This window comes from Cupressus sempervirens, chromosome 5 (genome assembly GCF_028749045.1).
Source record: "Cupressus sempervirens isolate cs-2001-9-10 chromosome 5, ASM2874904v1, whole genome shotgun sequence".
In the NCBI taxonomy this organism is placed as follows: domain Eukaryota; kingdom Viridiplantae; phylum Streptophyta; class Pinopsida; order Cupressales; family Cupressaceae; genus Cupressus; species Cupressus sempervirens.
In genome coordinates this window covers 261,944,898-262,016,986 of record NC_143122.1, presented here as the reverse complement: position 1 = coordinate 262,016,986, position 72,089 = coordinate 261,944,898, and the positions used below count along the sequence as shown (strand labels likewise).

Genomic DNA, 72,089 nt, shown 5'->3' with positions numbered 1-72,089 from the left:
TACATCTGGACTGGGATACACAAGCAATGAAGAAGGAGAGTCATCTAAAAGTGCTGAATAAAGGAACAACAAAGGTAATAACTCCAAACCTACTTGTCATAATTGTGGTAAGAAAGTAAATACTGCTAATGTGTGCAGGAGCAAGAATACAAACCAAAATGCTAAGCCCAAAAGCATGGTTCATTGTCACAAGTGCAATGAGCAAGGTCATCAGGCATATGAATGCAGAACTATGACCATGAACACACAAAGATTTGAAGGTTATTGCTACAACTATAATAGGTATGGACATAGAGCTTTTGAATGCAGATCCAAATCCATGTGGTCATCAAACAAGCAAGCAACGATAAGGAACAATGATAACTCTTATTATTGGGATTATAACACAAGATATAGTTGTCATTATTGTCAAGAATATAGACATGTTCTTGATAATTTTATTAGGACACACTTTAGTGGTGACTACAAAAGGTGGTTGAGTCAAACCACATGCTTTAGTTGTTTGAAGACTAGTCACATCAATAAGTATTGTCCAACTAGGTCAAAGGCACCAAGTTGTGAATTTGATAAAGGCAAAGGTAAGGTAGATGTTGAACACATCAGAGATGAGATGAACAAGACATGGAAAAAGAAAGATGATTGTAACACATCAAATGGAGAAGAGATCACTTCACCCAATGGGTTAGGTGATCACACCTCATCAAACTAGGCAATCAAGAGGTATGTGGGACTAATATTTAAAGTGTTATATCATACATCAGTTCCAAAGGAGTTAGTACTGAAAAGACTACATTAGCATGAATGTAGATGCAAGATGTTGAAAATTCAAAGTTAAATCTTTAAGTTTTTCATGTTGTTGTCGAGCATGAAATGTTTCCAATGTATGCCAAGTGTAATGCTAGTTGATGTCGAGCTAGCAGTTTGACTAGTTGATGTAGAGCCTGTAGTAGCTGTCGAGTGATGGAAATATCTATGGATGCTGAGTAATCCTAAAATTGGTTGATGCTGAGCTTACAGCTGCGTAAGCACTCAACATTAAATGCAAGGTTTTTGAAGGGTATATGATCGATTTCTACTCATTTTTCGTCATTTTGAATTCGAGCAAGAGCAAGCAAAGAAAAAGGTGATTTAGAAACTTGTTTGAAGCATTTTCAAAGATTTCAGCAATGATCTCACACTAGCATACATATTTTACAAGGTATTTATCACAAGTTGAGCTACACAGTTTTACTTTACATAAACCCTAGTTTGACAGAATGGCATCTAGCTCAAAAAATATAGAAGGGAAAGAGGTTTTGAATGTCTAGCTTGTTAGTAACAAAGTGAAACAACCTATATTTAAGGCCATTCCTAACATCACCTAAAAAAAAGATCCTTCTGGCACTCTGTCAATGATCCCGCCCAATGCCATTATGGTTCAAGACGTTAGGAAATGTTATAATGGCAAGATTGGTAGAATTGGAGACTTAGAAATTAGAGAAGCATATGATAGATTATGTGAAAATGGTGTTCTGAAGGAATAGTATAAAATTGTTGAGTGAAAGGGTTTAACCTGTGCCCTAGATTTTCCTAGTGTTTTCAAAATTAAATGGATTAGAATTGTGTTAAGCCGAATACATGATGGATTCTTGTGGCTAGAAGGTGGACCGATTAAGATATCAAAGAGGATAATTCATAGGGTTACTAGCTACCCAACCCTAGATCTACCCAAGACTTTGAGGAGTGATTCAAAGGAAGTGATAGAGAAAAACATTGGAGAAAAATGGAACAAGAGAGGGATGACAATTGATACTATCACTAATCCACTACTAGACTTTTCTTTTAAGGTAATCTCACACAAATTCTACCAATCTAGTAGATTGAATAGTGTACCCTACATAGCTATGGATGTTGGCTACAAGATTGTGAAGAAAGATCATACTTATGATCTGGCTGATCTATAGTTACAACAACTAATGGAAAATCTTGGAGCTAATAGAAAGACCAAGAGTGCTCAATGCAAATTTGGTTCAATTCTAGTCTTCATATTTTTTTATGTACAGAATACATTTCCATCTTTTGGTAATGTAGGATGGAAGACAAATAGGTCAGCTGTGGTGCAAATCAATGAGTTTATTGAGTAGATGGGTAAAATTTTTGAAACATTGATGACTAGCTACTTTGAAGATTTTAAGAAATCTATGAAAGAAAGAATGGGGATACCTATTTCATTGGTTGAGAAACATTACAATGATATACATTTTCTTGTTGATATTGATTACACCTTTGTGCAAGCTACCACACCAAGGGTCAGATGGTTAAGACCACTTGGGTATGAAATTAATGTTGATGAAGCATCAACAACCATAACTACACTCCTAGCAGAAGAAATTGGACAAAAGTGCAAAGATATTTGGCAACTATGAAATGGTAAAGTCAAAGATTACCATGGAGTTGAAAACTGCCTCCACACTCAAGAAGAAAGATAAGTTGGTAAAGAAGCTTAAAGCTAAATTTGGTGAGGGTGCAAATGAGGAAGGGGAAGAAGATGAAGAGGATGAAGAGGAAGAACAAGAACAAACTCAAGGACCTCTTGCATTGACTCAAGGCATGGGAGAGGATAAAGAAGAGGAGGAAATAGAAGGTGCCAAGGGAGAAGAAGTTAAGGAAGCACCTACTCATGCTGAGCCAAAGAAGAGGAAGGCTAAGGCACAACTAGTGGCTAAAGCAAAGAGAACTATCAAACCTAGCCCAGTCAAGCCTACTGCTCCTACCACTAGAGTCAACACATGAGCAATAACTCAGAAGGCCAAGGAGAAGTCTAAGGCTACAGATCAAGGAGGCAAAGTGGAGAAGAAGAAAATATGTTGCACAACCTAATTCAGATGAAGAAAAGACAGAATCAGATGATATAAGCCAATTCAAAGTGGTAAGTCACAAACCACTCTCTTATCTTGAAAACTTGTGTGAAAATGTTAAGAATAATGCAAATTTATCTAGTTTAAAGAATATTGATTTTGATAAATTGGGAAGAGATGAAAAGAGTCAAGTGGAAGAGACATTATATGCCATGATGTCTAAGTTTAAGAAGTTAAGAGATATGCAGTTAGGTTTACACCTAAGTATAGAGCCTTTATCATTCTTCAAAATGACATTGAAGATGTGGTTAAGAAATCAACCCAAATATGGAAACTAATCTATGGGTTAACCACTGTGAAGCAAGGAGAAGTTGATCCCTCTGAAGATAAACAAGATGACAAGGATGAGGATAAACAAGATGGTAAGGATGATGACATGTAGGAAGATAAGAATAAAGATAATACTATTGGGGAAGAAATAGAAAAGCAAGATGATGACATGGCAATAGTTGAGCAACAACAAGATGAACAGAGTGTATAGGGCACACAAGTGCCGAGTGGCAGTCCCCCACATGACACAATCAAGTCAACTAAAACTATTATTGTTAAGGATGTTCCTGATGCTTTATCTTAGAACATCAATCCACTGATTGCAGATGACTTGAAGAAGATATTGGACCAATCTACACTATAAGAAAAGCTATGTGAAAATCCATTTTTTGTTAGTGTAGATGAGCTCCAAAAGGAAGTAACTAATATCACAAGGGACAAGGTGAATCCACAAGAACAACCTTCTGCCATCCCTTTAGTTACTCAAGTGTAACCTTTGATTCAAACAATAGTAGATACATCTACTAAGGTTGACACAAGTGATGAAGTTGTTACTATTGAGAAGTAGACAAAAGAGAAAGACAAAATAGGACAGATAGATGCATATGTACCTAAAGCACAAGAACAAGGTGCTACTCAAATCATTGTGATAGACAAGAGCAGATCTGAAGAGAGTGAGGACACACCTAAGGTGAAGGAACAAGAGGTCATCCAAGCATTGGTAACCCTACCAACATCTAGTACTCCTTCCACATAGGCTCTCCAAAAGCCGAGCACAGAAGCCATCCCATTACAAATCTTAGTGCCTGGTTCCAGATCTTCTAAAGTTGAAAAGGTAATTCAATATGCAGATATCACTCTTGATGAATATATAATTATACCTAAGTTTGATTATGATACAATAACATTAGATCAAATAGGTATTTTGCAACAAGCCTTAGAGAAGAATAAGCATCAATAAATGCTTAGGAGAGAATACAGGCAGAAGTAAGCAATTAAAGACATTAAAGACATCTTTTTAGATGCATTTAGTTTGCCTACTCCTGAAGAGACCAAGCCATTGATTGAAAAACTCACAGATATAGTGGAAAAGGTCAATAATGAAGACCTTGATACTACTGCAAAACTTTTAGAATGGTCTGAGAAGAAGTTCCAAGGAAAAGTCAATGAGAAGATATCTGGTGAGATAGCATTGACTCAAGTTGCATTGGCAACAAAGGTTGAGGATGTGAAGAAGGTACTTAAGAATATATTCTCATTGTACACCAAATTGTGTGACCATACACTCTTCACCCAAGAGACTAGACATCATATTCTGAGCCTGGAGAAAAATCTCAACATATCAGGTACAAGTTTACCTCAGAACCCAACTCAGAGTGAGAAGCATTTTAATACTTTGCTTCAGTCACAAAGTCAATTAGCTATATTAACAGTAGAAGAGGCTTGTATAAGAGCCAAATTGACATGTATACATGCATCCTTCACCCCTCATATGGAGATATTGCACAAGGAGCTAGGTTATGCAGAAACTTTGCTAAAGAAAGACCCTAATCTTTCTACTCTAGATGGCCTAGTACACCTTGCTGCCGAGCTTGCCATCCAACTCAAGTCATTGGATGTTGCATGTGAGAATTGGGATGTAGCTCTCAAGATAATATTGGAGGTCCATAAATCATTTCTGGACAAACACACTATACATGTATTGCCCATTTGACATAAGTGTCAAAAAGGGGGAGACAAAGAAAAAGGGGGGAGAATATCTTATGGGGGAGAAATACAATGTAGAGATAGAAATAGAGCAACATGAAAGAGTATAAGTGCATTAAAGTCAATAAGTATCAACAGAGACAAATGTACTCAGAATGGAGCATAGATTTTGGATACAGAACAAATATACTAACTCAGGGGGAGTTATCAAATTTTGAGGTATATAGTTTATTGCAAAATTTTGAAATTTTGAAGTTTTGTATATAAGCTGAGTCATGGATATGTTATACTCAAGAAGATTAGGATTGATTATGTATATTCAAGTGTTTTTGAGACTCGTGTCAAAGGGGGAGATTGTTGATCTCAGATTGGTTTTGGCAAGTGAGTGTCAACACACTTAAGCCATTTACTTAGTTCATACCAAACTAGTAATGCATGCCGAGTACAACATATAAATATTAGACCATGTTGAGTGATTCAAGAGCCAAGTAAATAGTGGATGTCGAGTAGTGTAGGTGCTGAGTCAGAACTGAAATACAGTGCATGCCGAGCATCAATAACTTCATATGCCGAGTGACACAGATTGGACATATTTGTTTGTAATGGCACAGACAACTATGTAAACTATTTGTTAGCCACCCTAAGGATAGATTACAATCTTTTGGAGATAAGGATGAATCTATATTCAGATTCCCTATGCAATTAAATGCACCCAATTAGAAAATGGAAAGGTTTAAGTGGCAATATGGATGAATCTCAGTCATAGATTTATACCTAACCCTAAGTCTCCTAGTCTTCTTAAGGAGGACAAAACCCTAAACTTCTTATGAGTGTGTAAGGGATTGAAGGAGAAGTATAGAGAAGTTTGCATGCACAAACAAAGCATTCATGGAGACTTAGAAGTTATGAAGAAGGAATGAATTATAGAATCAGTTAGAGAAGAATAGAGGATAGAGAGGAGGATACAACAACGAGACATCTGATCGAGAAGGATCAACTAGATAAGTGTTTAGAGGTGATCTGTCATTAGGAAAGCAAGTGCCAATCCTAGGATCTATGCTGAGACATTTTACAGGTGATTTTAGTCAAATCTTTTAACAGAGTAGTCCTAGCAAGCTATATGAAATCCTGTAATAGGGTACTTACATAGTTGTAAGTTGAAGTCCTCTAACAAGGCACACTTCTAATAGGGTGTTGAAATCCTCTAACAAGGTAGGACCTAACAGTCTTTGTAAGCCTTTAACAGGGCAGGCCTTTCACAAGGCAGACCATGATTCATGGTCAAAACATTGTAACCTTAATTGGATACACTTTACAATTGTAGTAGTGAATATTTGTGGGTGTCATCCCCACCCTAGTTTTACCTTCTCACTTGGATGGTTTCTAGGTAATCATATCTGGTGTTATATGTGTGATTGCTTACATGTTTACATGATTTAAATGTATGTGCTTTACATGTTATTTTAGTTTATCTATTGAATGCATGAGATGGATGTGTGGTGAAAGTTTTATGGGTTCATGTTTTAAATGTTGATTCACCCCCCCTCTCAGAAGTTTACTCTTTCTACTTGTAATTCCAACACATATATCATACTTAAAGTTTTAATTATAATTAAAAAGTCATTACAATATGAATAGTTGGGCATTCCTATATAGCATATTTATTATTTATTAGAGACTAGAGATGACACATGTATTTTTTTTGGTTACATTTATAAAAATGGTTGAGTGTTCCCCACAGTTGGGCAAAAATCATCTCTGGTCATTGATCTAACTTGATCAAATGGTGATACTATGAGCATAATGATTTCACACTTGATTATGTTTTCCACGTGTCTTCTTTCTGGGACATTTGGAAAAGCTAGTCGGTTGTTGCTGAATTTGGCCCAAAAAACATTTGAATTCATTGATCTTTGTTCATCCAATGGTCATCACAACATCACCTTTATAATATTACTAACAAAGATGATAGTTCTTAAATATATTAGAATATTTCTAATTTTAAAAATGAATTAGATTTTCAATGATACTTTAAATTTGGTTGTAAAATAAGCCCATCCAATGGAGAGTTAAATCTAATTGTAAAAGTAACTATCGATTATGTTGCACATATTCTATTACTCTATACTGCTAGTGTTGAAACCAAACACTAAAGTAAGTGTCAATTGATTTATTAATTAAATTGATTGTTAAATGTGAAACCTCAATATGTTAATTTTAATTCAATGTTAAATATTATATTTTGTTTCTTAACAATTTAATAGAAAATTTTAAAAATGCCAAAATATTGCATAAGTAAGCTGTTGTCAACAGGATTTGTGCCTTTAGCGAGATGTAGAATCAAGCTATCCTGTGAAACAACGAAAACTCTCTCGGGTGGTGGGTTGTCCTAAAACGAGAGAAGAATCTTCGGAAGCTAGGCCGGTTCCTAAGTTATGATCACCTAATCCTAAATTGTACTCGAGATAAGGGTAAGAAATGAAAGAATGAATGATTAAAACTAATTTAAGTGAGGTGATACACCAATGGTTATGAATGTGATTTTTATTACTTCAACACAAACTACGAAAAGATAATTGGTTCACAATATCAGACAATCATGTAATCACAAAAGTGTTTCTATGTAAGGATTGAGATCTCTTGTTTTGAAAGGGATACCTAAGTTTCACCAATTTTCTGCAAGGAAACAATAATCACAAACATAGACCTACAATCACATGTATCACGATTCAAATCTGCAACTAGGACTATAACTATAATGAAGGCGAACACAATCATTAAAGCAATAAATTAACAAAATTGCACAAGAATCTATCATAAGGAACAGCTGTATCTCTATAATCAATGGTGAAAAAATCTCTGTCACAAGTGCCCTTACAATCAGCTCAAAATCTGCAATTTGCAAAAAATCTGAATCCGAAAGAAGTCCTTTCCTAATGAGGTGAAAGTACAATATATAGAAGAATAGCCCTAACTCGGATTCCAAAGTCATGTCTACGAAAAATCACCCAAAAATGATGAAAATAATGAAAAAGCCTCTGAAAACTGCACTCAACCACTTGCATAACTGTTGGATAACTCGGAACTGCCTTTAACTCTCCAAACTCATGCACAAAAACTCCATGTCGAATGTACTAAGAGAACCAAAAAAATAGCATGTGAAACTATTCTAACTTATGCAATATATGCATAAAATAAGCCCTTCACATGAACTTGATGCATAACTGATCTTAACTGCCCCATAAGCTGCTTAAAAATATCAAACAGTCTTATCTCCAAGTGTTAACTGAACGTCTTTTTCCCCTTCCAGATATAGCTCTTCTTGCATTTAGGCAATTAACTCCACTTAATTTGCTTTTAATTAATTAAAAAATTAAAGGCCTTATAATGATGGCCATTTAATTTATTAATTTTACAACTCTAAATCTTCTTATAAATATTTATTTAATATTAATGTGCTATGAAATATTATAAAACACATTAATATTATTAAATATTAACAAAGGAAATTATTTATTTATTCATTAATCTTTATGATTCATATTAATATTAATATGTTTAAAATTAACGTTTTATTTGTTAATTTAAAATATATTAGTGTTAATATGAATAGAAGGATTTAATAATAAATAAATAGTAATTATTTATTTGTTTCAAATGTTATAAAGTGATTGAGTTATCACTTATTTTTTTAACATGCATATGCATATAATGCCAAAAAAAAATGCAAACTCCAGCTCGGATCCAAAATCTCTATCAAAAATGGCAAAGGAGAAATATGAAATACGTTTAAGGCATTTGTAAAAGGCATTCTTTTTTGTTTTGTTTTCTCTTTTCGTGGGGAAGAATGAAGGGTTTTCATCAAACCCTAGCTGTCATGGATGAATGTCTGCGATTTTTTTTTTCTATTTGTTGGTTATTGCCATGCAAATTTTCTTTGGAGATGGCATGCTTTGACAAGGTACCTTGTTGGTTTGAGACGCCATGTTCTTGAGAGCTCACAGGTTCTTCTTTCTGCTCGCCATGTGCTGGATGAAGTCATTTTCTTCCTTATTCCCTCCTGGGCATTACTATTTTGCTGTGAGGTTCCATATTCTGCTTATGGGCACCATTGTATGCTTGCTGGAGCTTGGATTCTGATTTTTTTAACTTGCAGATCTGGGCATTTGATATGTATTTATTGGGTGATTTCTTTCATGGCCATGGACAACTTTGCTTCATACATATTATGGCCGAATTTCTCCTTGGCCAGCGACTTGTTTGTGACGTTTTGAGCTTGGGCTAGAGTTGCTGTTGGTGGCCATTTTTCTTTGAATGGCAGCTTCACTGGTTATTTCTCTTGCTGTTGATGGGTATGTTTTCTCTACAAATATTCTTCTTACTGGTGCATTTCGGGCACCATGCTTTGCTTCTTTAGATTCTTGGCATAAATAAATGCCTTGCTGTGCTCAAATTTTTTCCTAAAATTAGGTTTGAAGGTTCCATGTTCTTTTGGTGGTAATTTGAATCTTTTTCATATGATACTGTTTATAGAAGCATCATCCATTCCATGAAACAAAAGCTGACTGGGTCCATTTGGATTGAAAAGATCTCTTTGAGATTTCAAGAAAACTGACTTCCATTTCTAGGTTCGATACCTTTTCAATCTTTGTTACTATTGGAAAAATTCCATGACTTGGTTGAATAAATCTTTCTGTTCGGTTCATGACCTATAAGTATTCTGCTGTAGTATCTCCTTCATCACTCAGTTCTTTGCAAATCAATGTTTGATTCTTTTGTATTTTCAATCTCTTGATTTTCTTCTTTCGATTCTTGGTATTTCAGATTAATCTGCAATATCGCCAGGTTTCTTTCTATTTCTGCTTTAACTTTGGCAATTTCTCAGCAATCACCTACACTCATGTTGTTCACACTTTTCAAAAAATGTTAAGGTGCACTGATAGTCGAATTTCTCCTACCCACCACATATTTCCTCACACTTCAGCTTTGTTTTCTTCTCCCAGCACTTACACAACTTGATGTGCAGATACTCAGGAAATTTGAAGGTTATCTCTTCCTGGCATTATTTAGTGAAGGAGGTTTCAGTTATGACTTAAGATCCCGAACAACTACCTTTATGTTCTGTGATCTCCCGTTCCCTTTATCATGCTGTGAATAACTCAAAATGATGGTTAAGCTGGAAAACAACTGGATTCGTGTCATGGGTATTTGAAAAAAATGTAAAAAGAAAGTGATTTTCTTTTATATCTAGTATGTTGTATTCTTTGAAACCTTGCTAAAACCTCCATTATGTAATGGCTTATCTTTAAATTCTATTTGGCGAGATAATACATGCCGCTAAATCTCCATGATTTGATACATTCAATGCTTCCAGCTATGGGCTTTTTTGATGCCATGATGCTTTGTTTTTATTTGTTAAATACTTTAACCTCCTTTGTCATCTGAATGCTAATATGGAGCTTTTGTTTGAGTTAAAACATAGCAAGTTACCTCTGCAATTATAATGTTTCAATATAATTGATGTTCCTTTAAACCATTACACCTTTGGCTACAGCTGTGATCTTGAATTTACCTCTCGTGGAAATGGTTCTGCTGTAATTTATGATTTTGGCACTTACATTGGATGTGAAGTTTAATCTGTACTTGCATTTTTAGACTTGGATAAGTGTAATGGACATGCAAATCATTTAATCCTCATACTTCTTTGTCCTTTTCTTGAATATGCTATTATGGACAAGTGATCTTTCATGATCAGATTCTTATGTGAAATTCAACTTGTTGATACTCTTTACTTCATTGTATGAACTGCTGTAGCGTATTTGAAAGTGGCTCTCCTTCCATATGTTGTTGTGCTTGAATTTATGTATGCCCCCTCAACAGCCTCCTCTCGTCCTTTGCTGCTACATGATTCAACCAAAAGGTTCCACGCCTGTAATGTATGCGTGTTCCTTCAATGATCTCCTCAAAGTCTTTCATCAGCTTCATTGGTTCAACTGGAAGGTCCCATACTTGTAATTTATGTATGCCCCCTCGACGGCCTCCCAATATCTTCTAGCTTTGCTCGAACAATCTCAGCCGAAAGGCTTCATGCATGTAATGTACGCATGATCCTTCCATAGCCTCAAGTCTTCATACCTGTTTCTGCACATGGAACAAACTCATTAATAAAAACATGTCTTATTTTATTCAGATTTTCTTGCTACCTTGCCTTTTATTTGCTATCTAGATGACCATTTTGTATAAACAACAGAGTATAGATGATAGGAAAGTTTTCTATTGCTCAGTTCATATGAACTAATACATTTCTTTACTCATTTTTTGCAGGTTTTACTCTCAGACGGAGATACAGGGTCCACCCTTCAGTGTTCAATGCAACAACTTTCCATTCAGGCAATGGATGCCTTTCCTTTCTATCTCTTTTTTAGTACTTTTCTATTTGTACAATGTATTTAATTCAGATATTTATGTTAGGGGCTAAGAGCACTAGTAATATCTGAATGCATTGTATTCAAGTACTGTGTAAACATGAACACTTTGTAAAAATATTTTTTTGAATACTTTGAATATTGTTTCAGTACTTGTATCCTGAAAAAGTGATCAATTCTCTTTCTTATGCTTCTTGTACTTTTCTTGCTACATTCTTTTCGTTCTGTACTATATACTCTTAATAACTAAACACATTTAGTGAACAGTTTAAAACATAACCAGTTTAGCGTAAAACATAACAATTTAAAAGGCATGTTGAATTGGTAACATTTTTGGTGACCTCTCAGGGTTGTTTGCTTGCTAAACAGTAATAGACCAGTTGTCTTGTCAATCCATTGGGTATAGAGTCATCTTCAGCACTTAGAAAATTGAACCTTCTCAAAACCTTAAAAAAAAAAATTGAAACCCCTAAAAACTGAAACTCACTTGCTGAAAACTGAAATATACTTGCTAAAAAAAACACGCCTTACTAAATTGAAAATTGAAAACTGAACCTGAAAACTAAAAACTGAACTTTTTCAAACGGATCTGTTAGCTGCCATAGGATCTTGTAGCTATTTGTTTTGATAACCAGGATAGAATTGTATCATAGTAAAGGGGAAAATGTGTTTCTTTTATGATCCCTTTTCTGCGATAATAATTGTATTGTGATTGTGAAGATTGATAGCTGCTGGCTGTTATGACACCTCTTAGATTTGACTAAAAATTTATTGTAAAAACTACCATAAAACTTGAACTATTAGCTTGAATGTGTACCTTGCGTCATAACAGCAATGTGGTGTGTTGTTCATGATTGTACTAGGGCGGTATGCCGATTGTCTTGGAGTGACCATTCCTCCTTTTTCAGTATTTCTATGTTATACACAGCGGTATATCAGTCTAGTATGATGGTGGATAACACATCATGTTGCTGCTGTGTGGTAAGATATTCATTCAAGTTAACCATTATTCAAAACCAGAATGTATACTTGCTGTTGTTCTGAATTTTTTTTTCAAAAAGACCTATACCAGCAATGTGCTTGAGTGCTTTTCTGATTTCTTTATGGCTGAACGGTTGGGAATTACATCATGTTATCATGAGCCTATCATGAACTTATGAGGTATGTATGATTCAAAGCATTGGAATTCATTCCATGCTTTGTATGATATGTATCTCATGTGCTGATGGAAGATTGATAATAATGTGGTGTAGTTTCCAGCTTTATTACTAACCACTAACATACTAAAATTTGAATCTAGATGTGCTGGAACCACACTTATTAAAATCTGAAATTAATCACACCTCTACTCTACTGTGCCAAAGCACTTATTATAATCTGAAAAATACCTCAAAAGCATCGCTTGAGGTGAATCCCATTAACCAAGATTTTCAACCCTTCTCCTTCAAGTATAGACAGATGGAAAGCATTATGTTGCGTGGTTTCGGTTATGATATACAAACCAGCCCACATGGCATCGAATTTCGAATGCTTTCCAGGTCTACTTTTCAATTCATCCCATTTTAGTACTAAGTCTCCCAGCTGGAAATCTTTTGGAGATGCCTTTTTGTCAAATGTCTTCTTCATCCGAGTTTGATGATGCTCAATGGTTCGTAAAGCATCTTTTCTTTTCTCTTCTAGTTCATTGAGTTGAGCTAGCCTTACCATCATTGGTTCTTCATCAATCATATCTAACTGATTCATAAAATCTAATGCTGGAAACTCAACTGAAATTGGTAGTCTAGCTTCTTTACCATAAACCACCGTGTAAGGAGACATACCAGTTGATCTTTTGGAAGTTATCCGATCAGCCCACAGTGCTGATTTCAACTTCTCGTGCCAAGAACGCTGATTCCCTTCTAATGTTCTCGTTATGATGCAAATTAGATTCTTGTTGGTGGATTCAGCTTGCCCATTACCCTATGTGTAATAATTTGATGAAGTATTTAGATACACGCCATTCTTAACAACCCATTCAACAATCTTATTTCCTGTAAAAGCGAGTGCGTTATCTGAAATAATTGAATCTGGTACACCAAATCTGCAAATTAAATCCTCGTAAAAATTTAAAACAACAATCTCATTTGCATCTTTAAAGGCCACTGCTTCAGTCCCTTTTGTAAAATAATCTGTGGCTGTCAATACCCATTTATGACCTGCACTTGAAGGTGGGTTAATGACGCCAATGAAGCCTAGACTCCATTTCATGAATGGCTGGTCCCCTTGAATAGGTTTTAAAGGCATTGTTGATAACTTCTCTTTACTTGCAAAAATTGCACATTGTTTGCATCTTCTTACCCAAAGATGTGTGTCTTTGAATATGCTTGGCCAATAGTAGCCTGCCTTCATCACCTTAAGAGCTGTGGCTCTTGGTGAGAAGTGACCTCCAGCTGGTCCTTCATGAAATTGATGCAAAATGTGTTCAATCTGATATGGTTTTATACATCTCAGCAATACACCCTGCAGATCTCTCTTAAATAAAATACCATTCATCAAGCAATAAGGAATGGCTTGCAGCCTGTAATACCTTCATTTGGCTCTATCTAAACCTTCAGGACAACGTCTAGTTTGTAAGAAATTGATCATATCATCTATCCAATCATTCTGATCACTTAGAACAACAAGCTGTTCTTCATACTTTTGAACTAGGATAACATTTGAACCTTCGTTTAACTCATCCTTTCTTGTTTCAGCAAGCTGTTCACATAGCCCTTTACCTCTTACCAGCTTGGTGACCTTGATTTCAATATCATATTCCATTGCTTTGGTAATTCAGCCAGCCCTCTTGGTATTCAGGTTTTTATTCAGCAAGAAATCTTTAACTGAAGGGTGTGCAACCATTAGCTGTATTTTATTATTTGAAAGCATATGTCTAAATTTTTTTAGACTTCTTATGACAGCAAGGACGTGCTTCTCTATGAATGAGTAATGCAATTCATAATCTTTCAGTCCTTGGCTGAAAAAGGCTAATGGCTATTCAAAGCCTTATCGTTCTGTTGTACTAGCATAGCAGTGATGCTATCATTATTCCCGTAAGCATATAGAATGAAATCCTTTGAAAAATTGGGATTTAACAATGTGGGAGATGAAGCCAATGCTTCCTTAATCTGTTCGTAACTTCGCTTACCTTCTCTTGTCCAGCTGAAAACCATGCCTTTTCTAAGCATAGCTGTTAATGGAATCAATAAATCAGCAATATTTGGAATGAATCTTCTCACAAAATTGATCTTACCTAAGAAACTTTGCAGTCCTTTCTTATGAGCTGGCAGCGGTAAGTCTAAGATAACACTTACCCGTTCTGGTTCAATGGTGACACCTTCCTTGGAAACAATAAATCCTAATAGTTTGCCTTCATGAACTGAAAAAATACTCTTTTTGGGATTCAATGAAATACCGTATTCCCTACATCTTTTAAATATTATCCTTAGATGTTGAAAGTGGTCTGTTGCATTTTTAGAGAAAACAGTAATGTCATCAAGGTAAACATGAACAAACCTGTACATCAGATTTAAAAAGGCTTTATCCATGGCTTTTTGAAATGTTTCACCAATGTTTGACAAACCAAATGGCATCTTCTGATATGCCATCATTCCCCATTTGGTGGTAAACCCTGTCTTATACCTATCCTCTTCCTTGACAAGGATTTGATTATATCCTGAAAAACTGTCTAGCAATGAGAATCTCTCGGAACCTGAAACAACCTGCAAGATTTGTTTCATTGAGGGTAAAGGATGCCTATCCTTCAATGAAGCTCGGTTCAAGTCACGAAAATCAACACATAACCTAATTTCACCATTTTTCTTTCTTACTGGAACCAAATTTGAAACCCAAGAAGTATGCTTGATTGGAAAAATAATATTTCTTTCTATTAACTTATTCAGCTCTTTAATCATAAGGGGTTCCAACTTGGGATTAATTGGCCTTTGTTTTTGCCTGATTGGTTTTGCCCCTGGGGCTAAATCAATGGTATGCTGGCATATGTCAGGATTGAACCCTTTTAAATCTGCATAACTCCAAGCAATGACATCCTTAAATTCATTGGTTAGATTGACAAAAAAAATTTTTTCTTCAGGGGTGCATACCTTTCCTAGCTTCAATTTTTTACCTTCAGCAACTTCAATTTCTTCATAGTGTTCCTCTTTAATTTGCAAACTGGATTTGTCTTTTCTCAGCTGATCATCAGTATTGAAAATGGACTATAAGGTAACCAATTGGCAGCTTATTGGTTCTTAGTTGAATAACCTGGTCCTCATATTGGTCCTATAGCTTCTGCTGGTTTGACTGAGCAAATTCTGCCTCTTCTCTTATAAAATTTACTAGATGCTGATCTGAATCAAATACCTGCCAGCTTTTAGCGTTGTTAGGTACAGTAGGTCTAACAACCACTTTTATATGATTGTTTCCTTTATTCTTGCTAATTTCAGTAGGAATATCATATTGTGCACCAATTGCAGCCAGTCTATTAGCATGTTTATTCTGATTTCTAGGAACAAATTGCAAATTAAAAGCTTCTAAACCTTCAATTAAATCCCAAAAAACATGTTTATAACTTTTCAACAATTCATTTTTAGTGGCATGAACGCCCCTAACTTGATTAACAATCAGTTCAGAATCACTATAAACTCGTAAACAGCTGATACCTCTTTTTATAGCCCATTTTAATCCATTTACCAATGCTTCATATTCAACAACATTGTTGGTACAGTTGAAAGTAAACCTGAAAGATGCATAATACCTTTCATTGGCTGGTGAAATCAACATGCACCCTCCTCCAGCACCTATTTTGCTGCGTGAACCATCAAAAAATAGTTTCCATACCTCATTACCCTGCTGTCCTGCATTTATATCTGCATTTTTTTATGATATTTGGTAGAAAATCAGTAGATTCATGAATGATGTAATTTCCCAAACTTGGTTCTTCAACTTGTGATTTTGAAATTTCAGCATCTTCAGTAGCCCATTCATCTAACAATACATCATGAATATTATTTATGGCCTTTTTAGACTCATAAACAACATTAATTTCCTCTTGATCGAATAAAATGACTGCAATATTACTTTCAGCAGCAACAACATTATGTTCAAGGCAATCTTTAGCAATAGTTTCAGATGGAATTGTTACCTTAGTACCATACCTAGTGCGAAAAAGCATATGAGACCAATCAGCAGATACATAACCTCCTATTTTGGCTGTAAAATCATGTGATAGACATATGGAAAAATAGGGAGGTATGTCAATGATGTATATGTCCATGGGAACTGAAAAACTAGGACAAGCATGCAAGGTCAGATCCATATTCCTTATAACTCCAATTGTCTCAATGGTTGTTCCGTCCAGCTGCACTACCCCCTTTTCAATTGGTTCATATTCAAGGCCTAGCTGGTCTACGATCTTTTTTGGCATAACTGAGCTAGTGGCACCTGAATCTATCATGCAATTATGGACAAGGTATTTTCCTATTATGACAGTCACGTAAAGGGTGGTGGCTTGACTATTTTGGCTGGTTGTTGTGAATTATTATCGTTTGTAGCTATCAGGACTGTTGGGGTTTGCTGTGCCAAAGCACTATTAGACAGGGTGAGTGAATGTAATGCTTCCTATAACATGTCCTTTTGACCCGGGAGTGCTAAAACATCCCACATGGAGACAGGAACATGAGTCTTCTTCAAGTGCTCCACAATATTAAAATTTTGGGCACTAACCTTTGACTGATTCTTTGGCATAGCAGGCTCTTTCTGCTGTTGTGATGGCTGTAAGCTCACCTTTTGTGCTTGAGTTTGCTATCCTTTTGGTACATACTGCATTTTTTGTGCACTTGATGGTCCTGGCCGAATGTTGCCAGAACTGGCCTGCTGCTATCTTGTTTTATCAGCTTGCTGTTGTAAATTATTTGTAGCTTGGTCTTTTGACCTTGTTCCCGCTGATATAGGCTTCCAAGTCTAATTTTGATCAAAATTTGCTGCTATAACAGCCTCATCTTTAGTAAAATTCATCAAAGTAGCATTAGAATTACCTTGTTGGTGTACTTGTTGTTGCACTTGTTCAGGATGGACCTCTCCTTGGTTTGCAATATGTTGCTCTTTCAGAAGATCTCGCTTTCTTGCCTCAAGTGCATATGCACAATCCAACCAATAATGACCAGCGTTGCAAGTATTGCACCATTCTTTGTCATGTGCGTAGTTGTTTTGAGGAACAACTACCAATTCCTTTGAATTTCTAGTAGTTGCATAATTGTATGGCTGATTGGTCCTTTGGCCATAATTCCTTTGCTGTCCTTGAGGTTGTCTTTGTTGATTTGAACCTGAAGCTTGGTTATATTGCCTACTTTCCTAATAAGATGGTTGATTAGGCTTATTATATTGACCTTGTTGTCTCTTTAAATTTGTTATCTCATTTCCATAAGTCTGCAATGTTTTCATAATACTGTCACTTTTCTCAATTAAGCCCTAATTTTGCTCCTGTAGCTGTCTAATAGGAGCTATAGTAGCATGTTCTTCTGCTACAACCTGCACATTGAATGCTGGTAATGTTGGCATTGGTGGAATTACAGCCAATGGTGGTATAATAGCTAGTATAATCTGCTGTATTTCTGTAGAATAAGGCATTGGAGGCCTTGGAGGGACTTTACCAGCTTGTATTAAGATGTTTTCAGCCCTTACAGCGACATCAAATGCATCAGGCAAAGTACGCCCTCCCATAGATTGTATCATAACTGAAATATCACTGTTAAAAGCCTTTAAATAAAATAAATATGCATAATCATTAGAAGGCTTAATAGTTGCCAGTATTCTATCCCAAGTTCGCTGAAAACAAAAAATTAAAATTAGAAATATGCTCATTAGGATGCCTCTTAATGGTAGTCAACTGTTCAACCAAAGAAAGATTATCAAACTTATCTTCGAATTTGTTGATTAACAAGCTTCCCAATGCATCCCATGTATCAATTGAATTTATTGCAAGACTTCTAAACCAAATTAATACTTTACCTCTGAAAGACGCAGCTAATAACTTCAAGGCCACATCTTCATGCTGAACTTGGTGTAATCCGCAAAGGGTAGCAATATCCTTAATATGTTCCACAGCTGAAACATGATTTTCACTAGTAAAATATGCTACACTTTTTAATGCTGCTGGTGGAATATCATGATGGACAACAATCTGCAAGGGGCTGCCAGCATTGAAAGCTACAAATGGCAAATTTCGAGCCATTTGATGAACTGATGGTACTTGTTGTTGTGCCGAAAATGGTAATGAAGGTCGGATAGGTTGACTTATCTTCCGCTAATATGTTTTTAGTTTTGTAACAGCAGCTGTAGCACTACTTGTAGATGCTAAAAATACAAATTGGTCCCTTGATAATGGCTCAAAAATGGGCCCTTCAGATTCAGAATGATCTCGAACACTTAAATCTTCAGGAAAACCAATATCTTCAATAACTATCAGGGATTCTTCAGAATTTGTTAGCTGTTCTTCAATTATAGGATATTCAAATGCTGAAAAATCTGATCCGGACGATGAAACTGATCTTCCCCTTGAAACTGTTGGTGTTCTTCTTCCTCTTGTTGTCCTTCTAGGAGCTCTTCTCATTAAAAAATCACCAAACTGCAACTGAATTTGCGATAAACCTTAAACATAGAGTCGCCAGGTGTTAATAAAATACCTTCAAAAAGGTTGAAATATTGCTGTTCACACCAAAACAACAGTAAAATCTTGAAAATCAGAGAATTGTGTAGCAGTTCGTGGTTCCATCGAGCGTGCCAAAAAACTGTTGTCAATCAGGATTTGCGCCTTTAGCGAGATGTAGCATCAAGCTATCCTGTGAAATAGCGAAAACTCTCTCGGGTGGTGGGTTGTCCTAAAACGAGAGAAGAATTTTTTAAGCTAGGTCGGTTCCTAAGTTATGATCACCTAATCCTAAATTGTACTCGAGATAAGGGTAAGAAATGAAAGAATCAATGATTAAAACTAATTTAAGTGAGGTGATACACCAATGGTTATGAATGTGATTTTTATTACTTCAGCACAAACTACGAAAAGATAATTGGTTCACAATATCAGACAATCATGTAATCACAAAAGTGTTTCTATGTAAGGATTGGGATCTCTCGCTTTGAAAGGGATACCTAAGTTTCACCAATTTTTTGCAAGGAAACAATAATCACAAACATAGACCTACAATCACACGTATCACGATTCAAATCTGCAACTAGGAATATAACTATAATGAAGGCGAACACAATCATTAAAGCAAGAAATTCACAAAATTGCACAAGAATCTATCATAAGGAACAACTGTATCTCTATAATCAATGGTGAAAAAATCTCTGTCACAAGTGCCCTTACAATCAGCTCAAAATCTGCAATTTGTAAAAAATCTGAATCCGAAAGGAGTCCTTTCCTAATGAGGTGAAAGTACAATATATAGAAGAATAGCCCTAACTCGGATTCCAAAGTCATGTCTAGGAAAAATCACCTAAAAATGATGAAAACAATGAAAAAGCCTCTGAAAACTGCACTCAACCACTTGCATAACTGTTGGATAACTCAGAACTACCTTTAACTCTCCAAACTCATGCACAAAAACTCCAAGTCGAATGTACTAAGAGAACCAAAAAAATAGCATGTGAAACTATTCTAACTTATGCAATATATGCATAAAATAAGCCCTTCACATGAACTTGATGCATAACTAATCTTAACTGCCCCATAAGCTGCTTAAAAATATCAAATAGTCTTATCTCCAAGTGTTAACTAAACATCTTTTTCCCCTTCCAGATATAGCTCTTCTTGCATTTAGGCAATTAACACCACTTAATTTCCTTTTAATTAATTAAAATATTAAAGGCCTTATAATGATGGCCATTTAATTTATTAATTTTATAACTCTAAATCTTCGTATAAATATTTATTTAATATTAATGTGCTATGAAATATTATAAAACACATTAATATTATTAAACATTAACAAAGGAAATTATTTATTTATTCATTAATCTTTATGATTCATATTAATATTAATATGTTTGAAATTAACGTTTTATTTGTTAATTTAAAACATATTAGTGTTAATATGAATAGAAGGATTTAATAATAAATAAATAGTAATTATTTATTTGTTTCAAATGTTATAAAGTGATTGAATTATCACTTTATTTAAAACATGCATATGCATATAATGCCAAAAAAAAATGCAAACTCTAGCTCGGACCCAAAATCTCTATCAAAAATGGCAAAGGGGAAATATGAAATATGTCTAAGGCATTTGTAAAAGGCATTCTTTTTTGTTTTTTTTGCTCTTTTCGTGGGGAAGAATGAAGGGTTTTCATCAAACCCTAGCCGTCATGGATGAATGTTTGCGATTTTTTTTTTCTATTTGCCGGTTATTGCCATGCGGATTTTCTTTGGAGATGGCATGCTTTGACAAGGTACCCTATTGGTTTGAGACACCATGTTCTTGAGAGCTCACGGGTTCTTCTTTCTGTTCGCCATGTATTGGATGAAGTCATTTTCTTCCTTATTCCCTCCTGGGCGTTACTATTTTGCTGTGAGGTTCCATATTCTGCTTATGGGTGCCGTTGTATGCTTGCTGGAGCTTGGATTCTGATTTTTTTAACTTGCAGATCTGGGCATTTGATATGTATTTGTTGGGTGATTTCTTTCATGGCCATGGACAACTTTGCTTCATACATATTATGGCCGAATTTCTCCTTGGCCAGCGACTTGTTTGTGACGTTTTGAGCTTGGGCTAGAGTTGCTGTTGGTGGCCATTTTTCTTTGAATGGCAGCTTCACTGGTTATTTCTCTTGCTGTTGATGGGTATGTTTTCTCTACAAATCTTCTTCTTACTGGTGCATTTCGGGCGCCATGCTTTGCTTCTTTGGATTCTTGGCATAAATAAATGCCTTGCTGTGCTCAAATTTTTTCCTAAAAATAGGTTTGAAGGTTCTATGTTCTTTTGGTGGTAATTTGAATCTTTTTCGTATGATACTGTTTATAGAAGCATCATCTATTCCATGAAACAAAAGCTGCCTGGGTCCATTTGGATTGAAAAGATCTCTTTGAGATTTCAAGAAAACTGACTTCCATTTCTAGGTTCGATACCTTTTCAATCTTTGTTACTATTGGACAAATTCCATGACTTGGTTGAATAAATCTTTTTGTTCGGTTCATGACCTATAAGTATTCTGCTACAATATCTCCTTCATCACTCAGTTCTTTGCAAATCAATGTTTGATTCTTTTGTATTTTCAATCTCTTGATTTTCTTCTTTCAGTTCTTGTAGTTTCAGATTAATTTGAAATATCCCTAGGTTTCTTTCTATTTCTTCTTTAACTTTGGCAATTTCTCGGCAATCACCTACACTCATGTTGTTCACACTTTTCAAAAAATGTTAAGGTGCACTGATAGTCAAATTTCTCCTACCCACCACATATTTCCTCACACTTTAGCTTTGTTTTCTTCTCCCAGCACTTACACAACTTGATGTGCAGATACTCAGGAAATTTGAAGGTTATCTCTTCCTGACATTATTTAGTGAAGGAGGTTTCAGTTATGACTTAAGATCCCGAACAACTACCTTTATGTTCTGTGATCTCCTATTCCCTTTATCATGTTGTGAATAACTGAAAATGATGGTTAAACTGGAAAACAACTGGATTTGTGTCATGGGTATTTGAAAAAAATGTAAAAAGAAAGTGATTTTCTTTTATATCCAGTATGCTGTATTCTTTGAAACCCTGCTAAAACCTTCATTATGTAATGGCTTATCTTTAAATTCTGTTTGGCGAGATAATACATGTCGCTGAATCTCCATGATTTGATACATTCAATGCTTCCAGCTATGGGCTTTTTTGATGCCATGATGCTTTGTTTTTATTTGTTAAATACTTTAACCTCCTTTGTCATCTGAATGCTAATATGGAGCTTTTGTTTGAGTTAAAACATAGCAAGTTACCTCTGCAATTATAATGTTTCAATATAATTGATGTTCCTTTAAACCATTGCACCTTTGGCTACAACTGTGATCTTGAATTTACCTCTCGTGGAAATGGTTCTGCTGTAATTTATGATTCTGGTACTTACATTGGATGTGAAGTTTAATTTGTACTTGCATTTTTAGACTTGGATAAGTGTAATGGACATGTAAATCATTTAATCCTCATACTTCTTTGTCCTTTTCTTGAATATGCTATTATGGACAAGTGATCTTTCATGATCAGATTCTTATGTGAAATTCAACTTGTTGATACTCTTTACTTCATTGTATGAACTGCTGTAGTGTATTTGAAAGTGGCTCTCCTTCCATATGTTGTTGTGCCTGAATTTATGTATGCCCCCTCGACGGCCTCCTCTCGTCCTTTGCTGCTACATGATTCAACCAAAAGGTTCCACGCCTGTAATGCATGCGTGTTCCTTCAATGATCTCCTCAAAGTCTTTAATCAACTTCATTGGTTCAACCAGAAGGTCCCATAATTGTAATTTATGTATGCCCCCTCGACGGCCTCCCCAATATCTTTTATCTTTGCCTAAACAATCTCAACCGAAAGGCTTCATGCATGTAATGTACGCATGATCCCTCCATAGCCTGAAGTCTTCATACTTGTTTCTGCACATGGAACAAACTCATTAATAAAAACATGTTTTATTTTATTTAGATTTTCTTGCTGCCTTGCCTTTTGTTTGCTATCTGGATGACCATTTTGTATAAACGACAGAGTATAGATGATAGGAAAGTTTTCCATTGCTCAGTTCGCATGAACTAATACATTTCTTTACTCATTTTTTGCAAGTTTTACTCTCAGACGGAGATGCGAGGTCCGCCCTTCAGCGTTCAATGCAACAACTTTCCATTCAGGCAATGAATGCCTTTCCTTTCTATCTCTTTTTCAATACTTTTCTGTTTGTACAATGTGTTTAATTCAGATATTTATGTTAGGGGCTGAGAGCACTAGTAATATCTGAATGCATTGTATTCAAGTACTGTGTAAACATGAACACTTTGTAAAAAATATTTTTTTTAATATTTTGAATATTGTTTCAGTACTTGTATCCTAAAAAAGTGATCAATTCTCTTTCTTATGCTTCCTGTACTTTTCTTGCTACATTCTTTTCATTCTGTACTATATACTCTCAATAACTAAACACATTTAGTGAACAGTTTAAAACATAACTAGTTTAGCATAAAACATAACAATTTAAAAGGCATGCTGAATTGGCAACATAAGCATAACAATGAAATACAATTTTATATGGAATTGCAAAAATTTCATTGATATTCCTTGAAAATTACAATCTAAGGTAGACACATGTATAGTGATAATAATTTGATTAAACAAAATAGAAATTGAAACCAAACTTTAGGGGAATGCCCTAGTACTATTGTACTAATCATTGTAGAAAGCACAAGACCGGACTAAGGTTGTGAATTCTTCTAGCCACAGGTTGTCCTATGCCACTTCATCCAGGTTATACCATTTTTGGAGAAAATCCATGCCAATCCGTGCCCATTTCTTATGGTGCTTCAACTGCCCAGCAGTCAAGCCTAACAAAAATGGTTGCAAGGCCACATTCTAGCCAAGTTCTAGAAGCTTGTGGATTTCACCTGCCCAAGGGATCCCTATGCCTAATTTTGCATGAGAGACAATATCAATGTCATCACCTAAGTATTCTACTTTAAAAGTCTTCCTTAGGAGCAACAAAATGTCAACCCTTGCTTCTAAGATGTCAAGCAGAGATGTTAGAAAATGGGACGTAATGTTAGTGTTGACACGATATCTATTCTCATTCTCTAAAAATTGATGCCCTAGAACCATTTTGATAGTAAGAGTAATGAAATTCAAAGTAGGAACAACCTCATTGCAAATTGACAAGAGGTTTTCATCAGGGATGTCACCTAAAATGGCCTTCTGTTCCTCTTCCAATTTGGATGTTAGACAAATTGGAGTGTCCATCTTGACTACAAAGCAAGGCCAACCACTTGTAATGTCCCCTGTTTAACCAGTTTGGATATATGTTGTCGTTAGCCTACTTCTATGTGGTCCCGGGGGCTAACAAGGACATGGACGGGATCTTGTGGTGTTTTGGCCTAGTCGATTTTGTTCTGGGGCCAACTAAGTTCGTTTGGAGGCATTTACAATGTGACTTACTATTTTTAGTAAGTCAGCCAGGCTAGCCGGATGATAATTTTGATGATGGGGTTGGATGTGTTTTTCTTAGCTCTTTCTAACGAGCTATCATTTGTGGTGTTTTGAGATCATTTGCTATGGAATTTTAATGCCGGAAGTTATTTAATAAAGTAACTTCAATTAAATTAATATTATAAGGTTACTTTATTATATTTTGTATTTTAAAGTGATAAATGGAAACAATATATTAAAATGCAAATATGAGATTTAATCCCACATTGCTTGTGGAGTGGGGGTCGACCCTCTAAGAGGACTTTATATACAGCCATGAATGGGGTGTGGAGATATGAAGAGATTGATGAATTCAAGCTTAGTTTGGTTGGTTTGGTTGCTGGCTTTTGGAGACGAAATCCTCCATTGGTGACAATCCTTTCGCTCTTGGAAGACAGAGTCAAGGGATTTAAGATCTATTAGCTTCATACTGTGTGCATTCAGCTTCAATTTTTCAGCTACAGGTAAGATTGAAATTGTTCCATTTCCAAAGGCATATCATTGCAGACATTGAACAGCATGGACAGCAGATTTGGAGGTGAGATTTGGAGCAGGTTTGTGGGTACACAGTGCTGCTACAGTGCATGTGAATAGTGCGCATGAACAATCCTCATTCTGTGTACTTGGAGGTCATATTTCATACCCTAACCGAGCAGCTATTAGATGGGTTGCTAAACTGGACATCCATCCTCAAATTTCGAACAGCAGCGATCATATTATTTCCAGGTTCTTCTACACCCGATTATAATAGTTCAATGAATGTATAGGTGTCATAATTATAAAGAGTTTTGCATATTCAGTCACTGTGTAACAGTCTTTGCACTACAAACTCAGTCACTTTGGTACACAGCTATATGAAGTTTGTATATCTTGAATAGAGGAATAAGTGTACGGAACATTTACGATCAGTCCATAAGAACTCTTTACATTGCATATTTGTAGTAGTGTTCAAGTGCCAAGATATTTGTCCTTGCTATTCTTCAGATCATATGGTCATTGTTTGGCAGAGAAGTATTATAACATCTGAACAAGAACTCAGAAATTATAAATCAGACTTTGCACACCAACTGTTTGACAAAATGTTGTTGAATCAAAACTAAAAATTTCAAGGTAGAATTAGTAGGGTATGTTACAGTGGTATCAGAGCTATAAGTCCTGCCATCCTGTGGAGGTCTTATAGGAAATTTGGAACTGGCGGATAGAGGGGAAAGTGTTTTTGTCAAAACACTAAAATCAGAGCATTTATGTTTGAGCATGCGACAGGGGCCTTATAATTTCCGCAATACCAGAGCAAGACAAAGTAGGAGTTCAGACCTGCAAAGCAAACAGTCTAGTTCATCCGTACAGGGGGGTATAGAATCCAGTCATACAGACACAGCGGAGGTATTTTTTGATCAAGACAGCAATATGGGTGACCGAGATGACAGGAATACAAGATTAGGTGGAGGCGGGAATGCCGGTCCAGAGCCTGGAGAGGAAAGATTTTTACAATTATTAGAGACCTTGGCACAGGGACAGCGATTAGCAGAACAAAGGGCACAGGAACAGAATCAGAGATTGGAGCTTATGATGCAGATGATGGCTCGTCAAATGGGGTTGAATGCTAACATGGGTGGAGGTAATAATCAGAATGGTAACAATCAGAATGGGAATAATCAGGATGGGACACATAATGAAGGTGAACAAGTTGGGAACAATTTCGGTCATGCACCTCAGCAAGCTAGGACCGTGAGTTCGAGGCCCATGATTCCCACATTCCCTCCTAGAGCTCCAGAGCAGCCCGTACCAGAACCCCAGATCATTGATATACAGGACTAGTTGAGGAGAGATTGGGAAGCCGGAGGTCCAAATTTTACTGCTGCAATTACCTTTAGGGAGTATATGGATGTGCGGATGAAACATATGCCACGTGGACATGACAGGAACCAGAACTATGAGCTACGGAAGAAAGTAGGGAAACTTCAGTTACCATATTATGATGGCTCGGGGAAGTCTTCAGCAAGAGCTTGGGTTCAAAAGCTTGACACATACTTTCAATTGAACCCTATGCCTGAGGAAGAAGCTATTAAGTACGCAGCAATTCATCTGGAGGGGTTAGCACACGAGTGGTGGCATCATGGTATGGTCACTATGGGTCATGCACACATTACCTCATATGTGGAGTTCACGGAAAGACTGATTGAATGTTTTGATAGGAAGGATCCAGAACTCCATTTCAAGGAGTTAGCTCAGCTTAAACAATGGGGATCATTGGAGACATACATTTCAGAGTTTCAGAAACTTGCAGTGTTAGTAACAGATGTATCTGAATGGAGGATACCGGTTCTATTTATGGATGGGTTAGCTGATCCGTTGAGAGGGTGGATTAAAGCTCTCAACCCTCCCACTTTGCAGGAAGCCATTAAGAAAGCTCGTGACATGGATTCCTCTTCAGCTTCTAAAAATAAATTCCTCGCAAAGAGTTTCCCTTCAAGGAAAGATAAGGACAGGAAACCTTTTCATAGAGAGCCTCCGCCACCTAAGGAGGAAAGTAAGAGGTTGGACAATGAAACACTTAATGATCTCAGGAAGAAGAAGCTCTGTTTTCATTGCAGGGAGCCTTGGGATTTGTCACATAAGTGTCCATTGAAAGCAAAAGCTAAGCAGATGGAGTACTTTTCAGCTGAAGAGTCAGTGGATGGAGATTCAGAGTAGTCATCAGAATCAGATGGAGATGATGATAATTCTTCACATGAGGAAGCACGTAGTGATGGCACGATAGCTCAGTTGTCTAGTATACAGGAGGCCGTCACTTTCAGAGTTAGGGGAACTTTGGATGGACAGAGATTTGTGGCACTCATTGATACAGGGGCAACACATAACTTCATTGATGAGAAGTTTGTGACACGCAGAGGGCTACATACAGAGGAGCATAGGGGATTTAAGGTGATGGTTGCCGATGGCTTCAAAATTGACTGTACCAAGAAAATCTCCAACTTGCAGCTTCGTTTGGGAGATTATGACATGACAGGAGATTTCTTTGTGGTCAACATTGGTGATCAGGATATGGTGCTTGGAATGAACTGGATGAAGTCTCTGGAAGAGTTTACATTTAACCTCCAGAAAATGGAAATGAGGTTTGAGGCAAATGGTAAGAAGATAGTGCTCAGAGGTTTGTCAGATGGGAGACTTCGAGTGGTCTCACTCAAACGAATGCAGAGTTTCTTTAGACATGATCAGGTGCAGTGGGCAACAGAGTTCAAAGTAATGCCTGAGGTGACAGAGCAGCATAAACAGGAGTATCCACCTGATGTACAAAAAATAATAACCAAACATACTAAGGTGTTTGATGAGATACCTCCAGGAAGACCCCCAGATAGGGGAATCGAGCATGTTATTGAGTTAGAGGAAGGGGCTAAGCCAGTTATCATCACACCTTACCGCCACCCCAAGAGATATAAGGATGAAATAGAAAAGGCAATCAAGGAGTTGATTGACATGGGGCACATACGGCCAAGCAAGAGTCCTTTTGCTTCTTCAGTAGTATTGGTGAAGAAGAAGGATGGTACAATGAGGATGTGCATTGATTATAGGGAGCTAAACAAGAAGACAATCAAGAACCGATACCCTATCCCGCGCATCGATGAGCTTATTGATGAATTGCACGGTGCATGCTACTTCTCTAAGATTGATTTGAGATCTGGCTACCACCAGATACGGGTTAGAGAGGGGGATGTGGAGAAGACAGCTTTTAGATGCCACTACGGACATTTTGAGTTCTTAGTCATGCCTTTCGGGTTGACTAATGCTCCCGCCACTTTCCAGTCCTGTATGAATAGAGTGTTTAGAGATCAGCTGAGGAATTTTGTGTTGATATTCTTTGATGATATACTGATATACAGCCATACTTGGGAGGAACATTTGAAGCATATTGATACAGTGCTCAGTATTCTAGAGAGGGAGTCATTATATGCCAAGATGAGTAAATGCGAGTTCGGGATGACAGAGTTGCTCTATCTAGGGCATATTATTAGTGCAGGAAGTGTTCGGGTTGACCCAGACAAGATCAGGGCCATTCTGGATTGGCCACCGCCAAGGAACACTTCACAACTCAAGGGATTTCTCGGGCTTTGTGGGTTCTACCGCAGATTTGTGAAGGGATTTTCACAGATAGCAGCACCACTTACAGATTTGACACGGAGAGACAGTTTCAAGTGGTCAGAGAGGGCTCAGGATTGTTTTGACAGGTTCAAGGAGCTGATGAGTACGTGTCCTGTTTTAGCCATTCCAGATTTCACCAGGCCTTTTGAGCTGCAGTGTGATGCCTCGGGAGAGGGCGTAGGAGCTGTCCTCATGCAGGACAAACATCCCATCGCATATGAGAGCAGGAAATTACGAGCTGTTGAGAGAACTTACAGCATCTATGACAAAGAAATGCTAGCAATCATGCACGCGCTAGCTAAGTTCAGGCAATATTTAGCAGGGAGCCGATTCACAGTAAAAACAGATCATAACAGCTTGAAACACTTCCTTGGGCAGAAGGATCTTAATGACATGCAACAGAAATGGGTGAGTAAGTTACAAGCTTATGATTTCGACATAGTCTACGTCAAAGGGAAGAAAAATATTGTCGCAGATGCTTTATCCAGAAGGCCTCATTTGCTTGCTGTTGGGATAGTCATGGATGATTGGAGAGAGTTGATCTTGGCAGAGTATGCCAAGGATAGTTGGGCATCTAGTATTATTGAAGGAACTATTCAGGATAGCCGATACACTGTTGTAAATGATCTGATCATCTACAAGGAAAGGATTTATTTAGTACCCGGGTCTGCTATGAAGCAGAAGATTTTGAGGGCGTTTCATGATTCACCATTGGCAGGACATCCTGGATTCTTTAAGACATATCGGCAGGTGAGAGAGCGCTTCACTTGGAAAGGACTCAAAACAGAGGTGCTTCAATTTGTTAGAGAGTGCCAAGTATGTCAGCAGAACAAACAGGAACATTCCTTTCCAGGTGGTTTACTACAGCCCCTACCCATACCAGAGAAGAAGTGGGATAGCATTTCCATGGATTTCATCACAGGCCTCCCCAAGGCACAGGGTCGGGATTGTATCTTTGTTGTGGTAGACAGATTGACGAAATTTGCACATTTCTTTGCAATTTCGTCTACGTATTCAGCAACACAAACAGCAGAACTATTTTTTCGAGAGGTATTCAGACTACATGGGATACCAAGAAGCATAGTCAGTGACAGAGACAGCAGATTTATGAGCCACTTTTGGCAGGAGTTGTTCAAGTTATGTGGAACAGAGCTCACTCCGAGTACCAGTTACCACCCCCAAACTGATGGGCAAACAGAGATAGTGAACAAGTGGGTTGAGGGATATCTCCGAAACTATATTGCAGGGCAGCAGAGGGCTTGGGTGAAGTGGCTACATCTAGGGGAGTACTGCTATAATACCTCTTACCATATGTCTATTCAAATGTCCCCTTTTATGGCACTATACGGGTATGATGCTCCTAATTTCTTGGATTTGTTATTTGGGGACAGTAGGGTGCCTAAGGCCAAGGATCTTTTGCAAGAGTGTCAGGACATTATGCGATCCTTGAAGGAAAACTTGCAAAAGGCACAAAATCAGCAGAAGCAATATGCTGATCAGCACAGGGTTGAGAGGTCTTTTGAGGTGGGAGACATGGTGTACCTCATGTTACAGCCGTATAGGTAGTCCTCTCTCAAGAGGAGTGGAACAGAGAAATTGAAACCGCGCTACTATGGACCATTCAGAGTAATCAGGAGAGTGGGCGAGGTAGCTTATGAGTTGGAACTGCCTGCAGACAGTAAAGTGCATAATGTGTTCCATGTGTCACGCCTTAAAAAGGCATTGGGGCACAATGTGGTGCCTTCAGTAGTATTGCCACCTCTCGATGATGAGGGAAAGCTTATCTTGGTTCCTGAAGCTATACTTGACACCCGGGAGAGGGTGCTTCGCAGGAGGACTATCAGGGAGTACCTAGTGAAGTGGAGGAACCTACCTATTGAGGATGCAACATGGGAGGCAGAGCAGGTTCTTCAACATCCAGAGTTGAGATTGCTTGGGGACAAGCAATTTCAAGAGGGGCGGACTGTAATGTCCCCTGTTTAACCAGTTTGGATATATGTTGTCGTTAGCCTACTTCTATGTGGTCCCGGGGGCTAACAAGGACATGGACGGGATCTTGTGGTGTTTTGGCCTAGTCGATTTTGTTCTGGGGCCAACTAAGTTCGTTTGGAGGCATTTACAATGTGACTTACTATTTTTAGTAAGTCAGCCAGGCTAGCCGGATGATAATTTTGATGATGGGGTTGGATGTGTTTTTCTTAGCTCTTTCTAACGAGCTATCATTTGTGGTGTTTCGAGATCATTTGCTATGGAATTTTAATGCCGGAAGTTATTTAGTAAAGTAACTTCAATTAAATTAATATTATAAGGTTACTTTATTATATTTTGTATTTTAAAGTGATAAATGGAAACAATATATTAAAATGCAAATATGAGATTTAATCCCACATTGCTTGTGGAGTGGGGGTCGACCCTCTAAGAGGACTTTATATACAGCCATGAATGGGGTGTGGAGATATGAAGAGATTGATGAATTCAAGCTTAGTTTGGTTGGTTTGGTTGCTGGCTTTTGGAGACGAAATCCTCCATTGGTGACAATCCTTTCGCTCTTGGAAGACAGAGTCAAGGGATTTAAGATCTATTAGCTTCATACTGTGTGCATTCAGCTTCAATTTTTCAGCTACAGGTAAGATTGAAATTGTTCCATTTCCAAAGGCATATCATTGCAGACATTGAACAGCATGGACAGCAGATTTGGAGGTGAGATTTGGAGCAGGTTTGTGGGTACACAGTGCTGCTACAGTGCATGTGAATAGTGCGCATGAACAATCCTCATTCTGTGTACTTGGAGGTCATATTTCATACCCTAACCGAGCAGCTATTAGATGGGTTGCTAAACTGGACATCCATCCTCAAATTTCGAACAGCAGCGATCATATTATTTCCAGGTTCTTCTACACCCGATTATAATAGTTCAATGAATGTATAGGTGTCATAATTATAAAGAGTTTTGCATATTCAGTCACTGTGTAACAGTCTTTGCACTACAAACTCAGTCACTTTGGTACACAGCTATATGAAGTTTGTATATCTTGAATAGAGGAATAAGTGTACGGAACATTTACGATCAGTCCATAAGAACTCTTTACATTGCATATTTGTAGTAGTGTTCAAGTGCCAAGATATTTGTCCTTGCTATTCTTCAGATCATATGGTCATTGTTTGGCAGAGAAGTATTATAACATCTGAACAAGAACTCAGAAATTATAAATCAGACTTTGCACACCAACTGTTTGACAAAATGTTGTTGAATCAAAACTAAAAATTTCAAGGTAGAATTAGTAGGGTATGTTACACCACTCTACTACCAAATAAACCAGACCCTAGAATTGAATGAGCACTAAAAGTATACCTACTAGTAGACTATTGACTACCAAAGACGAGATGAGAAATGATGAAAGAAGCAACTCAATTGTCTATAAATAAGTTGAGTGGAATGGTCCATACATATTTGTTTGTACAAATTCCAATTCAATTGTTTTAAATTATTAAATCTTCACAAATCTTCAACATAAATGCAAGTTTGTGCCAAAAAAGTTGTAATGCGTGTGAAGCTGATGGAAGAGGGAATGCCACTAATAGTGACAAGACATGTATTTATTATCCACTGCAAGTGGTATAGGCTGGAAGGAAACGTGTCACCATTCCAGAGACTTGAACAAGGTTGAGGCTTCATTCGAGATGTTTGGCCCAAGATAAACCTTCAACCGTTGATATATAATCATCAGACGATAGTTTGTAAATCAACATTACTTGTTACACACATATGTTGGAGATATGAAATGTTGTTACAAACATTTCCTAGAAAGCCATTACTGCATACATCAATTCCTGGTTACATGCAGCATGTGTAGTATGTACTATGCACTACTACTAACCAATAAGTACTTACTAGAAATTAAAATTACGATTCACACAAATTTAGAAAGTAATAATTAAATACATCATCTAATTACTATAAAATAACTAGAGGCTTAGAGCCCAAAAGAAAACACAATGTCCACTGAAATATCAAATGTCAACAAAAAGGGTTTTACTTTGCATTATATTCTTTGCATCTTCTTTACATTTCATCTTCATATATATATATATAGTATACTAATAATAGTTGTGGTTTCCCTCAAAAAGGGAAGCAACAAAGATTCAAACCGATACATTTCAAATTCATACACTGTCGACGATATGTTTTACAAAATAAACCCTAACTAAACCAATGATTCTTCATGTAACACTTCTTTTATCCTTCAAAACATCCTAAAAGTGTTGAAGGTGTAGTTTTCTTGTTCCACCGCATTTGCAATTTGTTCTTAAAAATTAGCAAGGTTGAGACCCATTTCTACAAACATTGCTCAGAGGTGTGCCTTTTCTTGCTCCTTTTCAAGCTCTTTAATGGCGTCCCTAGGATTAGCAGAGAGAACTTGTGAAGCTGCAATAAGCCCACTAGTAAGATCACTTTGTTCCTCATCCTCCTCTACAATCAAACCTGGGTTGACAATAGGGCTTTGATTTTCATTCAACGATCCCTCTTCCCTAGGCAGTCCCATTTTTTGCAACCAACTACTTTTCTAATAATGAAAACCATTGAGTAGGATGTCTACAATTTAAAGAATTTTTTTTCAACCAAATTCCTCTATGCCATAAATGCAATAGGAAATTTCGCATACGTGTCATCCTATAGAAACCTCACTTTCTTATCACTCTTTGATTTTTTTTTTGAGCGTAATCTTTTGGTAATCTGACATCTGATTTGAAAAACATACGATTAATTTCTAGTCGTTGATTCATTGAGTAATCATATCATTTTCTTGCACATTCGCCAACACATTATATATGCTTTTTTAATATATGGGAAGAATTGCCTAATCAAATATATATAAATATATATATATTTCCAATAAATGAGAGAAATTGCCTAATCAATTTTTTTTTTAACAAACATAAAAAATCACCTAATGCAATATATATATTTTTCCAATGAATGGGAAAAATTGCCATATACAATATATACCCTTTGTATCAAAAGAGACAAAATCGCCTTGATTTTATGAAAATTTGTAATGGTCGAAGAAAAATCACATCTAACATTAAACTTTTCATAACATTGAAAAAAAAATTCGCCAACATAAATTAATTTTCCCCCCTGAAACTAATGTTGGATTTGCGAGGAATTTATATATTTTTCAGGGAGGGGGTTTCTTAAAGTTAACCTTGCTTCAACCCATTTCATTGCGACATGTGTCCCTAGGGGTTCTAGGACTCCTAAGCACATATGGTAATCGATCATATGAGTCAAATGAGGTCATAGGCTAACCTACAAACCCATTCGACCCATTGCCTCAGAACATGTGTCCCTAGGGGTCCATATGGGTCCTAGGATCCCTAGGGACATATGGTAATTGATGATATGGGTCGAATGGGGTCATAGGCTAATCTATGACCCCCTTCAATCCATTTCATCATGACATGTGTCCCTAGGGGTCCTAGGACCCCTAGGGACATATGGTAATTGATCATATTGTAATTTAATAAAGTATATAATACTATGTAATAATTTCTAATACTATGTTCAAATATATATTATACTAGTATATGTAATAATATATATTTAATATAATAATAATAATATATAGATAATATTTATAATATTATAGATAATATATAATACTATATAGTACTATGATCCTAATATACTATCTAATCATATTTAATATCATATATAATATTATAAAAATAAAATTTGTTATATAATATATAATAATAAAATAAAAAATAATATTATTCAAATATCATTATATCTTAAATCTTAAATGTGAAAATATATTTAAATATGTTTGTAAGCTTTTGGTTTAAAATGTACAATTACTTCTCACCATCTCAATTTTTTAAATTTTGAGTTTTGCCACCACATTTTGGGTACCCAATTAGGCTTGGTATTTACCAAACCTCTTTGGTCAATTCAAAATATGTGTTTGAGACAAGTTTCCCTGACATTCAGACTTCGACTAGCCATCTAACAATATTTTTTTCATCCAAATTCAATGAAACAAAAAGGGTTTTTTGAGAACACTCTCAAGATTCCATCGATATAATTGCTATCAAATTATGAGTTTGATAAATATTTATTAGTTAATTTCTAATGAAGATGTCTGTAAACTATTGATTCACGTACTAATTGAAAAATAGCTATAACTTTCAAACAGTATAACATTTTTGAAATCTAAAAGTTGTGTCACATTCTATGCTTCGACTGTTATAACAATTTTTAAATTTTTTTTGTAAAGTTTTCAATTAGTTAAGGTGGTCAGACATGGGATTATTTTTATTCTAAAAAATTTATAGTAGAAAATTCATATTTAATTATTTATATGGAATAAAAATACCCAAAAATATGTGTCACATCCAGGCACAATTCTACTTTTTATATTTATAATTATATTAAAAAATATTATTATTTGATTTTGATTTTAAGGTGGTCAGACATACACCGACTTTTTATTTTTGACCTGAAATTTTTGTAGTACTACATTAAAATTCAAAATTTTGACCAATCAAATATTTTTTTTCTCTAGATAATGCCTAGTAGTTTAGAAACTACATTCAATTTCCTATAGATTCTTTTCTTACAACTTTTTGATATAAAGCCCATAACTACTTTAAAATTACGTATCAACACAACCTTGATTTGCTGGTTTTTCACTACCACTTAAGGCCATAGTTTGGTTGACCATGATCCTGCACATACCTTGATGCATGTACTAGGAGCTTTAGATAGAAGGCACACAATTATAAATGTTGGTGTCACAAATCCTAGGGATAAATCCATAGTTTATTACATTCACTTATGTCATTGTGAAATCAGACAAGTAGATCTGTGCACAAGAAACTACTCCTACGAATAATGTCATGATTTGAACAAAGATAGTTTCTAGAAGATCTATCAAATGGATATTTAATCAGAATGATTTAGAGAAATTGTGAAAATTGTTTCTAGGAAAGTTACATTATCATTAGAGAATGAATATATATGTCACATAATACTTATGGATATTATGTCACATAATCATGGTGGATATTACGTGATGTCAGTTCACATACCATAAGATATATATATATATATATATATATATATATATATATAAGAAGAAGAAGAAGAAGAAGAATATCATGAGCATATTATATCCTCTAATTTCATGAGTTAGGTGATATCCCCTTTCACAATATGTTAGCCTATTGTTATGTATGATTGGTTAGATTTCTATCTTCCCTAGCTAAGAGGGAGACTTGAAGTATGAGAGGTATGGTCAAATTTATGTATTATAATACATATACATACATACATATATACATACATATGTATGTAAGTATGTATTTATATAGTCTGAAAAATTATATCATTCATATACTCAATTAGAATATGAAGAGGAATATGAAGACTAGTTAATATTGCAAAGTACATGGCAAACAACAGTGATTTGACAATCTGGCCTAAGGAATTGAATTACAATGTCAATTTAATTACTTGAAAATGTAGGGATGCCATCCTAGATGTTAATTCTTAGTTAGCAAGTTTTCATTTACAATTTTGGGACACTACCACACATCTTGCGAAAATAGTTTTGGTAGCTGACTGAGAAAGTAAATTAGAAAGGTATATATAAAGGAATCAATTTTTACATACAAAGTATGATTATGGAATGAACATGATATGCAATATTTGTGAGTGATATTATGATTCTCTATTGATGATCAAATGCAAAAGTTTGATCAATTAGGTGAGAGATATTCAAAGGACTAATCATATATTGGAGTATTAGTACAGTCATTTTGGTATTGTATCTATTACCTATTGTAGTGATTGTAAATAATTATTGAGAAGTGAGCTCTCATTGTAATACAACTTGTAATACATTTAAGAAATCTAACAAGATCTAGTCCTCTTATAAGGACTAATGTACTAAATGTATGTAATGACTCATAATAGGGTCAAAATGCCTAACAAAGAACTTTTATATTAGTACATAGTTGTGGGTACCATCCCCACTGGGTTTTTCCTTGGTCGAGGTTTCCTAAAAAAAGATCATGATTTTATGAGTTTATCATTGTTACATGCTTTACTTTTTAGTATTGTTATTTGTGGGTGCATATGGTTAAGTTTTGAAATACACAATTAGTGTAAAAGTGCTACAATATTGATTCACCCCCCTCCCGATACTACCTATTTCTAACAATTAGTATTAGAGCCTAGTTACTCGAGAAATTTTCACAACTTGAGGATAATTTTGATTGATACAGATGATTTGTAAAGAAAATTTAAAGAAATCCTTGAAGACCTAGACATAACTAATGAGGAAAAAGAAAGATTAAAGATGAAGCTTATAGACACACAAGACTCCTTTAAGAAACTCAAGGATCAGATTGATATTTCAAAGATAAAATGAAAAGAGCTAGCTAAACAAATCAAGGATCCTAAATCAGACAATGAATCATATTTGATTTCCAAACTCAAGAAGGAAAATTAGAAGCTCAAACATGAAAATATTTAAACTCTCAACTTGGGAAAAGAAGATATGAACTTGAAGATTCAAAAGTCAAGTATTATGAGCTTGAAAACTACACTAATATTGTTATGGGTGAGCTTGTGGAAACAAAGTTACATTTTGAGAAATTATATACAAGCTCTAAAAAACATGATGATAAGATAATACAAAAAAATCCTAAAGGAGACACACCAAGAATTGGATATGTTGAAGGAGAATGTTCTAAGGAATTAGAAAATAAAGCTATGCAAGGTCCTATACAAGATCCTAATTAGACATCAATTTAGATCGAAGAACCTAAAGAATAAAAGAAGCAATTCAAGGAAAGATGTTATGCATACAAGAAATATGGACACATAAAGAGAGATTGCAAAGGTAATATAGATGCTAATCCATTTACTGGATATTGTTTTAATTGTTGGTTTTATGGACACAAATCACATGAATGCAAAGGACATATCAACAAAATAATGGATGGACAAGTGAAAGATCAAACAAGATTTCAAGAATACCTTTAGGAATCAACAATGTTACATGTTAAATGGTGTCACATGCTACAAGTGTAATAATTTTGGACACATTGATAGAGATTGCAGATTAAAAGTGAATCAGAATGGACCAAGGCGTGGAAGCTCTATTGTTACATGTTACAATTATTGGATATTGTTTGAATTGTTGGTTTTATGGACACAAAACACATGAATGCAAAAGACATAATCAACAAACTAATGGATGGACAAGTGAAAGATGAAACAAGATTGCAAGAATACCTTTGGGAATCAACAATGTTATGTTAAATCGTGTCACTTGCTACAAGTGTAATAATTTTGGACACATTGATAGAGATTGTAGATTGAAAGTGAATCAAAATGGACCAAGGCATGGAAGCTCTATTGTTACATGTTACAATTACAATAAATTGGGAAATATCTAGCTAGATATTAGAGATTCAATGGATTTTAAAATAATATTGGAACTACTAGTGTTAGAAAAGGAAACAATAGTGGAAGGATAAATATAGTGTTAATCAAATAGTTATGAGAACATAAATGAAATAGTTGTATGGGAAAGTGCTATTGGTAATGGTAATAATAGAAAAAAAATAATAAATTAGTGTAGATTGCAAAGGGGAAATAGTAACAAGCACCAAGCCCTCCTCATCAACCTAATTGGCTATCATGGCCTTAGGGGGAGCATTTCACTAGTAAATCATTAGACCCTAAAATCACAATATTAAGGTATGTGAGCTTAATATGAGGTACGAGAGATATTATTGATAATGTATCTATGTTTGTAGATGTTTATATAATTATTTGGATGATCTCAACTTTTGTACTATGTGACATAACACATTTATGATAGAAAAGATTGTAAAGGATTTAATGGGGAAACTTAGTTTAATCTTCACCATTTGAGAAGCCAAAGATATTAGAGAGCTTAAGGGAGAAGATAAAAAAATTTATGCAAAGATTTTAGATTGATTTTACAAGCCCTAATTCAATCATTATAAGGGATTTACACAAACTACAAGCTTTAAATTTTAAGTATTTATAATTTTTCTTAAGTCTTGTAAACATGCATAGACCACAAGTGTATAATGTAAAGGAAATACCTAGATACTAGTTCAAGAAATGCCCATTTAAATCAATGGAGGATGACCCTGAGGGTGCCTTCTCACAAACCCCATAAGGCATATTATATTTGAAAGATATAAGGGCATATATTCATTGCAAGTTTGGATCAACTAGAAACAAACACATTTGGGAAGATTTGGTTAAAATTTACAATGATGAAAAACCTCTTAAAGATGAGTTTAAACACTTGCAAATCCTAAACATTCTATAGTATACAGATAATGAAGAGTATGATTATCTGAGTGGGTAAAGCTAGTTCTAAGTAGGATTCCTGACAAGTTCTTTTGGGTTGGAGGTGGACTTGTAATGATTACAAATGAATTAATTCATCTAGTCATAGGTCTAAACAATGTAGGGATAATAATAGTTATGACCAAAATGGTAAAGAAGGAAGTTGAAACTAACACAAGAATAAAGTGGGATGAACATGCAATGACACTTTTAGACATAAGATAACAAGATGTTGGAGTTATTTCTAATATATTAGGTTATAAAATGCATTATAGCAGCATGTATAACTCAGTTTTAGAAGGGGGTATACTTGAACAACATACAAAATGTAGTTGAGAAGGTGCACTTTGATATTTGTAAAATTCTAAGACAATAATTGATGGAAAACTTGAGAAGCATAAAACATGAGAAATCACAACAATTTAGCTCTGGATCATTGATATGACACAAGTTATTTCACATAATTCATAAATTTCCAAACACGCATCCTCAGTTTTGGACAAATGATGGACTTACAACTACATTGACCACAAAGCACTATCACATGCAATACAAAGGCAACATTACAAGTGACCTATTTGGCCTACTCAAGGGATTTCAAAAGGAAATGAAACAAAGAGTTAGGATTCCAAAGAAAATTGTTGACATATAGGTTGAAATAATTTGTTTCATGGTTGGGACATATTACACATGCCTAGAAGTAGTTAAGCCAAGAGATTTGGATTCATCCACTTGGTTATGAGGTTAGTCTTGAAATGACTGTACAATATGTTGAGGTAATGTTAGCTTAACCTAAAGATACCAGTGCAGAAAGATGGGGGACATACATGGAATATAAGTTTAGCTGAGCTCTAAAGGATCAAGAAAAAGGAAAGTTGAGAAGTTTGACGAGAATATTGTAGAGAAAGAAAGAATCACCAAGGTATAATGGTTAGCATTAAAGAAGGGAAACAAAGATAGTACCAAAGTAAATATTGGTAGTACAAGTGCATAACCTAATGAAGGAGAACACTATAGATGATGTAGAGGTGAAAGATACACTTATAGTTGAGATTACAGAGGAAGAGGCTACACACCAACCTTGCAGGGCAACCAAAAACTATACAAGGACCACTCCTACTATTAAAACTAAAATGCCAACACAACCTACACCTACAAGGACAACTAGACAGTAGGCTAAAGGAAAAGGACCTAGTCCAAAGAAAGTTAAACTCGCAAAACTAAAAACTACATATGCAAGAAAGAAAAAAGAGAAAACCAAGGATAAAGTAGAGGCAATAGAAAAGGATATATGAGACAAATGTTGTAGAGGTTAGTTGAGGGGATGAAAAGAAGAAATGGAAACCAGACCTAGAAAAGATCACAACAAGGATAGAAAAGGGAGACAAAATTGACCAATTAGATAAATATTATGAAACATATGAAGATAATGATCAAGTCTTACTTGATAATTCTAATGTTACATATATGTTGAACTTCAAAAGAAACTTTTTGGAAATCAAAGGTAGCATACTAGATGCAATATATGACAAATTAGATGTTAGAAGACAACTGGCCTTAGAAGAAGACCAAGGAATCAAATCAAATTTTCAAGGAGTGTCATTATGACTGATAAGTTAATTTTTTTTAAAATAGTTAAATTACATATAAAAAGAACAAAAATAAATTGTCGAAATATAATGCATAGTTTAGATTCTACATATGTATGAAATTAGCTATACTATTAGTATACTTCTCCTATTATACATGCTTGCTTAAATGGCCTTCACTAAAACTAAAAATTAAAAAATATTAAGATTAAAAAAATTTAATATTACATAATAGAAATATTCATTTTAACCCTTTTTGGAAAATAGAACAATGTAAGTAAAACTTAAAAGGTAAAATGATTTTACATAAAGTGATAGGCCAGTACCTACGTAGGACAAGTTAATTGGCGCGCTCACTACATTGTCACGTACATATATTATCTCTTTACGTCGACTTCCAACAGGGATCTCTCAATAATCTCTCTCTCTTTTTCCACATTTTTTCTCCCACATTATTACTTTTGCCTTGCCCCACATTTTCTCTTCATTGTCCCGTACATATTCCCCAGCTGTATGGCTAAAAACACTCCCACTTTATGTCACAATCTCCACATATTCCACATTTCTTCTCACAACCACACATTTAGTGCTATCTTCTCCCATATTTCCACCCTTCATCTCTATTTAGATTTCTCAAATTTGAAGATTTGCTGCCCACTTCTGTCTTTAGAATTCTCTCCTCCACACAGTTTGAGAAAAACTTAGCCTGCAATACTTTTTCTATTTAGTCTCCTCTCCTCCCTCATTTCTCACTCTCCATCTCTCTAGTGTCTTATATTCCCTCATAGTCTTTAATCTCCTCTGTTTTCTCATTACTGAATACTCCCCATCTTTTTCTACTCTCTTGCAATGGGCAACACTTGCTGCTCTGCGTTTTGTTCCTCGGATAACGAGATTGCAATTGATTTGGGACTTCTTCGAGAGATGGAGCAAGATCTCACTCATCTTGACCATTTGATTGCTACTATTGATCAACGTCTTGAAGCCATTGCGGCTAGAAGCGACAGGGTAAGAACTACTTTGTCCGTCTGCTGTTTAATTTTTTGTTGGTGATAAATTCAAATGGAATATTAATCAGAATTGAGAAACTTTTGCAGGCCCAACAGAACACTTCTACACAGGAAGCTGGTAGTTCCTCCAAGTTTGATTCTTGCATTAACTTTGGCAAGGATTTAGTCATTAAGATGTCGGAGCATGCGGAGAGAAATCGTTGCGTGGTATTCAACTTCGTTTGCTTTTTGTTTTAAGATTTCTCGTAGAACTTTGCGCGTAGAATTTGGTTCTTAATTTGGGGAATGAATATTTGCTCCTTTTGGAACAGGTGTGCTTCAAGTCTTCGTATAATCGTGAAACACGTAAAGTGGTTGTTGAGGTTTTAAAAGGGGCGAGCCAGATTCAATTGTTGGGGGCAGGGGTGTGCGTGGTGGGATATTTGTTGGATCAAATTGAACAACTTTCCAATAACAGGGAGCAATGTGTTCAGATGTTGAGATTGTTATGTGCTCTGGCAAGACGCGTGAAGCAATTAGATCACAGTCTCCCTGCTGAAAGACAGAGTCTTGATAAAGCAGTTAACTTCATTTTCGACGGATGTGTTCTCTGTCTAACACAAATGGAATCTCACAGGCTCTTCAGGTAAATCCGTAATGGATTTTACATATTGGGTAAAATAAGGAGAAGAGGGGTTTTCACTTTTCTTTTGCATGACTGTAGGATATTTCAGGCCTCGGCGGATGCAGGGGACCTGCAAAAGCTTGAGTCACAGATAAGAAATACGTATGCAGATCTCACCCTTGGAGCTGTTATCCAAAAGACTCCGTATTATCCTCCTCCATCACAGGGGCAAGATCCGAAACCAGGTACAAATTTCATACCATGTGTCGTTTACTAATTTTAAGTGGGTTTTAATACAAAACAAAGTTTTCTTTATTTATTTTCCATTTTGAAATCGATAAAAATATACGAGAATGGACGCCACAGAAGTAATTTAGTAAACCGATGGGTGACAATTGACCATTTGAGCTATTTTTATGTCAGTCCTGTTCTTATAGTTTGTTATGTGATATCTAAACCGTGATACGTGGATCTTTCCTGGGTGGAATTTTCAGTTGGGAGAGACTCTGCAAAGGTTAGAGTCATGAAACTTCTGAAAATGGATCGAGCTGATGGTTCAAAGAGAGCTGTTGTCATTTACGGGTTTGGCGGCATTGGTAAGACAACTCTTGCCTCTGCTGTCTTCAAGAATCTCGACCTCAAGACCTACAAATTCTGCAGACTGGATATGGATCAAAACATTTCCAATGATGGTATCAAGCAGCTTCAGCAGCAGATATTGAGAGATTTGTTTGAGCAAGGGAACATCTTGTTGAACAGCTATGTGGAAGGTCAGAACCACTTAGCAGACTCCTTTACTAGACAACATAGGCCGGATGATCGACCTATATTCCTCTTCATTGACAATGCCCTCGAAGCAGATAACCTTGCTAAGCTTTTGCCAATCGATTTGTCCTGCCTGCCCAATGGGATGAGAATGCTTGTAACCACCAGAAAGCTTGATCAGACCGACATGCTCTCCCGCACAGATTTTGAACGCATTCCTTTTGAGGTAGACGTGCTTTCCTCCTTAGACTCCAAAAAGCTCTTGTTCAAAATAGCTCTGGGTAGTGCCACCGCATCACTTCCCGCAGGCGTAGAGAGCACAGATGTGGAAGATATTGTGAATATGTGCGGTGGGATTCCTCTACTAGTAGAATTAGTTGCCCCCAAATTTAAAAAGTATCTCTCCAAGCCCTCAGAATTGAAGTATTTCAAGGAATTTCTCAAAGAATTCGTGGCAGCAGGTAGAGACATTGAACGTGTGGTGGATCAAGTATTCAAAAGCTTGGATGAGCCTTCTAAAGAGGCCTTCTTAGACATCGTTTGCTTTTTCGATAAATATGAAGTAAACCAAGTGAGTGCTGCTGTTGGAAAGGTCCAACTTGAGGTGCTTCTCGATGCGGCACTTGTAAAACTCTACCTCCATGACAGAGACGAAGAAACCTTCTCCTACATGTGGGCTAGTGAGGAGGAAAGGCCGCGGTTTGTTCAGGACTTGAGGAGGGTGAGAGTTCACGATATAATAAAGGAAAGGGGAAGATGGTTGTCCAAACAAAGACAAGATAGAATATGGGAGGTGGAATCTTTGAAGGATGCTCTACAAGATACACAGGTATATTCAACCTGGTGTAGGTTTTAAATTTGTTTTGAACTTTTTTACTTCCTTAATTTGTTTGTTAGCAGATGTTTAATTTTTGTATATATATATCTGTAAAATAGATTTTGTTAGTGTTAAAACATCAATTTAACAATTAAATTGGAAATATTTTAACAGAGATTGCAGAAAATAAAAGGGATCAAAATTTCAGATTCGGAAGGAAGTGACAAGTTGGAAATTGAAGTAGAAAGTCTGAATATTATGCACTCTTCTTTGAGAGTTTTGGAACTTCCAGCGTCCATTAAAGTCAATGGAATATGCAATCATCACAGTTTTGATAGTCTAAATTATTTTAATGTTAAGGGGAATTTGCCCATACATCCCACGCAACTCAGAAGACTGACTGTTTTAAAAGGGGCAATTAGTGAGTATATTGATAAGGCAAGTCTCATCTCTCTTTTTCTAAAAGCATCAATACTTTTGAGCTTTACAATATTGTTTTTACTAATTACTTTATTTTTTCCCTTGCTTTTCATTTGCACAATGATGTGCAGCTGCCGCCATCTTTACAGATGTTGTATTTGGAAGATTCAGCAAACCTCCCCTCTTTGCTCCAAAGTTTTGACAATCTATCCTCTCTGCAAGACTTAGACTTGACGGGCTGTCATGTACTCGTCACAGTTCCAACAAGCATTGGAAAACTAGAGTCTCTAATTTCTTTGGACCTAAGGAGATGTCGCAATCTCAGTACATTTCCGGAGAACATTCAAAACCTATCTGCTCTGCAATACTTGAATTTATCTAGTTGCACTGTGTTGGCCAGCCTTCCACCCACCTTTGGCCAACTTAAATCTTTAATATATATGAATGTCAACAATTGCTGTGCGTTCACCTGTTTGCCAGACAGCTTCGGCAATCTGTCCTCTTTGGGAATGCTTTTTTTAAACAGATGTGAGAAACTGGTTGAGTTACCAAAAAGCTTTGGTGTTCTATCTGCTCTGAAGTTGTTGGATTTGGGTGGCTGTGCCAACTTAGAGAGCCTTCCAGAGTCATTTGGTCAACTGAAGTCTTTGAAATATCTCCACGTTGGTGGTTGCCAAAAATTGAGGATGCTCAATGGTGGTTTCGAGGCCTTAAATTCACTCATGGTACTAGATGCACAATATTGCACATCATTAAATGAAGAGGCAATGGACATCTTTGTACAGATCAAAAGTTTGTTGGTCCTAAATATAATTGGATCACCATCACTAATTCAACAGTGGACACAAATAAGACAACGCTACCCTTTGATCGTGTTTGACACTTATGTGAGTATGAACAACAAGAATGGTGTGGTTATGAATTTTATTTTCCTTGTTCAAGCATTTAGCTTGAAAGATATTTTTGTGAATTTAATTGTTATTCTCAACTTCTATTGTTGCATCTCTCAGAGTGATGATAAAGGATTCCTGCACACTATTGAGCACACTCTATTTCATGGGGGAGGCAGATTTGTGGGTGTGGAGAATGATGGTGGACAATTGGTAGACTGGTCTTGGTCTTGTTTTGCAGGGGAGAAAGAAGTGGTAGTAGAAGTGAGTGTGTTGCTGACAATGTGCGATCTCTCTTTAGATTGCAATAACAATGCTTTACAAATAGTGAGGGAAGAAATGGAAAGGAGGATGGATGAAAGCCATAGTGCTAGGCGAAAGTTCCAGATTGTGTATGCAGAGACAGGAGATTCAATGGACAAGAGTGAAGCACATATCCGTCAAACTCTCTCAAAGCTTGTACCCACATGCACTTGTGCTTGCATACCTGCTGACAATAAAACAAGCCTACTATTTGCATATGCTTTCTATAGACTACTCCATCCTAAGCGTAGATATGCGATTCAATCTTTACACACCTGTATTTTTACATTAAGAGTTCGTATGCAGAGGGAGAAAAATTGTGCAGAATTTCGAAGTGAATGTTTTCCAAATGATTATGAGGAGGCGTTGGTCGATCAGGGAGGTGGCTTCAAGAGATTCTTCTCTCTTCTAGATTTTACTCAGACGGGTCTAACATCACACACTAAGACTAAATTCTTACTAAATTCTTAGGTTAAAAGTGTTAAATAGTCAAATTTGACTTGTTTTTCCAAGCTTAGTTTCTTCCTTAGTGTGTGATGTTTAAGGATGGCCGATTTTTCTAGTTGATTTTTTCATTGTTAAAAAACACTCTTTTTTGTTGTTATTAAAGTTGGTGAAACTTGAGAATTTCCTCCAGATTTGGAAATATGAGACAAACCTGATTTCTAACAAAACAAAAAATAAATCTATTTTATTATTATTGTAAATAAAAAATTAATGTGTTTATAATAAACAGATAAATTAGTGTTGAAGTCATATTTAATTAAGTCATGTTTATTATATTTTTTATTGTATAAAATATTTTTTTATTAATTATTTAATGACATAATTTATATATTTTTTCATGTTATGTGATTATAGTTATCTTTATTGTGGGTGATCCCATAATAATGGGTTCTACTTTTTGATCAATTTTGACACTGAAATCAATATTTTTGCAACAAACGTCACGTTCAAGTGACTATATCTCCAAAACTATAAATAATTTCAAGATGACATAAACTAGTGATTTTGAGTACTTTGTTTCTACTTTGTAACCATATTTTTTAATCTAAAAAAAAAAAAATTTATGTCAATTTTTTTTATCTCCTCCGAAAAGTGGTACATAATAAAATTCAATATTTTAAAAAGTGACAGTCCGTTTGACACACAAAACTTTTTTCTAGAAATGATAATGAAGTAATTCTTTCGACGTTAGTTTGTAACAGCAGTATCTAGAGGATGCATTTGGTTTGATTTATTTTGGTTGAATATTGTATAGTTTATGAAGTTTTGAAGTGACATGAACCATAATTTAGACATACATTCCGTTTGACACAGATAATTTGAAGTCAATTTATCATAAACTATTTTTTTTTTTTTTGAATAGAAAGGTATCTCAATAAGCCAATTCCTCCATATTTTTCAATTTTTTGACCTAATTTACTAATTTCTCCGAGGTGTCAAAATCGGTTGATGTTCAATCGGTAATGAACCTATAATGAGTTAAACTCATATTTGAAAGTCTTAATGATTAAATTATGTATTAAAATTATAGTCATTGGAAAGCTTGCTCTGAGTAGCACATTTTAACATTTTTTTTTTCTACAGTAGGAGATCATTCTAGCAGTCAAAAGAGCACAAATTTTTTTTTGAAAAAAAGGTTAAATTTTTTGTGATTTTGCATGTTCGTGCGAACATGGCGTTCATGCGAACACGTTTACCATGTTCGCGTGAACGTATGTTCGTGCGAACATGCAAATCATGTTTGCGCGAACATATTTATCACATATGTTCGCACGATCATACGAAATATGTTCGCGCGAACATATGGTAAACTCAATTTCTCATTTTGCAATTTTTTTCATTTTTGTTCGTCCCACTAAAGTGGAACCCATTATTGTGGGTTCGCCCTTGTATTAATTAGTATGTTTCACATAGTAATTAGGCCCTACGAATACTATTTGTGGTGATCTTTAGAGAGTGGGCTTCATTTGCTTGCCTTACATGTGAAGCTCTTCTTGACGATAGATCCCCTTGTAGGTAGGGGAGGATTTGATATTATTTCATTGTCTCGCTTGGTTTGTCTTCGATATTTGTTGGCACTTTCTCTCTTGAGATTGGTAGTGATTATTGTTGGCTTTCCACACCTCTGTGAAGTGATTTCAAATTAGTGTGTCAATGATTCTGTTTGCTCTATTCGGGTGAGGTGAAGAAGCTAGAGGAGTATGCTCTGTTCCCTTTTGGGCACATCAAAAACTTGGAACCCTTGAATCCAAACTAAGTCCCCATGTGGTCCAATTTTGTGAGTCTTCCTTGATTAGAGAGGGTTAACCATAGTGGACACTCCCTTTATTGGGTAAACCATTTGGATGGAATCTCAAGCAGTAGTAGCCACTTTCGGCATGGTAGCACCACTCGCTATATAAATGTCCTTGTAGAAGAAATCTCCATAGGTGTAGTCTTTTGTTGGGCTGTTAGATTTCCTCAGCATCTCCAATTGATTAAATTCTCAGAATATGTCAAAACCCTGGTGCGCCGAGATTGGATTTCTCCCACTTGAAATTGCAAGAGTTGCAGAGTTGACCATTACTAAGAACCATAGTGCAACCGAATTTTTCTTTTCTAGGACTATGTGGATGATTGAAAAATATTTTGAGAACATACACAGTAGTGGTTGTAGGGATTAGATTCATACTAAGACACTATTCTTGTTTATGCACAAGGTTGCTTTGTCCCTTGCACATTGCTTGTAGACGTTTGCTTGAACTCCCAAAGTGTTGTCTTGCATTCTTGATTTATGATAAAAATCTATTGATGCATCTAGTTGGTCAATTAAAATGAACAAGAAAACTGAGTTCTCGATTTGAAACCTTTGTCAATTTTTTATTTTGTCATTTCCAGTCCTCCTTGGTTGATCCGAGTCAGATTAGGTCACTTACCCCATTGTTAGAAGCTTGTTTGCACCTTGGATTGTTGTGTTTTAACCTCTTCAATTAGTAATATTTGATTTTACGAGTGACCTTTCTTGGAATCAGTGAGTTAGAAATTGTCCTTGTTGAGAAGATAAAACTTTGGATTCTTTGATAACACGCTTGGAGAGTCTTAGTAATTTTTTGTCCATTAACTTCCATTCAAATTCAATTTCAATTAATTATAATTTGGGTAAATCATCCTCCTAATCCATATGTGCTAGGGTATTCACCCAAAGTAGTGGGCACCTCTGTGGCAGTGTTGGTTTATGCCTATTGCAAAAATTCTATCTTATCATCTCTCTTTTGGACAAGTGAGTGCTTCTACTATTCCAGTTTGGTACTAATGTTTCTTAGGATTGTCCTATCAACTAGTACCTTTTCTTTCATGTTGGTTACAACAAGATATCAAGTAGATCAAGGAAAGCGACCTCAAGTTATTTTTAATGAATTACCCTTAGTTTGAACTCGCCCCAAAGACATAAGAAAATTGAGCATGAAAAGAAAGCCTTCCTAGACGAACAAGCTGCAAAGGAAGAGCAATTCAGACTCCTAGAGTTGGAGAGACAAGCCTTGTTGGAGATAGAAGAGACAAATGATCCTACTTACCTTTATCTCCCTAAGCACATAATGGGAATGCAATCCGAATTTGAAAAATTGCTAGAGAAGAAGATTACATCATTACATGAATCATCTTCTTTAAGGTCTACATCTTCTACTCCAAGACATCAATTTTCTTCATCTTCTAGATCCAAAGCCCTCTTGAGAGAGAAAGCAAGTAATAACTCATTTGAGAATATGCCAATATTTCATGATGGACCTATCTTTGACCAAGATGAGAATGACAAAAATGGTCCTAGACATCTTTTGAGAGAACTTTTACTCCTTTGGGATTTTCATATGACATGGTGCTTGTGACCTTAGTTGCAAACAAGATAATTACTTTACCATACAAATCTAGACCTTATGAACCTAAGGTAAAACCTCCATGGTAGAGAGATGATCACTATTGTGGTTACCATAGAAATAAAGGTCATAAAAATGAAGATTGTATTACATTGAAATGTAAAATTCAAGATCTTATTGATGATGGAACCATTGATGTTGAAATTCCTTTAAATGACTTATGTAATGAAGACGCATCTCTTGAGCAAGATCATGTTGATGAACCTATGTCTAGTGATGGTCTCATTGACACCTCCACTTCTTCCAATACTCATGAAATTCCTAAAACTTCAAAGCTATCCAACATACCTCCATCAAACAAAGAGCTTAATGCTTTCCGCACAGATTATGTGTATCCTCAAGGGTTACCCCTAAAAGAAACTCAAGCTAATCTAAGCTTGCTTGCAAACCTTTTTAATGCTACTAAGACTAAATATGCTCAACCTTCATGTGATGCTATGCCTACTATGCTCACTTAAGATAGTCCTTCATTACCCCTTTAGGATCCTATCATGCAAACCTCATATACTCCCTTTTCCTTAGAAGTGGCTCCATGTCAAGAGGACTCTCAAAAGGATAAAGATAAAATGTCAAGAAAGATCAAGATCAAGCACCCCTTCATCTCCTTCGAGATGTCACTCTTCCATATCCTATGTCTTATCCACCTCCTAAGTATGATGAAGACACTACTTTCACTATTTCTCTCGAGCTTATTGAAAATTGTGATCAAAGTTCTATGCCTATTCTATCCAAAGATCCTTGTCAAGATCAAACTATTCTATCTTCTTGTTCTACCACTCCATGTTCACTTCCACTTTCTACTCTTCCTAAGTCTTTTCAAGATCCAAGAAATCCTATCAAAGAAGTTGTTCCTATTCAAGATGATCATGATCTTATTGAAAATCCTAATGCTCACTCTAAAGATGCTGATGTCCTTGGTTGTCATATAGATGTTGATGGACTTATTGATTATCCTTTCTCATCTTCCACATCCATCCTTGGACTTCCTCCACCAATACCAAGGGCTTCACGTTTTCCTTCCATCTCGGATCCTTATGTCCTCATGTCGACATAGGGGCATAAAGTCAAAGGAGATATCTAAGAAGAGAACTACAAAACAAGTATGGGTTCCAAAATTCGTCATTGAAGATATTCTCTCTATAACATCAAAAAGAAATGAAAAGCCTACGACTATATGGATTCCAAAGTCTCTCTTGAAAGAGTCTAATGTTGAGAAACAAGTGAAGTTGACATTCAAGTTTCCAAAGACTTTCACTTCATCTTCTTCCAAAAGCATTCTTCCATTCCATGTGCCTAAACTGCAACCTCTTCTATTTATTCACCATATTCCTTCACGTATTCCTTCATTTACATTTCCTCCATCCTCTCACCACCCTTCAAGGTGTGTGTTGACGTTGATCTTTCCTTCCTTTCCATCTACCCTTTCACAATCCTTCCATTCACTATCCTTCTACCTTCTATCCTTTTTCCTCATTTTCCTATTCCTCCTATCTTCCAACATCACTCGCTTTGCATAAAACCTTATCCTCCATTTTTCTCTTCCATCTTCCTTTCCCTATCAACGTCTTTGAGCATATCATTTGAATCCTTTGCATATCATGATTTATCCTTTGAAGGGGCATTATCTAAAAAGCTTACCTTCTTCCAAAAAATGAGAGAGAGAGAGAGATAGAGAGAGAGAGAGAGAGAGAGAGAGAGAGAGAGAGAGAGAGAGAGAGAGAGAGAGAGAGAGAGAGAGAGAATGAAAAAATTGAAAGTGTGCCTTTTTGAAAACTTGGAAACAGGTGCCTTAGTATCAAAAGTAAAGAGAAATAAATTTGTCCTATGGTGAAAACCACTCCCTTGTGGCACTTGAGATAAGTACCATGATGAAAACTTGGCAATTAGGCATCATGCATAGTTCTTCTACATCTTTCATCCATTATGTCGTCTCGCTTTGATCTTGACAATGTTGACCTATACATGAACATTTGGCTATATGTTGAGCTATCTTACGATGATCTTGCTTTCATTCCTTTCATGTTTAGCCTTCATATCTATTTTCTTCCATTCATTCTGGTTTTTTGCTATCTATTTCTCATTTGGTCTTCATCTAATAAAAAAGAGTAAAACACAATGCTATGAAGTCTCTTGACATTTCTACTCCTTTCGACTACATCCTTTCCTGCTTTTGCATTATGTTTTCGTGACTTATCCTTTGTCGGCCTTTCATTGCTTGTCCAAAGGTGCTTTACATGACAATTTTTCCCTAGCTTGGGTACTCTTGAGGAGTTTTCCCTTGAGGATTTCTTCTCTTCATTCTCCTTCATTCTCTTGTCTTCCATCTCTTCCTCCAGCTTGTTAATCCCTCTTGTCCTCCACCTTACTAGATATTGGGACTACATGATGTGATCTTGCTTGGGAGTTTGGTCCTTGTTTCTGCCTGGGGGCATACTTTGTATATATTTATTGATCCTGAAAAAATCCAAAAGAATGATATATTTCAAAAAATCCAAAAAAATGATATATTGTCAAAAATTTTAAAAATCGAAAAATGTCCTAAAAAGATGATCATCTTAGTGAAAACCTAGCAATAGGCACTTTGATGTATCTCCAAAAAAATTATATATTCCAAAAAAAAAATCAAAAAATCAAAAATTCAAAAAATGAAAAAAATGAAAAAATGAAAAAATTGCAATAAGATCCAAGTGGTGAAAACCTGGAAATGGGTGCTACTTGAGGCCTTTGCATCCCTATTTCTTAGCACGTGTCCTTGACACTTATCCTTTCTCCAACATTCCTTGTCCTTGTTTCCTTGGTTGGGAATGGGTCTTTGTCTTTGTCTAGGGGGCATAATTATGTTAGCTTTGGTTTCTTGGATGCGTTAGACTCTAGGACACCTCGCAAATGGTGTTTTTCAACACCACCCCAACTATATTTTTCAATACAACCCCTGACATTGAGTGTTTTTCAACACTTATTAATTTGGTCTTACCCAATTTTGTCATGTGATCTTACCTACTTGCAAGAATTTGATCCTTATCCCCATAACTCAATATCTATTAACACACTTAGATTTATAAACACAAACACTTAATGCTTGAGCTATGTCATGATCTTTTCTTTGTGTGCTAACTATTATTGATTTTCATAAAGTTTTCTTGTGTAATAAGTCTCTCTAGTATGTATAGCTAGAGGTCTTGGGACATGGGGCATGTTTTTTTATCTTTTTTTTGCTTGTGGATGTGGTATTGAAACTCTAGTCCCCTTGAAACACTTAGGAGATTTGAGGCATCATCCTTGAATTTTTTTGCACAACCATTCTTATGGTCATCCCAACATCTATGCCTTGATGCGAGCATGGTTTGGCTACATTAAATTGGGTAAGCTAACATCAGAGTCATCTTGACATTTATGTCTTTGATACTTATGTTAAAATCTTTCCACATTCCAATCCGATATAAATCACATTCATATCTTCATAGTTGCGCTTGTGACTAGTGATGATTGTGTGATTTTTTGATGTTTGTTAATAATGGCCCAATGATGAAAATAAGTTGCTTAACATTCTCTAATGAATGATGAACAAAAAATCCTATGTTACAGTTGCTCTATTACAAGTACACCTTTGCATTTCCATGTAGCTTGCATTATTAGACTTCATTTTTAGGTTGCATTATGAGTTTGATAGGGTTTTCCTTCATCTTTCTTGTGGACTTTTAATCAACTGTGGTCATGACTTGATCTTCATTTCCTTATCTTCTTTCGTGATCTCAATTGAAATTTTCTATCTTAAACAGTTGATTGATTTTGAGGCATTCTCTTTCTTGAGGAAAATTCTCTTTCTTCTTTCCATTTCTGTCCACCTCTTCCAAACTTCTATCTTCCATTTTATTTCACCCCACTTTTGTTCTTCTAATTCAACTTTGGGGCATAATCTTACATGCTTGATGATCTACCTTGGTTCTGTGATCCTTATATCTTTCATCTTACATCAAGAACCTTATCTTTAGTTTGATTTGATCAAATTTCTCAAATTTCTATTTCTCCTCTATTTCATTTTGATTTTGATCACGATGGGGCAATACCTATCAAGCTTCAATCCTTGATTCAGCTTTATCAATCTTTGTTCCACCTGGGACAACCTTGTCTTTGTCAAGACAAAATTGTTATCAAATTTTTTATTTCTTGTCCTGATATGTTCCTAAGTTGACCACACATATGTGTTGTTTTGTGATCCCGAATCAACCTCACACTTCAACTACATTCTTTGACTACATGTGTTCCCAAAATTATCACACATTAGTCAAAGAGGGGCAAATGTATGCACCCTAAAATGGTTGCCTAGACTATGGGCCCCCATTCTTCAATTTATCAATTTTTTGAATTAATTTATCAATTTCTTGAATCAATGCATCGCAATATTTTATTGAATCAATTCAAATAATTTTCCTTGATCAAATTGCAATTAATTTAATTATTTCAATATTTCCTAAGGTTTGATCATTTCATCAATAATCTTATTTAATTAAAAGAAAACATACATTTTAAATAAATAAAATAATCTTAGTTAATTAAAAAAAAAAACTGCTCTTTTAATTAAATAGTTTTATCTTATTTAATTAGAACCTCTCTTTTAATTAAATAATCTTATCTTATTTAATCAAAAGAAAGAAACCCCTTTGAATAAATAAAATAATCTTATTTAATTAAAAGAAAATCTCTCTTTTAATTAAATAAATAAATCCCCACTTAAAGCTCTCTTTTTGATGAAAAAAGGAAATAAATCAAATAAATCAAATAAAATCTTATAAAGATTCCTTTTTTTGCACATATCTCTACATGGTGGGCTTTTCCCTCTTACTTTCCTTTTTAGGGATTTATCCCACATTGTGCTTGTGAGAAGCATTCCAGCTCTAGACTTTCCTTTATAAGGAGCCCTCTCCTTCTCATTTGGATAGATGTTAGTTGCTATAGTATTGTTATGTTGCAGGTTTGGAGAGCAATTTTGGAGGAGTTTGAGCATTAGGGTTTGAGTCTTAAGGTTTGGACATTGGAGCTTCATTGAAACTTCTCTCTTTTTGTCTTCTTCTCTCATGCATCCATGGCTTCCACCATCATTCTTCATCCTTGCATTTTCATACCAACTTAGAGTCATATTTTCTTTCATAGATTAATCTTGCGTTGTTATTTCCTTTCATAGATTAGATTTCCTTTCTTGCATTTCTTTGCATTGTTATCATTTATATTAGCTTTCATCTTTATTTGCATGCATATTTGATGATCATGGAGACTAGAACTCTTACTTGTCCTCATTGAATCTCTCATTTTATGGTGTACTTGCATGGGCACAAACTAGATCAAATTGAGGGCCTCCATTACAAACCCTTGCACTCTATAAATAGAGAGCTATGAGTTGCCATTTCAGATCTCGTTCTTGAGAAATCTTGGATATAATGACTCATAGAAGTGTGTCAACATTTTAGCACATAGTAGGAGTCACATATATTGGTAAAGTAACTAGAGTCTGGATAGCAATTTGTTCCTCTGTAGCAATAGTCACCTTTAATTCTTCAGGCTTGTCAATCTGACCATCCTCTTTCTCCTCTTCACCTTGTGTCTGTTGTGTAGATGTAGGACTTGCTTCTTGACCTAATCTGATTACTATTCCATCCTTCTCAATTGAAAGCAAGGCTTTCTTGTGAGAAATGAATGGTACAAGAGGTAATGCAACTAGTGTTGTAATAACAACTTGTTCAGTGCTTGCACCCTATGTTTCTGCAATTTTTACCTTTGGGGGCACACTGGATGTGTCAATTTTCTTCTCCCCTACTACTTCCATATCTTCCTTTGCAATTTCATCAGTTTTCACCTATACAGGATTCAAGCATAAATTAGCTGCCATGGTGGAACTCTTCAATATCTCCTTCAAATCATCATCTATCAAGGGATTGATGTTTTGAGCAGAATTGTTAGAAACATCCTTGATTTTCACTAAGTCCTGCTGACTTACTTGGTCTTCATGTGGAGGACTAGCACTCAATACTTGTTCCTCAGGTACACTTTGATCATCTGGTTGCTCCTCATCACCTGTGGCCTCTTCTCCTATTATTTCCTTAATACCTTCCACATGACCATCTTTGATTGATACATCTTTTGCAGTCTCTGTTGCTTGTTGTTCATCTTTCTTAGGGTTTTTCAATTCTTGCTCACCTTTTTCTATTATAGTAGGAATGGGTAACTTGTAAATAGATCTCCATATTGCTTTACTCTTAGTTACCAAATCCTCTATGTTATTCTTCAATATACTGAATGCTCTATATTTTGGAGTAAATTTACCTTTGTGCAACTCCATAGCCTCATCTATCATTATCTTTGGCAATTCAAGCATGACTTGGGCTAAAGTGGTTTCCCTGATCTATCTTTCTGTTTGTAAGCTGTATTGCCATTTCTTATCAACTTGGTCATAAATACTCTTAGGTAATGAGTTGGAAATCTCCATAGGAGTTTATTTGAATGTAGCCATCATCACATATATGAATTCCTCTATAGTATTTTGTTCAACTTTTCCTATCTTATCAAAATCTATGTGTGTAAAACCAGACAAATCTGCATTTGATTTTAATATTGTTACACAAGTTATCTAAATCAGAGGAGGGACTACAGCTTACCACCTTGAATTGACTCATGTCATCAAATTATGTCTTCTCCTCATCTAACTTAGTTGGAGCTACATATTTTCTCCTTTCATATGTCTTCTTGATTGGTTGGCTTGGCTTTGCTGAAGAAATAGTCCTTCTACCTTTAGGTTTCTCAGTAACCTTGTGCTAGCCTTGGTAATAGGAGCTCCTAGCTTTTGTTGTGACAATTTCACAACCTTCTTCTTGGGTTTCTCTAGTATAGGCTCCTTAGCCTTTCTTTTCATTTCAACAGGCTTGTGTGCTTCCTCGACACCTTCTTCATGAGCTCCCTCATCTTCTCCTTTTCCTTGAGTACTTTCCAAAGTGGCTTGGACATGTTCTTCCTCTTCTTCATCTTCATCTTCTTTCCCCCTTCACCAAATCTCTCCTTTAGCTTCTTCACAAGTTTATTCTTCTTTCTTACCACAGAAGTTGTCTTCAAATCAATTGTAATTCTAGAATTGGCTTCTTCATAATTCCCAAATGAGGTGGCACTTTTATCTAATTCCTTTGTTAGTAGATTTGTAATAGCTACTGATGCTTCATCAATATTTATCTCATATGATAAGGTCTTAAGCTATCTAACCCTGGGTAGGACTGCCTACACATATGTATAATCAACATCAACTAGAAAGAAAACATGATCATAATGTCTCTCAACTAGTGACACTAGAATCCTTAATCTCCACTTCATAAACTTCTTAAAGTCTTCAAAATTACTTGTCATCACTGAGTGGTCTTCCAAGCAACTTTACCAAATGAAGGAAATGACTTCTGCACATAAAAGAATATACAAACTAATAAAGAGCCAAATTTGCAAGATGCACTCTAGTTTTTCCTTATGGCCTACAAGTTTTTAGATAGTTGTTGAAGTTGTAACTTGGCAATGTCATAGGTGTGGTCTCTCTTTACTATTTTGTATCCCAAATCTATAGCCATGCAGGACACACTATTTAATCTACTAGATTAAAAGAACTTGTGAGATATCACTCTCACAACAAAAAAAATTAGGGGTTTTGAAATAGAATCAATAGACATTCTCCTTTCATTCCATACTGCACCTGTGTTCTTCTCAATTATCTATTTTGAGTCACTTCGCATGCTCTTGGGTTGGCCTAGGGTAGGATACCCTAACACTCAGCTAATGATAGATTTTGTGATCTTAATGGGTCCATTTTAGAGCCATACAAAGTTGTCATGTATTCTACTAAGCACAATCTTGATCCATTCAGTCTTCAATACATTAGGGAAATCTAGGGCATGGGTCAACCCTTTCCTTTCTATGATTTTATTCCCTTCCCTTAAAACTCCATTATCAAAAAATTGACTATACAATTCCCTTATCTCCATGCCACCTATACTTTTAACTTTGCATGTGTAACAACACCTGACATCCTAAATCATTAAGACTTTTAGTGGTATCATTGATAACGCACCAGATGGGTCTCCTTTGTATGAAATTTTAGGTTTTCCCCATAAAGGTGGTTGTCTAATCTCATTACTAATCAATTGCACATTCAACACTTCCTTTCCCTCTTTGCTAACACTTACAAAAGAGCTTGCTGCCATATTTGATACCTAGGGTTTACGAAAACTTAAACAATGAAACTTGGCACTAGTAAAATACCTTTCCAATCTGATGAGTATGTCGAGTTGTAGTTGAATTTGGTTCACAAATGCAAGAATCTCCTATTGTAATTCTCCAATTCGTGCTCTCTTCGATCTCAAATGAATGCAAATGACTTGACAGATGACCATATAACCTTTAAAATATTGTAATAAATGCTTAATGCTTACACAATTGTAAGCTCGATCAATATAGGGTTTCCAACTTACTCGGCTTACTCATGACTTCCTCTTCACTTAGTTTGCATAGCATGCTCGATCTATACTACCATACCTTCACAATTCAACATCAATTGAAATTCCATTCATGCTTGGCCATAACTATGAAATATTTCATGCTCGGCAACAACATGAAAACTAACAAAACTAAAGATTTCTTCAAGATTCTAACTATTCCATTGCATCTTAATTCATGCATATATAATATTTTCAAAACTTAAATTTTGGGAACTAATGTAAAATATATCATTGAGATATCAATCCCACTCATACCTTTTGATTGCCTAGTTGGAGGTGATGTGATCACCTGATCCATTGGATGAAGTGATCTCATCTAAACTTGATGTGCTGGAGTCTTCCTTTTTCCTCCATGCTATCTTGTTCATCTGCACTTTGACTTTCTCAACATCAACCTTTTCTTGGCCTTTATTGAATTCACTACTTGGTGCCCTTGACCGTGTTGGACAGTTTCTGCTAATATGACTAGTCTTCAAACAACTAAAGCATGTAGTTTGACTCAACCATCTACTGTAATCACTTTTGAAATGTGTTCTAATGCAATTCTCAGGAACATGTCCATACTCTTGACAATAGTGACAAATATACCTTGTGTTGTAATCCCAATTATAGGATTTTCCATTGTGTTGTACCTTTGTCTGCTTGTTTGATGTGCACTTGGCATTAGATTTGCATTCATATGCTTTATGTCCATACTTCTAACAATTGTGGAAATATCCTTCAAATCTCTATGTGCTTATGGTCTTGGTCCTACATTCATGTGCCTGATGTCCTTTCTTGTTGTAATGATGACAATAGCCCATGAATTTTTGCTTAGGGTTTTGATTTGCATTGTTGCTCCTGCAAACATTTGTTGTATGACCTAACTTTCCACAATTATGACAAGTGGGTTCATAGTCTTACCTTTATTTTTTATTTATTCACCACTTTTAGATGATTTTCCTTCCTCAGTATTGGTGTAGCCCAATCCAATAGTATCATTGTTAGTTCTAGGAGTTCTCATCAATACTTCAAAACTTTAACCATAAAACATTCACCACACATCCATTTCATAATTTAACATGTAAACTGAAATAGCAAGCTACACATGTTCATCCATAGCATGAAACAAATAACACATAACACATTAAATTTGTTACCTAAAAACCCTCCAATGAGAAGGTAAAACTGGAGTGGGGATGATACCCACAAATCTTCACTATTGTAATTGTAAAGTGTATCCAATGAAGGTTAAAATAAGTTTGATCATAAACTATGATCTACCCAATTAAAGGTTTTCCCTGTTAAAGGCTTACAAAGACAATTAAATTTTTCCCTATTAAAGGATTTCAACACCCTGCTAAAAGTGTGCTTGGTTAGAGGAATTCAACTTACAATAAAGTACACAGATGTTAAAGGATTTATAAAATTTTGCTAGGACTACTCGACTAAGATATTTTTACTGATTCACCTATTAAAATGTTTTAGCCTTGATCCTTCAGTTAGCACCTCTCTGCTAGATATCAAATCTCTTTTTTCCTGATGTGTACTTAATCCTCTTGATCAGATGTATCTCTTCTATCCTTTAACTACTCTTCTCTGTTCTCTCTAACTGATTTTGTAATTCATATATCTTTCACAATCTCCTTTGTCACCATGAATGCTCTCTCTTTACTTAGCATTCACCCTTCTCTTCTCATGTGCGCATACCTAATACTCTTAATAGTTTTGGGTTTTTCCTCCTTAAGAAGAATTAGGTGAGCTATGGTTAGGTAGGAATCAACGATTTTGATTCACCCATTTTGCCACTTAGAACATCCCTCAATCTAATTGGTTACATGCACTGCATAAGGATTCTCAATATACCTTCGTATATATCTTCTACAATCATAAAATAATCCTTAAGCCAGCCCAAAAATGGTTTACATAGGAATTTGTGCCATTACAAACAACTATGTCCAAAACTGTTTACTCAACACTTGAAAGCTCTATTGCTCGACATTCACTATATCCTTAATGTTGTAACTTGACTCTTGAATGACTTGACATCCACTCTTTTACTCAACATATAAATCAATTAGAATATATGTCTTGCTTAGCACTTGAGTGACTCAGTACATACCATCTACTCGAAACTTACTAGTGCTCAGCACTAACTATGTATATTGCTTGACATACACTACTTACTCGGTACATACAAATTTCTATTAAGTAATGACTTAAGTGTTTTGTCATTGCCTTGTCAAAACCAAAATTAGATCTTTAGCCAAATTTTATATAACATTTAATATTTTTAAAACCATCTAAGAAGGTGATCATGCGTCATTTCAAAAGGTTATGATCCCAAGGCATGCAATTCAACCAATCATAAAATCAGATAAAAATGGAAAAGATGATGAATTGTAAACTGTCAATCAAGCTCTAGAACCTTCAAAGAACATTCTTTTAAGGAGGATTCTAATCCTAGAATAAGTATGTGTATGCATGTATGAATGAAGGAGTGACTGGGTGTATGTGCCTGTTAATAAGAGAAGACTAAGCTTGAAACCAAATTAGACAGAGTGAAATTAGGGCAATGAAGGACTACATAGAGTTATTAGATTAGGAGATTAGATCAGAGATATAGCAAAGAGGGGACCCAAGATCAGCTTACAGAGAAAATTGAGGGTCAGGTACTGAAACAGTTACTGCTAATTGAGTAAGGATAAATCTCTTAACAGAGTAGTTTTAACAGACCTTTGTAAACCTCCTAACAAAGTCCTTACTTCATTATGAGTGTAAAATCCATTAACAAGGTGAGACCTAAGAGTCTCTAAATATTTTAACAGGGTAGACTCCTCATAGGGTAGATCATCTCTTATGATCAAACATTGTAACCCTAATAGGTTAAATTTATTGTTGCAGTAGTGAATATTTGTGGGTTTCATCCCCAACCCAGTTTTACCTTTGCATTAAAGTGTTTCTAGGTTATCGAATCATTGTGTTAGTGTTGAATCTTTCATGGATGTAATGTATTTCATTTATGTTTTAGTATTACTATTTTAATGGTAGATCTATTGTATGAGATGAATTAGGAGTGAATTCATTAAATTGGTTTTGAAGTTAAAAGTTTAAGATCTTGATTCACCCCCTGTCAGTATCTTGTTTCCCATTTACTCCTTCCATCAATTGGTATCAAAGCTTAGTTCTCTTATTAGGAATCCTAATAGCTTAAGAGGATCAGATCATGGAGAAGGAAGTGTATAAAATGGGAAAAATTATTGAGAACTAGATGATTGAATCATATTGCAAAAATTAGAAGCAACAAAAAGAAGAGTTAAGAAAAATTCTAAAAGAAGGAAATAGATGGATATTCAAAAAAATGACACATAGTACAAAGAAGTTGACATAGAAGGACTACTTAACAGTGGAAAGATTGGTAGTAATGATGAAGCATTGACATAATTACTAAAGAAGAATAGTGCCCTAACCAAAGAAGCAAAAGATCTCAAGATAGAACAAGAAATCCAATCAGTTACACTATGTGAAGGAATGGAACAAAAGAAGAAAGCAATGGAAGACATGCTCATGGATAAAGAAGACAAAAGACATATGGCTATCAGACTTGAAGAGATATCGTTTGAAGTACAAAAGCTTACAAATAATTAGTTGGATATGATAAATCAATTAGTAGTTGCAAGTCAGGAAGTCAATAGAAAGGATTTGGAGATCACAAATCTAAGGTTACAGAATGAGTCATTGAAAAGTGAGTTAAGACATGAAAAGGAACTTATGGAGAGAATGAATAAACCAAATGAAGCAGTCAAATACTTTGAAGAACTATTAAGGTCACCTAGAACAAAAGACACCTCTCGACTTGGATACAACAACAACTTTTCATCTACTAAAGAAGTTGAATCATCTAAGAGTGGAAAATAGAGGAATGCCGAATCCAAAGGAAAACCTACATGTCATCACTATGGGAAAATTGGTCATAGAGCCAATATTTACATAAACAAAAATGGTATGCAAACCCCTAAACCTAAAATCAGTGGTAATTTTTTTAATTACAAAAAGGCATGACATCAAACACATCAATGTAGATCAAAGAACAATGACTAAACCAAAAATGTATCTAAATTCCAAGGTCATTGTTACAAGTATCAAAAGTATGGGCATAGAGCTCTTGAGTGCAGATTCAAGAAAAAGTCAAACTGAATAACTAAGAAATAAACACATATGTCAAGGAAAGGAAATGTCCTACAAAGTGAATGTAGATGAGGTCACTAAATAATAAATATATGATCTTATAATCCAATGCCCTATGAAGTGATTATAGATGAGGTCATAACAATAGTCATTGTACTTTTGGTTGAAGATATAGATGCAAGTGAAGAGCAATTTGGTACATACGAAACAATGATTGCCGAGATGACTATTGAATCTGGCACACCCAAAGAAGGAAAGAAAAGAAAAAGAAAGATTACCGAGGGTGGAAATAAGGAAGAAGGAGAAGAGTTTGGATAGCCTATAGGGGCTGAGGAAGGAAAAGGGAAAGAACTTGATGTTGTAAAGCCTAAGGCTACTAAGTAGAGAAAGGTTGTTGTTATTGAGCCTAAGGAAAAGGCTGACCTAAAGAAGGATGTGCAAGGGATGGTGACACCATAGAAACCAAAGGAAATGTTAATTATCACAAGATCAAAAGTATCTCAACCCTCTACCAAGTAAGTCATAGGAAGTTAATCAAAGAAAAGAAACTGACTGAAATACAAAATCATCCAAAATAAGAGAAGCCAAGGAGAAAAATTATCATGGCACAAGAGGAGGAAGATAATGAAAAGAGCGAGTCTAATGAACCCAAAAAACCTCAAATGGTGAAGAGACTCCCTCCAATGACTATGGATCAAGTATATGAAAAGTTAAGAGAATCATAAAGTTTCATAGGATTCAAAGATACTCATTATGATTCTTTGAATAATGTTGATTGAGATAAGCCTGAAGAAGCTACGATTTATTTAGTTGATAAGATTTAGAAAGATGATATAGAGACAAATGACAAATTATTAAAATGGTCTGAAAGAAGAGTTGAACATAAAGTGCTAGAGAAAGTCTCACATGAACTTGTACATAGATAGGCTGAGATTTCTACATCAGTCACACAACTGGAAACAATTCTACAAAATATTAATTCATTATCTTTGAAATTGTGTGATATTGATTTCTATAAAGTTGATACTACATGTTCATTAGAGATTGTACATGCAACCATAAGAGCAAGTGTAAGTACATTGGGAAAGAATGCAAGTTCAAGCTCATCCTCTTATAATGAATTGAAATTTAGTCAAAAGGTTAGCCAAGATCATGGCTAAAGACATAGAGATCAGGCATAAGTTGGTGTTGACTCAATTTTAGTTACTCCCACATATCAAGATTATTTAGAAGGAGATATTTATTGCCAAGAATGTTGAGCTATCATTATGCATGATGCTAAACAATAAGAATTCTTGAAAATTCCTCTCTTGAAAAATTGATCTTGTGAATCAACTCCAAGGTTCCTGGTTGTCTTATGACATACTGAAATCCGCTCAGTTGAAGATAAATGTGATTGTTCATGAGGAGGCTTTTGCTAGTTCATTTTGACTTCAAATAAAATGAAGAATTTGTACGATGTTTCAAAAATAACACTAACAAGAACTATGTTTTTATAGTTTATGTTTTTTATGAATGCAATCTAATTGTGCAGCTAGTATGAAATCCTATTCTAACTAGGGGGTTAATAAAGAAAATAACAAGAACTTTAAAGAAAATAACATGAAATTGAAAGCAAATAATGTGAAATTGAAATCCTAACGGACATAAGCTACAGAAAACAACACACTACGAGTTAAGTTTTCAAAGAAATCGGTGGGTAACCAGTGAAAATAGGAGCGACACTTCCTAGATTCCACTGATGTAATCGTCAATGGGAAATTTCAATAACTAAATGATGTTTCACTCTTCATCAAATCAAAAGGCCATGAAAAGTGCACTCATGTGAGACAAAGAGTTATGTAGGCACAATTTGGTGATTTCTTCTCGAGCTCGTTACATCAGTGAAATTCGTAAATCTATAGCAAACACTAGAACTAAAAGATCACACAACTAGAAACAACACAATAAACCTTTGGGTCAATCACAATTCTATGAAGATAAATCCATAAAACAATGACACATTCAAGCAAGAATCACTACACTCCAAATGTGAGCACCAGAAGCATAATCTTATTGAAAAATAATGACGACCCTTATTAAAAATTACAATGGGCTATTTATAAGAAATCGTCTCCTCAATTTGTGTTGAGAGTGAGAGATATCTTCACGGAATAATATGCCTTTAAACTAATAAAACAAACTAATTATATACAAACTAACAATCTAATTGGTGCTTAGTAGGACTCCATGCATTTAATATTCATTAATTGGATGCATGGGCCTTTACATGTAATGAAATAAAGAAATTTTGAGAAAATAAGAAGAAGAGAGCCTTCAATTGATGTGGACATGTCTGAAAGTATCAAAAATAAACGTTCCACCTTTACTGGGTGTCTATCAGAGTTAAATTGCCGTCAGAATGCATTTCTGATGCATGGAAAGCTCTATTTTTGGTACTAGTAGTTAACTGCTAGTGCACCTCTGGAAATGCAGAGCTACAGAGCTGCGGACCTGCGCACCTGTACACCTCGAAAGCTCAATTTGCCAAAAGATCAAAGTTCTCAATTTTGAAAACGATTTTTGGGTTTTGCTCAAATGGGGTTTTAGATCACTTTTTGTGTACATACTTTGTCCCTTGTTGATGATTTATACCCTCTTTATAGCCAATCAATTTCATAAACTTGAACTCCTGCTTCTTCAATCTAAAATCCCAAGGCACCTACATTGAATCTTGTCATTAATAGTTGCATAAGATGAGGAAACTATTCTGCTTCATTTGTCCAACCTCTGTATCTTCGACCTTTGTCTTCTCTCCAACTACCCTATCCTTCCCAATTAGAGACCAAGTGACCCACATTATCCAAAATGATCAAATGTTTAAAACTTTTTCAAACTTTTTTTTTACAATTTTTTTAGGTCCTCTTAACTGGCTTTTTCAGAGGTCTTCTACTCAAAATTTCAAGTTGAAACCTTTGTCGGTCCATAAAATTGGGTAGCCGAAGGCTCCCTATTTTAGGGACTAAAATTAGATCTTTAGTTATTCTTTCCAGTGGTGTAAAAAATTTTGAATTTCGAGCTCTAGGTCAAAAGTTATGACCCCAACAAGTTGAGGATGTCTTTTTTACCTACACAAAGAAGCAAATATTAGTCCAGAGAGTTGAAAATCAAGCCTTAAACAAACCCTAATTACAACTAGAAAAAGATTGAGAATGCAAAACCTTATTAAAATGCCTAAAAATAAAACACTTAACACCTCTAAAAGACAAATTTTAGCGCACCTACACACCTCAGAGGTGTGCTAGGTGTGGAGGATGTGTGGATGTGTGCACGCGGCATGATTTGATGGCACACGCATGGTGCATTTTAGTAGGTCACGTGTGATGAAGTGCACCGCAGTGTGGCATGCATTGCTCGTGAGGAGCGGTGCGATGAGTTTTGGACACATGTGCACAGAGGGTATGGTGGTGTGCGTAGCGGCAGGTTGCGAGAGGTGGGGCGTAAAGGGAACAATGCGCTTTAGGTTTTTTGGGCATGCGACACCATTTTACCATGGGCGTGTGATGCCAAGTTAGGGGTGCGTGGCATCAAGTTGTAAAGGGTGCGCGATGCTAGTTTTGGAAGGGCACGTGGCGAGTGAGGATGTGAAGGTGCAATGCTCAAAGTGGGAGCGACGTGTTTGAAGGCACGATGGAGTTTGAAGGTTTTGTGCACACATGGGCGCAAGTTGCAATGCGAGGAGGTGGGAAAAATGCACCGTGGCGGAGGAGGTTATGTGCAACACATAGATGGAGGAGTTTAGGCGCCATGGGTGCAACATGTTTGGCATTGCAGGCACAAAGTGTTGCATGGGAAAAGTTGGTGTTGCGAGCTTTGTATTGATGGCATCGTGAGTGCATAAAGCACTGCGGACGTAGTGATGGTGGCACCACAGGTAGTTTTTGTATTGGTGTGACAGGCACAAAGCACCACGGGTTATGTGAAGTGCACGCTATGGGCATGGGATGCCGTAGGCGTATGAAATGAAGTGTTGCACGCATGAAATGTAGCACCACAGGTGTGAGGGAGGCATCGTGCATGGAGTGTTGGCACCATGCACATATGAAGTGTAGCGTCGCATGTGCTTGAAGCAGGCACTGTGCATGAAGTGTAGCACCATGAGGGGAAAGCGTTGTGGGCAATGTTTGTATTGGCGCCACAGGTGCAAAGCACCAAAGGAGGGGCACAATGTTTACCTTTATGCGCTCACCGAAACCCCAAAAAAAATTGAGAATGAAAAAAATGCTAAGTGTTGAGGTAGGGGGTGGGGGGTTTTATAATCCCTTTCACCAAGCAGAGTGCATGGTGTGAACTTTGTCGGCACTCTTATGAGCATTTTCTTGATGTGGATTTTTTTTTTTTAAATAATTTTTTTTGGTTTTTTCAACTTTTCAATTTTTTTTATCTTTTATGATTTTTTTTTTTTGAAATTTTATGATTTCTGAGTCAACATTTTCTCGAATCTCAAACTGTGAGTTCGGGAGTCCAAAAAAATTAGGAGGTCCCCATTTCGGAGTAGGGAATGGAGCGTGTGTTGTGGAACCACAACAAAGAACATCTTGAAGAAAGATACACATTTTTCACATATTACAAAATTTATTGATCTAGTTGCCGAGATAGAAATTCAATTTCAAATTTTGGATCAAGTTAAGGGTAGATGGAATAAAGGTTATGCCAATATTGTGGAAAGTCATCAACACTTCTTTGATAAGTACAAGTTTGCCCTAATAGCCCCAAGTTCCATCAATGGAATAAATAAGGGGGATATTAATATAAATATAAAAGATTAAGAAAAGGGAAAATAAGCAATGAGAAGATTAAGGATTAGACAATCAGATTTGACAGATTTAAACTATGTTCTCAAGGGGAGTACTCATTTTAACAGAAATGATTATTCATGACAAAGTGTTTTTGTCACTAATGTCTAAGGGGGATATTGTTGATCTCTAAGCCTATGTTTTCTATTAGTGTCCAAACACTTAGTCATTTACTAGGCAAGATTAAAAGGTCATCACATTGATCAACTTATCTAGTAAAGGCCGAGCATATAAAGCTTATACTGAGAAGGATAGTAGAGACCAAGCACATGTATTTGCTGATAAGTATAGTTTTAACTGAGCACATTGACAAGCAAAGGATTTTTGAAAAAGTAGGTATATAGAAGTTGAGTGACAACTTGATGAAGTCTACATGACCAAGTGTAAGAGAATTCAAGTGTCGAGTAGTTCAATTTTTATATTTGAGTTTGTAATAGCACAAACACACATGTAAACCATTTTGGCCAAATTTTATATAATATTTAATATTGGTAGAGCCAGCTAAGAAGGTGATCACACATCATTTTAGAAGGTAATGATCCCAAGGCATGCAATTCGACCAATAATAAAATCAAATAGAAATGACAAAAGATTATGAATTGTAAACTTTGATCAAGCTCTAGAACCTTCACAAAACATCTATTTAAGGAGGTTTCTAACCCTAGAATTAGTATGCATATGTATGTATGAATGAAGGAATGACTAGGTGTATGCGCATGTGAAGAAGAGAAGACTAAGCTTGAAAGAGGATCAGGCAGACAGAAATCAAAGTAGTGAAGGACTAAAAATAGTTATCAGATTAGGAGATCAGATCAAAGATATAGCAAAGAGGAGACCCAAGATCATCTCATAGAGAAAAATGAGGGTCAGGCACTGAATTAGTTACTATTAATTGAGTTAGGGTAAATCTCTTAACAGAGTGGTTTTAACAAACCTTTGAAAACCTCCTAATAGAGTCCTTACATCATTATGAGTGTAAAATTCATTAACAAGGTGAGACCTAACAGTCTCTAAATCTTTTAATAGGGAAAACCCCTCATAGGGTAGATCATATCTTAGGATTAAACATTGTAACCCTAACAGGTTAACTTTATTGTTGTAATAGTGAAGATTTGTGGGTTTCATCACCACCCAAAGTTTACATTCGTATTGGAGTGTTTTTGGGTTACCAAATCATTGTGTTATGTGTTGAATCTTTCATGGATGTAATGTATTTCATTTATGTTTCATCGTTACAATTTTAATGGTAGATCTATTATATGAGATGAATTAGGAGTGAATTCATTAAATTGGTTTTGAAGTTAAAAGTTGAAGATCCTGATTCACCCCTCTCTCAGTATCTTGGTTTCCATTTACTCCTTCCAACAACTGGTATCAGAGCTTAGATCTCTTATCAGGAAGCCTAACAGCTTGAGAGGATCAGATCATGGAGATGGAAGTGTATAAATGAGAAAATTCATTAAGAACCAGATGATTGAAATCCATATCATATTGCAACAATTAGAAGTGGCAAAAGAAGAGTTAAGAAAAACTCTAAAAAGAAGGAAAGAGATAGCTATTCAACAAAATGACACACAATACAAAGAAGTTGACACAAAATGACTTCTTAATAGTGGAAAGACTAGTAGTAACAATGAAGCATTGATAGAATTACTGACGAATAATAGTGCCCTAACCAAAGAAGCAAAAGATCACAAGAGAGATCAAGAAATCCAATTAGTGACACTATGTGAAACAATGGAACAAAAGAACAAAGCAATGGAAGACATGCTCATGGATGAAGACCACAAAATGAAAATGGCTATCATACTTGAAGAGAGATCATTTGAAGTACAAAATCTTACAAATAATCAGTTAGAAATGATAAATCAATTAGTAGTTGCAAGTTAGGAAGATAATAGAAAGGATTTGGAGATAAAAAGTATAAGGTTACAGAATGAACAATTAAAAAGTGAGTTAAGGCATGAAAAGGAACTTATGGAGAGAATGAATAAACCAAACGAAGTGATCAAACACTTTAAATAACTTTTGAGGTCACCTAGAACAAAAGACACCTTTGGACTTGGATACAACAAGCACTTTTCATTACTAAAGAAGGTGAATCATTCAAGAGTGGAGAACATAAGAATGCAAAATCGAAAGGAAACCCTATATGTCATCACTGTGGTAAAATTGGTCATACAACCATTGTTTGTAGAACCAAAAATGGTATGCAAACCCCTAAACCTAAAATCAGTGGTAATTTTTTTAATTGCAAAGACATGTTGGGCTGTCATTTTGCACAATGCTTAATGATAGGAATCCTTTCAAACTCCTCTCTTGAAAAGCTAATATGGGATCAACTCCATGGTTCTGGGTGATCTTGTGACCTATTAGAATCTGCTTAGTTGAAGATAAATGTATTTGTTCACAAAGAGACCTTTTTTGGTTCAAACCAAATTCGGATAAGATGATCAATCTACTTGCTGTTTCAAAATTAACCACAAAAGGAGATATATTTTTGGTATTTTCTATTTTTAAATGAATGCAATCTAAGAATGCAACCATATGAATTCCTAATTTAACCAAGGGTTAGCAAAGAAATTAACAAAGATAAGGTAACAAGAGATGAAATCAAATAGCATGAAAGGGAAATTCCTAACGGACATAAACCACAGTAACAACATGTCTGCAAGTTAAATTGTTGAAAAGATTGGGTAGGAAGCCAATGAAAATAGGAGCAGTGCTTCCTCAAATCCATCGATGTACTTGTCAATAGGAGTTTAGTAAAATTGAAAGATATTTCACTTTTTATCAAATCGCAAGGCCATGGAAAGTGCGCTCATGCGAGATGAGAAGCTATGTAGAAACAATAAGGTGATCTGTTCTCCAACTTAGTATGTTAGCAAAATTCATCAACATGTGGCAAACGCTAGAACTAAAATATTGCACTATCAAATCAGCACAACAAAACTACTAGCTCCATTATTATCATGAACAAGAATCCATAAAAAATAACACACTTTGGCAAGAATAACTATAGTAAGAATGAGAGCACCAATAGTATATATTATTGCATCAAAATAACAACCCAAAATACATATTTAATTCCTCAATTTATAGGTAATCATCTCCTTAATTTGTGTTGAGAGTGAGAGATTCTTTTATGTAAATACATGCTTAAAACTAATAAAACAAATCTTATTTTATACAAATTGACTCTCTAAATGGTGCTAAGTAGGACTCCATCCTTGTTTATATTAATTAATGGGGGCATGAGCCTTTATATGACTTAGAAACAATGAATGCATGAGAAAATAAGAAGAAGGAAGCTGTCAGATGATGTAGAAGTCTGCAGAGATGCCAAAAATAGAAGCTCAACCTTCTCTGTATGTTTGTAGGAGTTAAACTACCATCAAAATGCATTTTCGAAGCATGGAAAGCTCTAAATTTAGAACTGGCAGTTAACTATCAGCACACCTCTGACTTCTTCAAAAAAATTTGGTGCACCTTTGGAGAAGCACACCTTGTGCACCTTTGGAGAAGCACACCTTAGTGAAATTTGTGCATGTTCTTAATTCGCCAAAAAACCAAATTTCTCAGTTTTGAAAATAGTTTCTGGGTTTTTCTTAGATGAAGTCTGGGAGCACTCTAGTGTACTTAATTTTCCCTTTTTTGATGATTTATATCCTCTTTATAACCAAACACTTTTATACATTTGAACTCCTACTTCTTCTATCTAAAATCCCAAGGTACATGTATTGAATCTTATCATTAATAGTTTAATAAGATGAGGAACTTGTTCTGGTTCATGCTTCCAACCTCTGTATCTTTGATCTTCAATGTAAATTCATGAATCAAAACTTACATGTGACTCCTTTGAAGGTAAAGGTTACTAGCTGAGGTGAGATCTCTATTGCTACTGATAATGAAGATACTATGATGATCTGTGCACTTGCACATTATGCACCATACCATCATGTTATGCACACCTTCGTGCACTATGAAGTCTATTCCTTGATTTAGTCTTCTCTCCGATTTCCTAATCCTTCCTAATTAGAGACTGGGTGATCCATATTATCCAAAATAATCAAATGTTTGAAACTTTTTCATATTTCTTAAACAAGATTTTCTAGGCATTTTAAGCTGGCTTTTTTGGAGGTCTTCTACTCAAAATTTCAAGTTGAAACTTTCATCAGTCCTTAAAACTTGGTAGTCAAAGGCTTGCTATTTTAGGGACTTAAATTAGATTTTTAGTTCTTCTTTCCAACAGTGTAAATAGTTTTGAATTCCAAGCTCTAGGTCAAAAGTTATGAACCCAACAAGTTAAGGATGCATTTTTTACCTACACAAAAAAGAAAACATTACTCTAGAGAGTTAAAAATATAACCCAAATCAAACTCTAATTGACAAAAAACCTATGCCAAATCCTCCAAAATAGTGAAAAACCAATTGAATCCCCCCCATAAGCCCTGGAATGCAAAATAGCTTACCTAGCACACCCTTATAGGGGCGCAAGGTGCACTTAATGGTTGTTTTATGGCCATTTTAGTGCAGTTGCACACCTACGCACCTTGGTGAGGTGCGCACATGTGAAGCAAGTGCAAAGTGGGAACTTAGCTCTTAAAATGTACAAAAAAGGGTGTGCACTTGTGCACCTTTATGGGGTGCACAAGTGCGCACCCTTATGTTTGTTTGAAGTCACCTTTGAAAGGTGCGCATGTGTGCACCTTGGGGAGGTGCACACATGCATACCTTTCCTTAGGTGTGTTGATTTTTGACATAGTGTGCACCCTTTGGAGGTGCATACCTGTGCATGTGTGTGAGTGCATATCTCCAAAGGGAGATAAGTGTGCACTCATGCATTCAATGCACCTGTGCACCTTGGATACGTGCACATGTGTGCCAGTGTGCAGGTGCACATTTATGTACTAAAACACTTAAAATCTTCTGATTTTTCTCAGTTCTGACACCTCTTACTTGTCCAATCAAAGACTAGGACTAGATTTAGACTTAGGAAGAGTTCCAAAATGACCCAGGCCCTAGACTAGGGGTTTGGGAAACAAATTTTTTACTAGGGGGTCCCCATTTCTAGGAGAAATGGGGCGTGCATTGTGAAACCACAACAAAAGGTAGGACATCAAACACATCAATGTAGATCAAAGAATAATGAATCAACCAAAAATGTATCTAAATTTTGAGGTCATTTTTACA

At 35.7% G+C, this 72,089-nt stretch overlaps 1 protein-coding gene across 1 annotated transcript; it reads left to right on the top strand.

Moving 5' to 3' along the window:
- The first annotated feature begins 41,281 nt into the window (after positions 1 to 41,281).
- On the top strand, positions 41,282 to 46,091 carry LOC149555544 (uncharacterized). The gene is made up of 8 exons (XM_089829638.1): positions 41,282 to 41,654; positions 41,744 to 41,863; positions 41,968 to 42,281; positions 42,360 to 42,505; positions 42,755 to 43,854; positions 44,017 to 44,280; positions 44,394 to 45,149; positions 45,273 to 46,091. The coding sequence occupies exons 1-8, from the start codon at positions 41,496 to 41,498 to the stop codon at positions 45,924 to 45,926; spliced, it is 3,513 nt and encodes a 1,170-aa protein (XP_089685764.1). The 5' UTR covers positions 41,282 to 41,495; the 3' UTR covers positions 45,927 to 46,091.
- Positions 46,092 to 72,089: the final 25,998 nt, after the last annotated feature.

Coding starts and splice junctions, on each gene's coding strand:
- LOC149555544 (XM_089829638.1), top strand. CDS start 41,496: ATGGGCAACACTTGCTGCTCTGCGTTTTGTTCCTCGGATAACGAGATT. Junction 42,282..42,359: donor GAATCTCACAGGCTCTTCAG/GTAAATCCGTAA, acceptor GCATGACTGTAG/GATATTTCAGGCCTCGGCGG. Junction 43,855..44,016: donor ATGCTCTACAAGATACACAG/GTATATTCAACC, acceptor ATATTTTAACAG/AGATTGCAGAAAATAAAAGG.